This window comes from Schistocerca cancellata, chromosome 4, assembly GCF_023864275.1.
Source record: "Schistocerca cancellata isolate TAMUIC-IGC-003103 chromosome 4, iqSchCanc2.1, whole genome shotgun sequence".
In the NCBI taxonomy this organism is placed as follows: Eukaryota; Metazoa; Arthropoda; class Insecta; order Orthoptera; family Acrididae; genus Schistocerca; species Schistocerca cancellata.
The window spans coordinates 100,808,736-100,880,824 of record NC_064629.1 but is presented as its reverse complement, the minus strand read 5'-3'; positions in this window follow the sequence as shown (position 1 = coordinate 100,880,824).

Genomic DNA, 72,089 nt, shown 5'->3' with positions numbered 1-72,089 from the left:
GAAGGTGTTCTTTAAGTTTTGGAAACAGATGAAAATCGGCTGGGGCCAAGTCGGGACTGTATGGAGGATGACCGGTGACATTAGGCCCAGGTCGTTGGATTGTTGCAGATGTCGCAGCACTCGTCTGTGGTCTGGCGTTGTCATGCTAAAGGAGAGGTGCTCCATGTATGGATAAACTCTTTGAATTCAAGCTTTCCGTTTTCTGTGGGATTACAGACGCTGATTGCCGCCCACCGACATAGTTACGTTACAGACCGCCATTTTACACGCTACGATTCGGAGCCCTCTAGCTCCAGACGGTTGCAACCTGCATCACAGTAGCGGGAAAGTCGACTGCAAATTACGTAGAAGCGACCGTCCTGAACGATGTACAATGCGACGGTCACGTAAAAAAGGTTGTAGGAATATCAGATGTCAGTCTGAGAATCGCTGGAAAAACCGTCAGCAAATGAATCTATGCAAGAAAGATGTTGATTAAAAACAGTCTTTCGACTGATTCCTGAGTAGTGCCAGTCAATGTGGGTTGCTTACCAGCTCGGATTAATAGAAGAGAGAGGAGATCCAACGGAGAGCGACGCGTTTCGTCACGAGTCCCTTTAATATGTGCCAGAGCGTTACATGCGAGAAGACCGACAGAGGATGGACAGTTGATGCAAGGACCGACATTTGGCGCTGAAAAGTAACAACCCTGCACCTCTCCCCATGAGGCTCGGACCTCGAATGAAGAGACCCACTTACAGTTCAAAAAAATGTGTGTAAAATCTTATGGGACTTAACTGCTAAGGTCATCAGTCCCTAAGCTTACACACTGCATAACCTAAATTATCCCAAGGACAAATACACACACCCATGTCCGAGGGAGGACTCGAACCGCCGCCGGGACCAGCCGCACAGTCCATGACTGCAGCGCCTTAGACCGCTCGGCTAATCCCGCGCGGCCCACTTACAGTTGAGCTGGTTATAAAAGATAATTAGGAGATGAGGAGGAGGAGAAGGGGGTGAGGTTCCCGCTATTTCTATACCATGTGACGCAGTTGTCTTGGTGATTCCCCTTGATCAACTTTCGGTGGTTCCCCGGGGAAGAAGGAGTGAAGGAAGCAAGGAGCCCAAGTTTCTGTTGAAATTCTGAGAGTGTACGTTCCAAGTAGAGAAGAGGTACTTCCTCCCACATCCATTTGTTGAAATGACCAAGAAGAGGAAGTCAGAGGAATGAGATCTCATATTGAGGCTTACTGAAATGTTCCCACGCATCAATCTGGAATAGAATGGGAAAGGGGCGAAGTGGTAGTGGTATAACAAGCGTCAAACGAAAAAACTACAAAGAACGAAACTCGTCTAGCTTGAACGGGGAAACCAGATGGCGCTATGGTTGGCCCGCTAGATGGCGCTGCCATAGAGCAAACGGATATCAACTGCGTTTTTTTAAATAGGGATCCCCATTTTTTATTACATATTGGTGTAGTACGTAAAGAAATATGAATGTTTTAATTGGACCACTTTTTACGCATTGTGATAGATGGTGCTGTAATAGTCACACACATGTGGCTCACAGTTTTAGACGAACAGTTGGTAACAGGTAGGTTTTTTAAATTAAAATACGGAACGTAGGTGCGTTTGAACATTTTATTTCGGTTATTCCAATGTGATACATGTACCTTTGTGAACTAATCATTTCTGAGAACGCAAGCTGTTACAACGTGATTACCTGTAAATAACACATTAATGCGATAAATGCTCAAAACGATGTCCGTCAACCTCAATGCATTTGGCAATACGTGTAACGACATACCTCTCAACAGCGAGTAGTTCGCCTTCCGTTATGTTCGCACATGCATTGACAATGCGCTGACGCATGTTGTCAGGCGTTGTCGGTGGATCACGATAGCAAATATCCTTCAACTTCCCCCACAGAAAGAAATCCGGGGACGTCAGATCCGGGGAACGTGCGGGCCATGGTATGGTGCTTCGACGACCAATCCACCTATCATGAAATATACTAGTGAATACCGCTTCAACCACACGCGAGCTACGTGCCGGACATCCATCATGTTGGAAGTACATCGCCATTCTGTCATGCAGTGAAACAGCTTGTAGTAACATCGGTAGAACATTACGTAGGAAATAAGCATACATTGCACCATTTAGATTGCCATCGATAAAATGGGGGCCAATTATCCTTCCTTCCATAATGCCGCACCATACATTAACCCGCCAAGGTCGCTGATGTTCCACTTGTGGCAGCCATCGTGGATATTCCGTTACCCAATAGTGCATATTATGCCGGTTTACGTTACCGCTGTTGGTGAATGACGTCACTAAATAGAACGCGTGCAAAAAATCTGTCATCGTCCCGTAATTTCTCTTGTGCCCCGTAGCAGAACTGTACAAGACGTTCAAAGTCGTCGCCAAGCAATTCCTGGTGCATAGAAATATGGTATGGTTGCAGTCGATGTTGATGTAGCTTTCTCAACACCGACGTTTTTGAGAATCCCGATTCTCGCGCAATTTCTCTGCTACTGATGTGCGGATTAGCCGCGACAGCGGCAAAAACACCTACTTGGGCATCATCATTTGTTGCAGGTCGTGGTTGACGTTTCATATGTGGCTGAACACTTCCTATTTCCTTAAATGACGTAACTATCCGGCGAACGGTCAGGACACTTGGATGATGTCGTCCAGGATACCGAGCTGCGTACATAGCACACGCCCGTTGGGCATTTTGATTACAATAGCCATACATCAACAAGATATCGACCTTTTATGCAATCGGTAAACGGTCCATTTTAACATGGGTAATGTGTCACGAAGCAAGTACCATCCGCACTGGCGGAATGTTACGTGATACCACGTACTTATACGTTTGTGACTATTACGGCGCCATCTATCACAAAGCGAAAAAAGTGGTGCAAATAAAACATTCATATTTCTTTACATACTACACGAAAATATAATAAAAAATGGGGGTCCCTATTTTTAAAAAAACGGAGTTGATATCCGTTTGACTTATGGCAGCGTCATCTAGCGGGCCAACCATAGCGCCATCTGGTTTCCCCCTTCAAGCTAGACGAGTTTCGTTCTTTGTAGTTTTTTCGTTCGATGCTTATTTGGTGAGGTATTTGGCCCAGTCACTATCAATGGACCACCCTGTAAATGTGTGGTGTGCGTACTGTAAGACCTTCGGTACACACACCATCAGATTATTTGACTTGTCGCTCTAACGAACTAGGCGAGTGTCAGCAATATGTCTCGTGGTCTTATCGTGGCGTGTTTATCTTCTGCCGTTAGGTCAGACGATAGAAATGCCACTTGCACGCTTAGAGTAGCAGATTGACGGTGACCAGCTTTAAACAGAACTTTATTAATTTTCACACACATTTATTAAAATAATAAAAAGCATAGACATTACGTAACTTGATTCTGGATGCTGTTTACAATTGACAATCTGAAGTTCCTTTGGTCTTGGTACGTTAATCTTATTCTCACATATCTCTGATACTTGACAAAGTGTCTATACATTTCTCTTCATGGCTATGTACAGGAATATGATAATCTTATTACGCGCAGACTGAAACTTGACTATAGACTGGTACAGACTAATGCAGACTGGTACAGACTAAGGCAGACAAATGCAGACTGACTAATCGGAGGTCTGTACACTCGTTATAATACGTCGCACATTCAGGTATCACTGCGCGAGTGTGATCCGCAAGGAGAAAAGGTTCTACGTTAGCAGCGATCTCATTGGCTGCGTTAGATATTAATACGCGGATCGGCGGAAGCAGAATTTGGTCCGTCTCTATGACAGCGCCATCTCGTAGTGCGGAGACAGACGAGCGCTGCGCCTGCGCTGTTGTGCTTAGCGGGGCGCGTTCTAGTGGGAAAGTTGTGTACGCGCTGACTACGCGGAACTATGTACACAACAAAATGTAAGTATGGAACTTCCTTCCTTTAAAAAACACACCCAGGACGCACGCAGACCAGCGACTGTTAATGTGCGTGGATTTCGTACTTGTGTTGATCGGCTCACTGTCTCATAAGCTTACTTTCCACACATTGCTCCATACAAGAATATCTTTGAAAACAATCTAATTTCAAATCATCCTGAGTTTCATTAATTTTCTGTAGTGACCATCCTCCACTACGTTGGCTCGTTGAGTGCACTAAAAGCTTTAAGACAGAGTTACGTCGCGGAGAGTACGGAGAGCGAGCAGCGGGTAGTCGCAGGGAGTCGAGCGGAGCGGCGTCCGTCTTTGTTCTTCTGCCTGTCGAGCGCATGAACACTCGCAGCGCAAGAAGTGCAGCGTGGTCCACAGCTGTGCGAAATGCCGGCTCCTGAGCGGCGTTTTCGCTTAGCGAATCTGGACTCATTTAATTTGCAATGAAAAGGCTGCGTACGGCGCATTAGAGGCGAGTGGTTCGCCGTGCTGTCCGTGAATCATCGGCAACGCGCACTCGCAGAACTGCACACCCCTTCCCTTCCACCAGCGAAACTGAAAGCACGCGTGGCGTGGTTAATTTGTAGACTTTCCGCAGAAGCGCGAGAATTTTCTCGATACTGATGTGATTAAATTAAAGACGAGTAGCGTCAGTATAGGGATGAACCAACAACATATCGGCTTTAGGGGAAAAGTAAGTGACAATTTATAATCCGTTTAAAGATGAGCAGTATTAGAGTTTAACATACCGACGACACGAAAATCAGCAGAGAACGAGCACTAAGCTGGACTGGAATGTGGAAATAATTCGGGTGCAGACATGCTGAGGGAAGTACCCCTGGATTTCATGAATTGATTTGGGGAAACGACGACCAACTTTTGTCTGGATAGGTGGTCATTGTTTTCAACTCTGCTCCTCCGAAATACTAGAACAGAATTTCTTTTTGCAAATCACAATTGGCCGACATTCGGGACGACTGCGCTCAAACAATCGTTTGGCGATCCTAATTTGGTTTTCCATGGTTTCCCTGAATATCTTAAGACGAATACGGCGATGCTTCCTTCGGAAAAAAACACACCTAGTTCCATTCACAATCCTACATATATCCGAGATAGAATTCCGTCTCGTATGAGCTTTTAGTCAACAGAATATTAAATCCTCTTCGTCCTTTTTTCACAGTAAATTACCAAGTGTATGTGTCAAAAATTTAGTTTCAACTGGATGTTCATATTGCGAATTTCCATCTCTTTTTACACAAACGATTGGAAAGAAAACTTGGTTTTGGAGATTCTTCCACACAATGATTGGTTTGTTAAAGCCATTCGGGAGTAGAAAAACTCAAATCACCGTCCGCTCATCCAGGTTTACGTATTCTGTTGTTCACCTAAATCTATTAAAGTGAGTGTCGGAATGGTTACTTTCAAACAGATATCTGTTTACTTCCCTGTCCGATTTTCAGCCTCATATCATATTGACCTTTTTGTCAGTGGGACGTTGAATGTTAATCTACAACCATTCCTTCCATTACTCAAAACACGCATCTACAACCAACCAAACAGAGTATTTTAAATGTAGCCTTCCTCACTCTGCCCTCCTTCTCTCTCTCTCTCTCTCTCTCTCTCTCTCTCACACACACACACACACACACACACACACACAAGAAACGTGTACACAGACATGAAAGTGTGGCAGTCCATACAGTACAAGACAATCAGAAACTAACTGTAATTGAAGTGTTAACTGTTTAAGAGTCGCAAAAGAAACTGTCTTTTGTGTTAGGAAGAGTTTTAAGACTTAAAGAAGAAAAATTAACAATGGGTAGGAAAACATCAAAACGTGTGTCGAACATATTTGCTAATCCTTATAAGCACAAATAAAATGTTGCCCATTTTAAAAAATAGTGTATTCCGCTTAATTCATGATCATTCTTCTAATTATTGTTGAATTGTCAGACTGTAATGCAAAAACTAAACGATGATAGCACATAGAATGTTGAAAGATTTATAGATAAAGTAAAACTAAATAAATATGTCTTTCATAAAATGGTACAACGTTTGATGCAAGATTCAGAGTCATTAATAGTGACAAAATTCAGCGTCTAAAATTTCGCTCATGCAGTTTCATCTTGAATCAGAGATATGGTGTCCTTGGTAATGTCAATATACCTAGTTATAGTTTCATCTATACTCATAGCTCCGTCATCCTTATTATCTCAAACATTAACGTACTGTGTAAAGACTGCAGAGCTAAATAATAACAGCTTGTTTTGTCACTTTAATTTCTACAACAGAGCTGTTCTTATGATGCGATTTCCAATTAAAGCTACGTTTCTTGTTTTCCTTTTCTGATATTGACCAATCATAGTATGTATTAATACAACATATAAACTACGTACCATTCTGTATACATTATACTGTATAGTACCGTCGGCTTATGGACAACAATTTAACACAGTGTGTGAGTGTGTGTATGTGTGTGTGTGTGTGTGGTTTGTTTGTATCTCTAAATGTTCCTCGTATCCAAACGCTATTGCCTCTACAGATGTTAACATTAGTGAACGAAATGTTGTAGCTGTGAATGATGCCTTTGTCTTGTTACAGTATATTGTTTCAAGCTGCCATTACGTGTGGAGATTTAGTTTACTGCACTTGCAGAAACAAAAATCTTCTATTCAACACAATCATACTGGAGTGTATTCATTTATTCCAGTCACAAATGCTTTTACTGCAGTAAATGAAATCTACTTTCTGAAGTACTCCGGGGAGTTCCTCTTTCGGAAACGGGGAGCTTGACGGGAGCATAACCTGTTACTAATTTCGTATGTCGATGTTATCGTTGTTCGTGATTTATTGTAAAGAACGTAAATATTTAGTAATAAAGTTTACTTTTTCGTTCGAGATACAATGTCTTTGCTAAATGTGGTTACTCCACTTGTAGCTACGAGCTCACACTTCTTCTGAAGAAAACCTATCGGACTTTTTATTTAATGAGCAAAGAATTCCACGAAAGAAATGTATTAATATTTCTGGCTTAATAATCCATTAAGTATTCACTAGAATGTTTGTTTACAAGTAAGTTTTGAGTTCTGTTTTGCTTTTTTATCGTTATCCGCATCTGTTTCCTAAGTAAATAATGCTTTTATCAGGAGAATATCTCGTTCTTTCCAGCTGCTTCACCTAATACTTGATACCAAGGCGTTAAAGATTTGCTGTGAAGAGTACCAGGAAACGATATGAGCCTACAGTTTCATTTGTCAAAAATATTAACTCAGATATCATGTATATTCACATAAATATCAGTTGTTCACTACTGGTTGCTGTGATTTATAAGACCAACCACAGGAACGTAGAATTTACGAAAAATGTAGAAAATGAAATTTTGATTTGATGAATTATGTTCCGTTTAGTTGAAATTAGAACATATACTCCTTTTCTAGACGACTTTATTTGCGCATTAAAAAGAAATAACTCTAAACACTGTTTAATTTTAAACCGCTAAATGTGACAAAAAAATTATGTAGGGCTATGAACTTTGTGTGATTCCTTAAGCACATATTGAGTAAGTTACACCAATGTGAAACTGTGTAGCCTGAGATTTACTGTACAAGTGACACTTACAGAGGCGCTCTCACGCTCAGTTACTTTCAGAGCAGAAAACGAACGATGGCGTTTAGAAAAATGGATCCGGAGTCGTAACTTTCGGTTTGCGTCTTTGCCGAGCCACTAGTATAATTAGAAGCTGCCACGTAACAAATAGTCTGAGCGATAATGGACTACTTAACAACGTTTACAGTCGCACTTTGAAAATGAAATTCACAAGCCCTCCATAAAGTGACTGGCAATGTATGGGCCTCGTTCGTTTTTATTTCTCACCGGGAGGAATCAAGGGCGACCCCTTGCTGCTGTAGCTGGTGCGTAACTGTTGCTCGCAAGTGTGTGTGTGTGTGTGTGTGTGTGTGTGTGTGTGTGTATGCGGGCGACCGCCTGGCGCCGACCGTCGCTCGCTCCCTGGAGCGCTATGGCACGCGTTAAATTTTATGAGCACGTTCCACTGAGCCGGGCTCAGGCTTCATCCTTCATTGATCCCCTCCAGCGGCGCGTGTCCGGCTATGGTTTATCGTACCGCAGCCCTTTCCCTCTTTGTTCAATCACCTGTCCTTTCGCTACTCGGCAGCTAAGTGGAAGTTCTACTGTATTTTCTTTGCCTAGAATGAAAGAAATATTTTGTGAATGACCAATGTATCGCTTAATGCGATATGTAAATCACTTCATGGCGCGATAGTGGATTTGATGCGATCGTAACCAAGACATCAGTTATGAAGTAGGCCGAATTGTCGGAGGGGAGTGTGTGTGTGTGTGTGTGTGTGTGTGAGAGAGAGAGAGAGAGAGAGAGAGAGAGAGAGAGAGGGAGAGAGATTGCCTGAGAATTACTTCACATGATTTAAGAAAACAATAAGTAAAAGTTCTTGGTTACAAATAGATCATTTTAATATAGTCATTCAGTGTTGCTCGGGATATATTCAGAGAATAGGAACGGGATCTTCTGCCATGCATCAATTAACGAGAAAAACAACAATGCTATACTTATAGATACAATTGTATTAAAATAAGAGGGACCATTCACTATGACTGCCAAATAATTCTGCACTGCCGGCCGAAGTGGCCGCGCGGTTCTGGCGCTGCAGTCTGGAACCGCGAGACCGGTACGGTCGCAGGTTCGAATCCTGCCTCGGGCATGGATGTTTGTGATGTCCTTAGGTTAGTTAGGTTTAACTAGTTCTAAGTTCTAGGGGACTAATGACCTCAGTAGTTGAGTCCCATAGTGCTCAGAGCCATTTGAACCATTTAATTCTACACTATATATAACTCTTTGTTCTTATGGAGACTGTGCAGAAAATTATGTGAATGATTTCGACGGAGGCGTCAGACAGGTGAAGGAAACAATATTCTACCGAGCTCTCTTGATCAACAGGCAAGCTCTAGCTCGATGCAGAGACGCACGATAATATGTATGCTCCTTTTCAAAATTACAAAGGACTGGGTTCAATCCACGGAGTCTCAACATATTTACATGTCGTTCTGGAGGTGATGAGAATTAATATACGAATCATGTAAATATATTGTCATATAGCCGGCCGAAGTGGCCGAGCGGTTCTAGGCGCTACAGTCTGGAGCCGCGCGACCGCTACGGTCGCAGGTTCGAATCCTGCCTCGGGCATGGATGTGTGTGATGTCCTTAGGTTATTTAGGTTTAAGTAGTTCTAAGTTCTAGGGGACTGATGACCTCAGATGTTAAGTCCCATAAGTGCTCAGAGCCATTTCAACCATTTATTGTCATATCCAATTAAAGTCCTGAAAATATGACGTTAAATATGTACGTCATCAGGCGAGATAAAAAATTACACTATACATTACACCTACGGTGTGGTGTTTCAGATGGTATTCTAGAAAACTTAAGATCAAAAATGGTTCAAATGGCTCTGAGCACTATGGGACTTAGCATCTATGGTCATCAGTCCCCTAGAACAGAACTACTTAAACCTAACTAACCTAAGGGCATCACACAACACCCAGTCATCACGAGGCAGAGGAAATCGAAAACTTAAGTTTTAGCCACGATAGTTCTCTGTATAATTCTTTTTGGCTGAAAATATTTGCATTTCACCTTTTGTGAGAATAATTTATAGTAGTTTCCATAAGTTGAAACAGAACCACAAACAAGAGCTTGACTTGTAGTGCGCAAAACACTTGAGATGGAATAAGTGAAATAGGAACATGTAGTGTCGGTGAAGGAACTTACATTCAGACGTCAGCAATTTCGAAATGTACAACCGAGCGAGGCGGTGCAGTGGTTTACACAATGGACTCGCATTCGAGATGACGACGGCTCAAACCAGCGTCCGGCCGTCCTGATTTAGGTTCTCCGTGATTTCCCTAAACCCCCTTCTGGCAAATGCCGGGATGGTTCCTTTGAAAGTGTACGACCGACTTCCTTCCCCATCTTCTGCTAATCTTACGGGACCGAAGAGGTCGCTCTTTGATCCACTCCTGTCAAATCAACCAACCAAATATACAAAACAAATATCCCCATTTAACTGAGGGCGCCCAATGTCAGTGCGGAGATTGACCGCGCGTGACATTGACGCAACATTCAGCGATTTGTGGTGCTGTTAACGCTATTTGCCAGAAGATCCGTAGTAAGTGAATAGCAGTCATCTCGTAAAGTGTCTCTCAATGCAACATGGGTCTGGTGAGGAGAAGTATGAGAATCAACACGCCCCCCCAATAGACGTCCGCAACACATCCTACGATATTCGGATCGAAATATCGAGGCGATCAGTCCACAGCCTATTGTTTTGGTGGTTATAAAGTTAAATCACCACACTCTCGCATTGGAATTATCTATCAGAATCAGGGATTTATAGATGGAAGGAGAAAGGATGATTTCAGTCAAGTCAATCTCGAAGCCATCAGATAAGGAACACAATCTGGGATAGAACAAGATTGGGGATGGAAATCTATCTTGGTATTCAAATAAGGTCCTTGGGATTGCATTTGGTTGAGCTCGACAATAATGTGCGACGTTTCGATGAGTGTTACTCCAACTATCTGGCGAAGATCATGGGACTTTGCCAGAAAGTCATGGCAGTGACAGTCATCGAGACGTCACAACCTCTCGCCGAGCTCTCGCAGCTGTTTGTATTTATGTAATGGTCATTTCTGTTCTGGTTTTTAAGGACCACGCTGGCAACCACCAGGATGCTGCTCTTCAGCCTGTGATTGTTATAAACGAAAGTGATGAAAATATAAATTTTATTGGTATGAAACAGCGATGAACTCTTGACATTATGTTAATGATGTTAGTTCCTGAGGGAGATAATGCTGGTGGCTTCTAGTAGTAATATGAGGGAGGATTGGATAAGGTTGTGGGACTGAAGAAGGTGCAGCAGGAAAGTTTTTGATTTATATATACGAAGAAACAAATGAGTGGAATACAGGAGATGAGATTTAGATTCTATTGTCACTAGCCATAGGAAAAAATGGGCCAGAACCTCCAATTAGGGCGGAAGAAGTGGCGTATATTATGGCCGGTAGGAAGGGTAGATCTCGGGGAAATAATTCAAGGCCTGGGAGGTTAATCGGGGAACAGGTATGGCATGTTTGGGTCCGGGATTCTAGAGGATGACCGAGTGGGGTAATACAGGACAGGCTGAAAACACAAGAACTTTATACTAGTTTAACCCACCATGAAGAAATAACTAGATCATTCAGTGTCATTGTTTGACGAACCGTAATAACATTTATCTAAAGCGATTTATGGAAACCGTCTAAAAACTAAATTTGGAGGTCTGGATAGGTATTTGAATCCTGCTCCTCCGGAATAAAGTGCAGTCGCTTAATCTCACCGTATCGCACTTTATCAAGTAACTCGTCTGTACAGATCTACGCAACCAAAATTTCATGCAGGACCACATAGGCATCTGCGTGTTTAGCAAAAGATGTGCTTCGCCCCACACAGACACTGCCTCGTCTGAAGACAGTCTGCCAATAGTATTCGGAAGACGACAAATAGATCCGGTTTTTCATCAAATCAGAACACCTCTGTTGTCTCTATGAAAGTTGAACCAGGACTTGTTCCTCAAGTCAGCGATACTACGCTGACTTTCATCCAGGGTACAGGTTAGTATGCGCTATGGAAACAGTCATTGACATGACGATCGATGAGCAGTACAAATGTGACAGCAATTGGTGCTGGAAGTAGCCTTTGGCCACGTCTGATAGACCTTCTAGACGCCAACTTTGGGATCAGAAATCGTTGTCTCACTTGTCAGTCTGTGAACACACAAGGTGTAATGTGCAGCCGCCTAATCACCTTTTTCTGAATCTGAGCCACCTTCAAACTTTCAGTCTTCTCCATACTGCTTTTCGTCTTGTAAATGATGCAACTCGAACGCGTTTGCTACCTCATTTACGTACTCTCTCTCTCTCTCTCTCTCTCTCTCTCTCTCTCTCTCTCACACACACACACACACACACACACACACAGACAGACACACACGCCACTAACTGAGGTCCTACACACAAATGTGTAGTTATCTGCTATGGCAGGTGTTTCCAAGTTGATAGTATACGTTTTAGGGAATGGTGGAGGAGAGCAGAAGTGTCCATTTGTATTAGGGAACCATCCTCACAAACGGATGTGTTGACACCTATGAGGAAATAAGAAAATTTCAGATATATTATGGTTCGCCGATGACATTCACAAATGAAAGTAGACACACTTTTATAGTAATTTTATTTATTTCAACAACTTGTAAAAGATGCTTCATTCACAACCGTTGATCAAAGTGGCGTCTACTACCTTTCATACAGGCATGACATCCATCTGCAAATTTCTGTTCTACTCGTTTGATCACTTCTGGTATTGTTTGAATCATGTCACAGACAGCGAGATTTTATGACGGATGATCGTCTTCTATCAAGACAGGTTTCTGGTACATAAAGCTTAACATGACTCCACAAAGAAATATCATGTGGGATCCCTCAGGCGAGTGAGCTGGCAGCCTTCCTCTGTCCACGTTACAAGGGATGTCTAACGGCAACCAGAGACAATGGAAATGCGTTTGTGAGTTGCGTTTGTGTGAGTGTGTGTGTATGTTGTGTAATTCGCAGGAAGGCCTTTTGGCTGAAAGATAACCTGTTTAACAGTCTTTTCGTTGGGCCTGTCTACGACTTAACATCTCCGCTATATGGTGAGTAGCAATCTATCCTTTTCATAATACTGTCATTATCCCATCCTGGACTTTCTAATGTTAGACGTTGTACACCGTTTTATTGGCTTTCCGAATGTCTCTAGTGTGCCCAGAATGAGATTTTCACTCTGCAGCGGAGTGTGCGCTGATATGAAACTTCCTGGCAGATTAAAACTGTGTGCCCGACCGAGACTCGAACTCGGGACCTTTGCCTTTCGCGGGCAAGTGCTCTACCATCTGAGCTACCGAAGCACGACTCACGTCCGGTACTCACAGCTTTACTTCTGCCAGTGTGTCTTACGACAGCTTCGCTCTTCCAGCAATAAATCCGAGATGAACAATGTCCTATCCAGAACCAGCAGACGCTGTTGTCGATCGACTTTGGGTGTGTGCACCCAGGAAATCTAAACCAAGTGTGATTTTGTAGATATTATTACCTTCCACCACTTGGAATCCCAGCATTGCCAGGCCGAGTGAATGAATATTACCCCCAAATAAATCACTTAATCGGCCGCTGTGGCCGAGCGGTTGTAGGAGCTTCAGTCCGGAGCCGCGATGCTGCTACAGTCGCAGGTTTGAATCCTGCCTCGGGCGTGGCGGTGTGTGATGTCCTTAGGATAGTTAGGTTTAAGAAGTTCTAAGTCTAGGTGACTGATGACCTCAGATGTTAAGTCCAATAGTCCTTAGAGCCATTTGAACCATTTTTTCCATTAGACTCGCCACAGCCACAGCCAGAAAACGTTCATTAGACGAAGTGTTTCTTAAGCTAGCTAGTAATGGGAATGCACGCACTTCTAAAACGCGGTGGCATTAATTCTGGGATCTGAATTACCACGTGTATAGGCAAATGGATTTTATTTGCATTTCTGTAAACGTGACTTGGATCGAAAGCGTAGATACGTTTTCTCAGAAGCGGTCGAGTGTATGCAAATAAGCTGTTTCACTGAGCGAAGTTTCAGCAAGCTCGGGGTATGACACTTGGCGGGTCCCCTCGTAAGTAGCCTGCCGTATATGCAAAACATAAACATTTCATTTCATGTAATATTTATCAGGATAAGACATGGCAAGAGCGGACCAGTCCCTTCTGAGAAAAATTACAGATTCTAAGTTGCTCCACTATGTAATGACACGGGTACGGGCTTTCGATCTCTCGTTTATGCCATCGATTTCCGTGTTGCACATACTTGGCCACTGCGTTGTGGCTGCGGTCGTGGAGGAGGCAGTCTGTTTCCTACTAGCGCTGTTTTCGCAGCAGATATTAACCGCGACGAATCATTCAGTCAACGCTAAATGGCCCATCTGGTTCAGGCAGACAAGAGCGCTATAATAGCACTCCATGCAGAGGAATTTTCAAATGGTTATATAGCAAGAACTATGAGTCTTCACAGGTCGACAGTAGCCAGGTGGATTAGACGAAAGGAAGAGGGTGGTAACCTGAATGGAAGGTCTCATGGCCGTCGCCGCAAAACAATAGCAGCTCTGGATCGGAAGGTACGCCGTTTCAGTGAGAACCAACGCACGACAAATCCAGCAGAGTTTGGGTCTCAATGATAGCTGTAAGACCGTAACTCGTCGTCTAAGGGAAGGTGGGCTGAGAGCAAGAAGCGCTGCTGTGAAAGAAACATTGACTGTTTCCCACAGAGAAGCCCGCCTTGCTTTTGCTGCTGAAAATGTCGACAAACCTCTCCTGGTTTGGAGGCGAATGATTTTCACGGACGAAAAAGTTTTCTCTATGGCATCAAACAGGAAAGTACTTGTTTACCGGCCAAAAGGTGCTAGATATAATCAAAAATATATTTACAGTTGCCGAAGGAGTGGCAGGGAGTCGGTAATGATATGGGCATGGATATCGGGGGAAGGATGTGGGATCCTGTGGGAAGTGGAAGGAAGACTCGATGAGCGCAATTACATATCAGTTCTGGAGAACGTGATGTTGTCTTCTGTGACAGCAAGATTTGGCGAAGATCAGATCATGTTCCAACAAGATCGCTCGCCTATTCATATGGCACGTGTGTTTAAACGGTGGTTCGACGACCATAGTAATATTACTGCAATGGAATGGCCACCTAAAGGAGCTGACATGAATCCCATTGAGAATATTTGGGCAGAAATGGTCAGAGCAACACGGGAAAAGAGAAAGTCACCGTTGACTCGCCGACAACTTTCTGATGTCATTCATGACACCTGGAATGACAAGAGGAATAATAAAATTATCGGAATCAATATAGAGAATTCAAGTGTCCAGTGGATTCAAAAGTTTGATATGATGGCGAATAATTGCTTTCACCGACTCCTTCATGCCTACGTTTTCTCAGTCAGACAATGTTTGAAACTAAGACTAGTAAGGTAAAACATTTTTCCACAAACTGTCAAATTGGAAGTCGAAGAGCAAGTTACATAAATTACGATGACAACAAAAGTTTTTCAAGTAGACTGATCTCTGTAGACATCCAACGCTATCATTGTATTTCACATGCGCAATATGTAAACTGGCAGCGCCACCAAAACACAATACCACTAAGCTATGAAACAACTGTAGCAAAACAGAGCATTCTCGTTGTCCATGTGATGGATAAGACTACTAATTCGCAACATAAATGCCAATGTAAGTAGCAATTTCTATTGGAACGTGCTTCCTGGACCAAATAACATATATTTCCTACGGCATCAGTGCGAATCATTTAGCAAATGTTACTTAAAGGACATAAAAATATCGAGTGGATTTACTAACATAATTATGAACCACTCAAGAACGTAAATCTATGGTCACATGGTTGCCAAACGTATTCTACGGTATTGCCATTGTCCATTAGACAAGCAGCAGGAAGAAAGCGTTCGCTCAGCTGATCTGCTGAGATAGCTACTAGCACTGACGAAGCTCGCACTTCGAAGACGCCACAGTATCGTCTGCCACCACTTTGTGGGTAACGAAATACCTCAAGTGCTGTATTCGCATATCTGTGCCTATGATTTGGCGTTAAAGTGTGGTTATGAATAGTACGTATGCTCAGATTGCGAATCTAACATCATAAATAAAGACAAGGGTAAATGAATTAGGCGTCCTTCCTCTTCCGTAACATCAAATATATTTTAGTTATTCTATCTTAAATGAACTGCGCAGAAAATCATTCACCATAAGTGTATAACTTTTTAGCAACACCAGATGATATTAACAGCTTGCCAGTGCGGGTTAGCCGTGGGTTCAACGGCGTCATGTCGCGGACCGCGCGGCTGCTTGCACCGTAAGTTCGAATCCTTCCCCGGGTATGGATGTGAGGTAGGTTTAAGTAGTTCTAGGCCTAGGGCACTGATGACCTAAGCAGTTTGGTCGCATAGTTCTTAGAGCCATTTTTTGACCTTTCGCGTAAATTTTCTTTACATAAACGGTCGCATCTTTAGATTGCATTGCCAGAGAAGCTCACTTTCATACACCACCAAGGAACCGTATACCACAGGAAGTGCGATACATCTCCTTTAATTATGTCTATCCGTCCTCCCCATGAACCATGGACCTTGCCGTTGGTGGGGAGGATTGCGTGCCTCAGCGATACAGATAAACGTACCGTAGTTGCAACCACAACGAAGGGGTATCTGTTGAGAGGCCAGACAAACGTGTGGTTCCTGAAAAGGGGCAACAGCTTTTCAGTAGTTGCAGGGGTAACAGTCTGGATGATTGACTGATCTGGCCTTGTAACACTAACCAAAACGGCCTTTCTGTGATGGTACTGCGAACGGCTGAAAGCAAGGGAAACTACAGCCGTAATTTTTCCCGAGGGCATGCAGCTTTGCTGTATGGTTAAATGATGATGGCATCCGCTTGGGTAAAATATTCCGGAGGTAAAACAGTCCCCCATTCGGATCTCCGGGCGGGGACTACTCCGGAGGACATTGTTATCAGGAGAAAGAAAACTGGCGTTCTACGGATCGGAGCGTGGAATGTCAGATCCCTTAATCGGGCAGGTAAGTCAGAACATTTAAAAAGGGAGATGGATAGGTTACAGTTAGACATAGTGGGAATTAGTGAAGTTCGATGGCAGCAGGAACAAGACTTCTGGTCAGGTGAATACAGGTTTATAAATACAAAATCAAATAGGGGTAATGCAGGAGTAGGTTTAATAATGAATAGAAAAATAGAGATGCGGGTAAGCTACTACAAACAGCATAGTGAACGCATTATTGTGGCCAAGATAGATACGAAGCCAACGCCTACCACAGTAGTACAAGTTTATATGCGAACTAACTCCACAGATGACGAAGAGATTGATGAAATGTATGATGAGATAAAAGAAATTATTCAGATTATGAAGGGAGACGAAAATTTAATAGTCATGGGTGACTGGAACTCGATAGTAGGAAAAGGAAGAGAAGGAAACGTAGTAGGTGAATATGGAATGGGAGTAAGGAATGAAAGAGGAAGCCGTTGGTAGAATTCTGTACAGAGCATAAATGAAACATAGCTAACACTTGGTTCAAGAAGACAGAGAGTCAGGAACCAGGTTTTAAATTGTAAGACATTTCCAGTGGCAGATGTGGACTCTGACCACAATCTATTGGTTATGAACTATAGATTAAAACTGGAGAAACTGCAAAAAGGTGGGAATTTGAGGAGATGGGACCTGGATAAACTGAAAGAACAAAAGGTTGTAGAGAGCTTCAGGAGAGCATTAGGGAACGATTGACAAGAATGGGGGAAAGAAATACAGTAGAAGAAGAATGGGTGGCCTTGAGAGATGAAATAGTGAAGGTAGCAGAGGTTCAAGAAGGTAAAAAGGACGAAGGCTAATAGAAATCCTTGGGTAACAGAAGAGATATCGACTTTATTTGATGAAAAGAGAAAATATAAAAATGCAGTAAATAAAGCAGGCAAAAAGGACTACAAACGTCTCAAAAATGACATCGACAGGAAGTGCAAAATGGCTAGGCAGGGATGGCTAGAGGACAAATGTAAGGATGTAGAGGCGCATTTGACAAGGGGTAAGATACACTCCTGGAAATTTAAATAAGAACACCGTGAATTCATTGTCCCAGGAAGGGGAAACTTTATTGACACATTCCTGGGGTCAGATACATCACATGATCACACTGACAGAACCACAGGCACATAGACACAGGCAACAGAGCATGCACAATGTCGGCACTAGTACAGTGTATATCCACCTTTCGCAGCAATGCAGGCTGCTATTCTCCCATGGAGACGATCGTAGAGATGCTGGATGTAGTCCTGTGGAACGGCTTGCCATGCCATTTCCACCTGGCGCCTCAGCTGGACCAACGTTCGTGCTGGACGTGCAGACCGCGTGAGACGACGCTTCGTCCAGTCCCAAACATGCTCAATGGGGGACAGATCCGGAGATCTTGCTGGCCAGGGTAGTTGACTTACACCTTCTAGAGCACGTTGGGTGGCACGGGATACATGCGGACGTGCATTGTCCTGTTGGAACAGCAAGTTCCCTTGCCGGTCTAGGAATGGTAGAACGATGGGTTCGATGACGGTTTGGATGTACCGTGCACTATTCAGTGTCCCCTCGACGATCACCAGTGGTGTACGGCCAGTGTAGGAGATCGCTCCCCACACCATGATGCCGGGTGTTGGCCCTCTGTGCCTCGGTCGTATGCAGTCCTGATTGTGGCGCTCACCTGCACGGTGCCAAACACGCATACGACCATCATTGGCACCAAGGCAGAAGCGACTCTCATCGCTGGAGACGACACGTCTCCATTCGTCCCTCCATTCACGCCTGTCGCGACACCACTGGAGGCGGGCTGCACGATGTTGGGGCGTGAGCGGAAGACGGCCTAACGGTGTGCGGGACCGTAGCCCAGCTTCATGGAGACGATTGCGAATGGTCCTCGCCGATACCCCAGGAGCAACAGTGTCCCTAATTTGCTGGGAAGTGGCGGTGCGGTCCCCTACGGCACTGCGTAGGATCCTACGGTATTGGCGTGCATCCGTGCGTCGCTGCGGTCCGGTCCCAGGTCGACGGGCACGTGCACCTTCCGCCGACCACTGGCGACAACATCGATGTACTGTGGAGACCTCACGCCCCACGTGTTAAGCGATTCGGCGGTATGTCCACCCGGCCTCCCGCATGCCCACTATACGCCCTCGCTCAAAGTCCGTCAACTGCACATACGGTTCACGTCCACGCTGTCGCGGCATGCTACCAGTGTTAAAGACTGCGATGGAGCTGCGTATGCCACGGCAAACTGGCTGACACTGACGGCGGCGGTGCACAAATGCTGCGCAGCCAGCGCCATTCGACGGCCAACACCGCGGTTCCTGGTGTGTCCGCTGTGCCGTGCGTGTGATCATTGCTTGTACAGCCCTCTCGCAGTGTCCGGAGCAAGTATGGTGGGTCTGACACACCGGTGTCAATGTGTTCTTTTTTCCATTTCCAGGAGTGTAGATACTGCCTACAGACCTTTGGAGAAAAGAGAACCACTTGCATGAATATCGAGAGCTCAGATTTAAACCCAGTTCTAAGCAAAGAAGGGAAAGCAGAAAGGTGGAAGGAGTATATAGGGGGTCTATACAAGGGCGATGTTCTTGAGGACAATATTATAGAAATGGAAGAGAATGTAGATGAAGATGAAATAGGAGATATGATACTTCGTGAAGGGTGTGACAGAGCACTGAAAGACCTAAGTCGAAACAAGGCCCCGGGAGTAGACAACATCCCATTAGAACTATTGACAGCTTTGGGGGAGCCAGGCCTGACAAAACTCAACCATCTAGTGAGCAAGATGTATGAGACAGGCGAAATACCCTCAGACTTCAAGAAGAATATAATAATTCGAATCCCAAAGAAAGCAGGTGTTGACAGATGTGAAAATTACCGAACTATCAGTTTAATAAGCCACGGCTTCAAAATACTAACACGAATTCTTTACAGACAAATGGAAAAACTGGTAGAAGCGCCAACCTCGGGGAACATCAGTTTGGATTCCGTAGAGGCAATACTGACCCTACGACTTATCTTAGAAAATAGATTAAGGAAAGGCAATCCTATGTTTCTAGCATTTGTAGACCTAGAGAAAGCTTTTGGCAGTGTTGACTGGAATACTCTCTTTCACATTCTGAAGGTGGCAGGGGTAAAATACAGGGAGCGAAAGGCTATTTACAATTTGTACAGAAACCAGATGGCAATTATAAGAGTCGAGGGACATGAAAGAGAAGCAGTGGTTGGGAAGGGAGTGAGGCAGGGTTGTAGCCTCTCCCCGATGTTATTCAATGTGTACATCGAGCAAAAAATTTGGAGTAGGAATTAAAATCCATGGAGGAGAAATGAAAACTTTGAGGTTCGCCGATGACATTGTAATTCTGTCAGAGACAGCAAAGGACCTGGAAGAGCAGCTGAATGGAATGGACAGTGTCTTGAAAAGAGGATATAAGATGAACATCAACAAAAGCAAAACGACGATAATGGAATGTAGTCTAATTAAATCTGGTGATGCTGAGGGAATTAGATTAGGAAAAGAGAGGCCTAAAGCAGTAAATGAGTTTTGCTATTTGGGTAGCAAAATAATTGATGATGGTCGAAGTAGAGAAGATATAAAATGTAGACTGGCAATGGCAAGAAAGGCGATTCTGAAGAAGAGAAATTTGTATCGAGCATCGATTTAAGTGTCAGGAAGCCGTTTCTGAAAGTATTTGTATGGAGTATAGCCGTGTATGGAAGTGAAACGTGGATGAAAAAAAAATGGTTCAAATGGCTCTGAGAACTATGGGACTTAACATCTGTGGTCATCAGTCCCCTAGAACTTAGAACTACTTAAACCTAACCAACCTAAGGACATCACACACATCCATGCCCGAGGCAGGATTCGAACCTGCGACCGCAGCAGTCGCGCGGTTCCGGACTCAGCGCCTAGAACCGCTAGACCACCGCGGCCGGCGAAACGTGGATGAAAAATAGTTTAGACAAGAAGAGAATAGAAGCTTTCGAAATGTGGTGCTAAAGAAGAATGTTGAATATTAGATGGGTAGATCACATAACTAATGAGGAGGTACTGAACAGAATTGGAGAGAAGAGAAATTTGTGACACAACTTGACTAGAAGAAGGGATCGGCTGGTAGGGCATATTCTGAGGCGTCAAGGGATCACCAATTTAGTATTGGAGGACAGCGTGGAAGGTAAAAATCCTAGAGGGAGACCAAGAGATGAATACACTAAACAGATTCAGAAGGATATAGGTTGCAGTAGGTACTGGGAGATGAAGAAGCTTGCACAGGATAGAGTAGCATGGAGAGGTGCATCAAACCAGTCTCTGTACTGAAGACCTCAACAACAACATGTCTTCCCGTACTCAAGGTAAACGGGTTTTAAGGGTTGGGTAGACAGATAGACGGTCAAGAAAGTGAGACTCGGCCGGCCGGAGTGGCCGAGCGGTTAAAGGCGCTACAGTCTGGAACCGCACGACCGCTACGGTCGCAGGTTCGCATCCTGCCTCGGGCATGGATGTGTGTGATGTCCTTAGGTTAGTTAGGTTTAAGTAGTTCTAAGTTCTAGGGGACTTATGTCCACAGCAGTTGAGTCCCGTAGTGCTCAGAGCCATTTGAACCATTTGAACCAAAGTGAGACTCGTAGGCTTCCATTTTTACCGATTTAGGTGACGAAATCCTTACAACGAAAATAGCTACGACAGTTACTGAAGATGAGTGCCGTATAAATAATAACCCGTACTCTTTATTCGAGATGTTCTAGTTGCAGTCGATACATCAGCATATTAATCGTAACAACGTTTTCGATCCAAATCACGTTTACAGGAATGCAAATAAAGCCCATTTACCTATACACGTGCTCATTCAGAGCCCAGTATTAATGCCACAGTGTTTTAGAAGTGCGAGCATTCGCATTGATAGTTAGCTTAAGAAACACTTAGGCTAATGAACGTTTTCTGGCTGCGGCGAGTTTAATGGAGAATTGGAAACATTGGTGAATACGTTTGGCAGATATGTCGCCGTTTATTTCTTAGGGTGGTGCAGAATTATCCTGCTAAATTTACTCGCTAATAACAGTATTTTGTTATTTCGATAAACATGGTGTGGGTTCCTGTAGTCATGTCCTAGTTCATGAACCACGGGCAACGTATGAGTGGCCAAGTAAGTGGTTCCGACAGTCGGGATACCAGTTACTTTGGAATAAGGCTGGGCATCTCGGACATATTCTGAGTCGTGGTCACCTTTGTACTCATACGGCAAAGACTACCAAATCCACCGGTTAGTCCCTCAGCCGTTAGGGGTAAAACCCAATGGGACTCGGGGCAAGTAAGGCTAGCAACCTGCTTCCCTGGTACTCTAAATATGATGCTGGCAATAATCAGAGCAAAATGCCTCGGACCTTTGGAGGTGACGGAGTCCCATCTCTAACTGACAAACCAGGGACTCCTAAGATACGACTTGGCAAACAAATGGTAATGAGATGGGGAGCTATTAATATCAATGGGGGCTACTCTGAGAAGAAGGTAGAGCTGGCAGAGGCTGCAAGTAAGATGGGGCTGGACGTTTTAGCTGTTAGTGACATTCGGGTAAGGTGTGAGAAAGAAGAGGAAGTGGGAGAATACAAGGTCTACCTGTCAGGCGTCAAAGCAGGAATAGCACAATGGGGTGTAGGGCTTTACATCAGGAAAGAAATGGAACCCAGCGTAGTTGCAATAAGGTATGTAAACGAACGACTGATGTGGATAGATTTGACAGTGTCTAACAAGAAAATTAGGATTGTGTCAGTATATTCGCATTGTGAAGGGACAGATCAAGATAAGATGGATAGTTTTTATGAGGCACTCAGTGATGTAGTTGTTAGAGTAAAGGACAAGGACAGTGTTCTGCTCATGGGTGATTTTAACGCCAGGATTGGAAATCGAACAGAAGGGTATGAAAAGGTTATGGGTAAATTTGGAGAGGATACGGAGGCCAACAGGAACGGGAAACAACTCTTGGATTTCTGTGCCAGTATGGGCTTAGTAATCACAAACTCCTTTTTTAAACATAAGAACATTCACCGGTATACTTGGGAAGGCAGGGGAACCAGATCTGTCATTGACTATGTAATAACAGATCAGGAATTCAGGAAGGCTGTGAGGGACACACGTGTATTCAAGGGATTCTTTGATGACACTGATCATTATTTAATCTGCAGTGAAATTGGGATTGTGAGGCCTAAAGTGCAGGAGGTCAGGTCCATATGTAGGGGGATAAGAGTGGAGAAACTTCAGAATAAGGAAATCAGGCACAAGTACATAACAGCGATCTCAGAAAGGTACCAGTTAGTTGAATGTAGTCAATTACAGTCATTGGAAAAGGAATGGACAAGGTACAGGGACACAGTACTAGAAGTGGCTAAAGAATGTCTTGGAACAGTAGTGTGTAAAAGTAGGATGAAGCAAACAGCTTGGTGGAATGATACAGTCAAGGCAGTCTGTAAAAGGAAAAAGAAGGCGTATCAAAAATGGCTACATACCAGAACCCAGGTAGACAGAGAAAGTTATGTTGAAGAAAGAAACAAAGCCAAACAGATAATTGCAGCATCCAAGAAGAAATCGTGGGAAGACTTTGGAAACAGGTTGGAGACTATGGGTCAAGCTGCTGGAAAACCATTCTGGAGTGTAATTAGCAGTCTTCGAAAGGGATGTAAGAAGGAAATGACAAGTATTTTGGACAGGTCAGGAAAACTGCTGGTGAATCCTGTGCATGCCTTGGGCAGATGGAGGGAATATTTTGAAGAGTTGCTCAATGTAGGTGAAAATGCGATCAGTAATGTTTCAGATTTCGAGGTAGAATGGGATAGGAATGATGATGGAAATAGGATCACATTTGAGGAAGTGGAAAAAATGGTCAATAGATTGCAGTGCAATAAAGCGGCTGGGGTGGATGAAATTAAGTCGGAACTCATCAAATACAGTGGAATGTCAGGTCTTAAATGGCTACACAGGATAATTGAAATGGCCTGGGAGTCGGGACAGGTTCCATCAGACTGGACAAAAGCAGTAATCACACCAATCTTTAAACATGGAAACAGAAAAGATTGTAACAACTACAGAGGTATCTCTTTAATCAGCGTTGTGGGTAAAATCTTCGCAGGTATTGTTGAAAGGAAAGTGCGAGTATTAGTTGAGGACCAATTGGATGAAAATCAGTGTGGGTTTAGGCCTCTTAGAGGTTGTCAGGACCAGATCTTTAGCTTACGGCAAATAATGGAGAAGTGTTATGAGTGGAACAGGGAATTGTATCTATGCTTTATAGATCTAGAAAAGGCATATGACCGGGTTCCTAGGAGGAAGTTATTGTCTGTTCTACAAGATTATGGAATAGGAGGTAAACTTTTGCAAGCAATTAAGGGTCTTTACATGGATAGTCAGGCAGCAGTTAGAGTTGACGGTAAATTGAGTTCATGGTTCAGAGTAGTTTCAGGGGTAAGACAAGGCTGCAACCTGTCTCCACTGTTGTTCATATTATTTATGGATCATATGTTGAAAACAATAGACTGGTTGGGTGAGATTAAGATATGTGAACACAAAATAAGCAGTCTTGCATATGCGGATGACTTAGTTGTGATGGCAGATTCGATTGAAAGTTTGCAAAGTAATATTTCAGAGCTAGATCAGAAATGTAAGGACTATGGTATGAAGATTAGCATCTCCAAAACGAAAGCAATGTCAGTGGGAAAGAAATATAAACGGATTGAGTGCCAAATAGGAGGAACAAAGTTAGAACAGGTGGACGGTTTCAAGTACTTAGGATGCATATTCTCACAGGATGGCAACATAGTGAAAGAACTGGAAGCGAGGTGTAGCAAAGCTAATGCAGTGAGCGCTCAGCTACGATCTACTCTCTTCTGCAAGAAGGAAGTCAGTACCAAGACTAAGTTATCTGTGCACCGTTCAATCTTTCGACCAACTTTGTTGTATGGGAGCGAAAGCTGGGTGGATTCAGGTTACCTTATCAACAAGGTTGAGGTTACGGATATGAAAGTAGCTAGGATGATTGCAGGTACTAGTAGATGGGAACAATGGCAGGAGGGTGTCCACAATGAGGAAATCAAAGAAAAACTGGGAATGAACTCTATAGATGTAGCAGTCAGGGCGAACAGGCTTAGATGGTGGGGTCATGTTACACGCATGGGAGAAGCAATGTTACCCAAGAGACTCATGGATTCAGCAGTAGAGGGTAGGAGGATTCGGGGAAGACCGAGGAGAAGGTACCTGGATTCGGTTAAGAATGATTTTGAAGTAATAGGTTTAACATCAGAAGAGGCACCAATGTTAGCACTGAATAGGGGATCATGGAGGAACTGTATAAGGGGGGCTATGCTCCAGACTGAACGCTGAAAGGCATAATCAGTCTTAAATGATGATGATGATGATGATGATGATGATGATGATGATGATGATGATGATAAACATCCCGAATGATTGTCACATAAGCGGTGACATAAAGGTAGAAAATTCATTTTTTTGAGTCCAGAAAGCTCTATGCAACAGAAACTGCAGATCATTTTGCCATTTTCATTGCGAAATTGCCGGCTTATTCATGTCTGGGATAATATTAGAGGGCTGTTTGCGTGAGTTGTCTGCTAGCGTAGTGACAGGAGTTTACTACTCCAAGGACGGACTGGTTTGTTTTCGGTTCTAATCCTGATGAAGGCAGATAGACTATCAGTAAAGAAATTTTAAGAAATTCTCGCGTCTCCAATATATTTTATTGCTACCTTTATTCTGTACCGGCCCCTTGTGGATGTCAATATGAAACTTTTGTAGAAATTCATACTTGTTACTGCCTACTTTTTCCGCTTCTGTCAATAATTGAATTGACTTAAGTGTGGCACTGTATGATTTATAACTGAATTTCGTTATGAATCTTCATGCATTGCTAAATTTGCACACTTTCATGGTAGGTCAGCAACGGTGATCCGGTATGACTGGTCTGAACGTTGACACAGACCGTTTCACGGCCGAATGCGCATAATATTTTGCTAATTCGTAACGATCTGGGGTACTTTGTCATACTAAAACAGTTATGGTATCTCGATATGCTGAAATTAATTTTTACTAGTACAGTTCATGCTAATTAGCGTTTCTTCTTTCATTTATATCGTATATTTACGTGTTGTGTTTAACATATTAATCAGCATTAATATAGTCTTACACATGATTGAAAGCAGTCTGACAAAGTTCGGATTGTTTTTCAATTTCACGCCTGTGCATAGTATGTTGGTAGCACTTCGTCGTCTTGACTTATGTTGCGTAGTACACTTTAAAGCTGTGCGGATCAGCATAACGAAAAGGTGAGGGGTCTCTCTCGTTTTGTCCACGACTGTACATCAATCAAATGCAGTACTTCACGGTACATTTCCCTACCATTAACGGAATAATTTATGGGTTTTTTCGTGGGTCTCACGAAAATAATATTCCTTACACCAGGTGTTCTCTCAAAGCACCTATCACCAATCTGCATTGTGCCCTCAGTTACTTTTATAGGCTGTGTGTCCAACATGTACAGTCTTCCCCTGCTAACACCGAATGTCCTATGTATTTGGCCAGAGGTGTGACAGATAATGAATTCGTCAGTAGCGACACCATTATTATCGTGTGGTTTCGTTTTCGCTGAGAGGTGCCTGAGAGATTCAGTAACTGGTTTAAAGGTCCTTCTTTGCGTTTGCTGTCGATCCATATGCCCTAACCTTAGCAAGAGTAATTTCTCTCTGTCAGCTTTCCGCACCTGAATGACTTTCTGCTTCGTTGACATCTCGGTGTATACTAATCAGAAGTGTCTGCAGCGTCAGGCTTTGTATATCCACTATTCTTCCTCTTATTATGTGACATCTCCACCTTCTCAACAACAAGGACCTCTACATACCTCTACATCTATTTTCCCCTCAATAGACTCGACCTTTTAGTTAAATCGGTTACTTTCTTACCAATTTCATAAATTAACTCATTTAATGAGGTGATCATTCTCAGAAGAATCTGGTAATACATCTCTAGCTCCCTGCACATACCTCCAACTTTATGTTCGATAGCCTGAATTTTCGCATCCATGTACAAGCGAATGTTCTGTCTATGTACACCCATTCTCTTGGGTTGAGAGCTAGACATGTCCCGAATTTGTCTATGGTGGAGCATATACTGATGTACTCACCTTTCTTGCGGGGCTATATATACAGAAATTCTTGGAAGTTTCGCCTGTACCTACCACAATTAAGTTTTATTGTTTTATCAATAACGAGAAACACATACCGTGAATGATTCCAGTAATCAGCACATATCTTTACAAAATCATTGAACGACATGCAGGTTCCTACATGTGCATGGTAATCGTTTTTAAATTTAGATTTTCTTGTTTGAAGGATATAATGAGGTTTACATTATCCCTAACCAACTGTTTCGGGATTCTGGAATATGTTTCGCTTAGGTAAAATACATAAGAACCCTAATTACAACCGAAACAGAAATATTTTCGAATTTTCCACGGCAAAATCGTCAAATATGAAGAGAATATATACAGAGAATTCAGCCATATATTCTACCCAGAAAGAGTAACTTCAGCATTAATTTCATCAATGACTCCTGAGGAGTTGTTTGAGGCAATTGTCTGCTGCTGCATGATTATAGGTGCTGCATTGAAAATAATGATATTAATAAGTGTAACACTTGGTCTATAATGACAAAGGTATGAAATAAAACACACACACACAGTTTGAAATTATATATACACTCACATTATTTATTTAAATATCATACATCAGATGCAGTATTTCAAAAATATCGTCGGCCTCTTTCTTTATGTTCTTCTTCGCACCTGTACAGTACTTCCCAAACAAAGCTTTTCGATATGCAATTCATTCCGTCCGTATCTCGTTCAGACCAATTGGCACCTCTCAATACTTGTGTTTTTCACAAGCACATTTGACCTGTTTCTGTTTTGGTTCTGCATTCATGTGCAAACAAAGGTGCTGCTCCAAATCATCAATATGTACACTATGTACATGTAGAAAGTTTACAACATCACTGTGTACAGTATCTATGCTCGGCAACCAACAGTCTCTCCAATGCGAGGCATAGCACAGTATCCACATCGTATAAATTCTTAACTGAGGCGTGCTGTAGATAAACACACTTGTCACTCAATTTCACACATTCATCATACGCTGTTGTAATAGATAGTGTCACACCAGTAAGGCGAATGTCGGGAGGGGGGGGGGGCGGTAAGAGTTGGTTAATACTGTGCAGTCATCTGCTGATTGATGTAGCGCTCTGCACGACATATTTCGTCCCAGTCAAACTTGGAAATAGGCAGTTTAAAACCCTTTGAGGTATCTTCAGTTTATATTCTCACATGCAAATCTCAGTCATGAAGTGCTTCTATACCCACGTTTACACGTTTCATTCCACTAGGAGTTAAATTGTATGTAGAACTGAAAAGCATGCGTACAACTGATACCTTTTTATCTACGACATCTGCACTCTGTACCTGCACTAGCACAGGGATGTTCTGCTGGGATGGGTTTATGTTGGTGACCAGTACTGTCCTCCATCTTGCTGTTTTTTAGGACCACCAGCAGCATTCGATGTGTTGGGAGCAGACTGCACATTCTCATCAAACAAATCGATGTGTGGGACAGAAAATAACAGATCTGTGTCCTGCTCCAGCAAGTGGCCTATGTGCACTACAGGATCCCACGTCACTGCTACAGGTTCAGACATACCGTAGGCCATTGTTGCTGCCACAGGTCCAGAGGTCGGTGCAGGTCTCGACAAGATAGTGGCTGAGGGTGCTGCAAATATGGCCATGGTAGAAGTCCACATGTTGGCACTCGACCCTGCAGACTTGGAAGTGTTGAAGGCTCCTGGTAAACAAAGAGGAGGAAGCATTAGATACAGACCAATAATAATAATAAGACTAATGCTAACTACAGTCAGACAAAGATGTGATATCGTACACTTACTTTTCAGTTTCTTCCTGTTGTGCAGAGCTATGCTGGATCGCGACTGCTGTTGATGCTTCATGTTTCTTCTTCTTCTTCTGCTTCTGCTGCTGCTGGTGTTGGCTAACTGTGTGAGACAGAGGTCGCAGAGCTACCGAACCTGCCCTGTATCCTCTCCAATGACATCACCAGATACTGCCATCCTATTGGCTGAAGCCTATCCCGTGACCTGATTCCAGGTTCCAGTTGGTGTCTGCCCTTTTTTTTCTGGACTGTCACCTTAGACTACATCACAGGAGGGAAGCGGTGGAGGGCCGACAGTGCACTCTGGTGGCGGTGTTGTGAACTAGGCCTGTTGGTCTCCAAACCTCAAGGTGAACACCTATGCTTCATTCTGGAATAGGGCAAAGTTGATGTAGGGTGTTAGGCAATTTCAAAAAAGATAGGCAGTTCCAGCACGAGCATCTATCTGCGTGAGTACTGAAATACATGTTCACCCCATCCCGCTGTATTGCCATTATTTGTCGAAAAGTATTCGCAACACATTTTTCAATTATCTTTTCTTTCCATGCAGTGTGTAGGAGGCTATGGATACAGTCCTTAGCTGAGTGCTTGCATGCAGTATACATATTAAATTCATCCTTGCTAATCACCAGCATTTTCTCAATCATATACATGGATGCTTGTACCAGAGTGGGTGAATGTCTTGCCTCTTGCTCTTCAGAAGACTGACTGAGTGGACTTTATCGAATGATTGACAGTTAAGAGTACATATTTATCAGTATGGGTTGCAAAGTGTAACTTAAGCCCATCTTCATTATTTCATGAAGCATATTAATCTTCACCAGATATCATTGCTATCGACACAGTCCTCAGATGCATGATTACAGCTAATATCCTCCTCCTTCTCCAGCACAGACATCTCATTCACTGAACACAGTAAACAATTATGTCCATCCTCCCAGTCCTATCCCCACAATTTGTCCCCAGGCTGGCATCTTGGATTAGATCATAGGAGGGGAGAGGGGAAGGGACGTCAGCGCCCTCTGGTGGTGGTGTTGTGAATTATGTAAGTTGGACTCCAGACTTTGTGGTGAACACACTGGATGGAGCTACTTCCTATGCAACTAAAATTGTTTAAATAAACAATGCACACAAAATAAAGACATATCCATCCTATCCAGTAGTCCAGTACAGACTGGGCCGTTTTCCTGCCAATTTCCTAATTGGGGAGAGAAGGGGAGGGGAGCAATGCATGCAAAATGAAGACTTATGTCCATCCTATCCTGCAGCCCAGCACACACTGTGTACTTTTCCCACCAATTTCCCTATGGAGGGGAAGGGGAGGGAAGGGTGGAGGGGAGTGGGCTAGGTTAGTGGATGTAGTCCAATTGACCTATTTTTCTACCAAAATTTGAACTTCCTGCTATGACATAACTGCGACATTGCCACATCTAGGGCCGCCATTTTGGATACACCATGTTAGATAAATTTGGCTACAGTGCAACGTGGGGTGACATTGTCTTTGTCCTACTACTATTCTAAATCGGTGCATCTCAGGCCATACATGACAGATGTGAATGAAGGCTGTAGAGATGTGCACAGGAGAATAGGCGTGGAACTGTTGAACAACCAATCGCCTAGATGAATCAGGGGGCTACTAACAGTGTCTTTTCAACTACTGTTCAGTAAATGTTGCTGCATATGGGCTTCTGCAGCAGGCGCCTGGTTCGTACACCTTTGCTGATTGCTGTTCATCTGTAATGAAGGCTTGAATCTGCACACTAATACCGAAACTGGACGTCCACCGAGTGGCGACAGGTGGGCTTTTTAGCTGAACCACGTTGTATGTTACGTCAGACACAGCTTGTTGGCGCGTATGGCTCAGCAACAATCGTCGGAAGGCCCAAGTTAGGGGGTGGAAGCTTTACAATCCGGTTAGTATTTTCGTGGCATTTTCTGGGTAATCTCGTCATTCTGGAAGGCACAATCGGTCAACACACGTATGCGTCTATCCTTGAGGACCATGTCCACACCTACATGCAGTTTGTTTTTCCTCAGCACGAAGGCATCTACCAGCAGTACACTGCAACGCGTCACACAGTTCGCAGTCTACGTGAGTGGTTCGAATAGCATCAGGATGAGTATACCGTACTCCCCTGTCCACCAAAGCTCCGGGATTTAAGTTCAATCGCCGGCCGCAGTGGTCTAGCGGTTCTAGGCGCTCAGTCCGGAACCGCGGGACTGCTACGGTCGCAGGTTCGAATCCTGCATCGGGCATGGATGTGTGTGATGTCCTTAGGTTAGTTAGGTTTAAGTAGTTCTAAGTTCTGGGGACTGATGACCACAGATGTTAAGTCCCATAGTGCTCAGAGCCATTTGAACCATTTTTTTAAGTTCAATCGAGAATTTTTGGGACCACATTAACCGTGTTGTTCGCGCCATAGATATTGAACCGTGAAACCTATCGCAGCTGTCAACGGCAATGGAGTCGGCATGGTTCCACATCCCTGTCGGTACCTTCCAGGACTTCACTGACTCTCTTCCTGCACGTCCGCGTTTCAAAAGGTGGGTATCCAGGAGGTCACATTAATGTGATCGGACAGTATATTTCCGAGAACAGGAGAGAGAAAGATCTTTGGAAAAGTTTTGTTAGAAGAACAGATGTCTAGAATGTATAAACTACGCCGGCCGGAGTGGCCGAGCGGTTCTAGGCGCTACAGTCTGGAACCGCGCGACCGCTACGGTCGCAGGTTCGAATCCTGCCTCGGGCATGGATGTGTGTGATGTCCTTAGGTTAGTTAGGTTTAAGCAGTTCTAAGTTCTAGGGGACTCATGATCTCAGATGTTAAGTCTCATAGTACTCAGAGCCATTTGTATAAACTACGTTGTAGTGGTCGAGCTTAAAGCGTGTAGGAGAAGACAGCAACTGGATTACGTATCATTGAAGGTAGAGAGGTCGACACATATGCTCCACAATCCACTATACATGCTGTGGTATCGACAGCTAGGATTCCACGGTGTAGCTGCCAGTTAAGTTGGGACTACGACAGACAACGACAGCGCCCTCTGGCAGGCGCTGTTCAGCTCTACTGGCACCACTGTAGATTCGCCCATTTTGATCAAGAGCCGGAACACTTCTCTTCAGCTTCGCACCTCAGGGCAAAGTTATGTATCACTCTTGTTGCTAAAGTAAAGGTGATTTTAATTCAAACTGCAGTACCGAGAGATTTTCACCTTTTCCTGCTCTTACCCACGCGCCGCCTTCCAGGCGGGATACAAAACATGTACTTCGTAAAAATATTTGCCATCTTTTACTCTATTCGATTTGCGTAATGAGCCAGAGAAAATGCCTGTCTAGATGCCTCTTAGGCACCTTGATCTTTCCTATCTTGTTTTCATGACATACAGGAGGGCAGTGGCATAATGGTTGCACAGTCTTCCTCTAAAACAGGTTCTCTGAATGTACCGAAAGGTTTCGTGCGAACAACATTGCCTTTCTTCGAAAGATTCCCATTTAGTTTCCCCGACCATTTCTGTTACGAGCTCTGCCGATCTGTTACGATCCTAATGACACGCCTCTGAATTTGTTCGATTTGTTCGACGTCTCTTGTCATGTCTACTTGATAACAACTCCGAAGTCTTTAACAGTACTCTAAAATTGGTGCATTAGCATCTGTGTGAGGTTTTCGTTGCATATATAATGCACCTTCCCAAAACTTTTCTAAGAAATCTACCTAAGTGTACACGGTTCTATGTACACACTCACGCAATGTATCTGAACGGCACGCATTAAGTAGAAATTCGTTGTCTGAGATCTTATTAAAAATAATATCCCAATTATGTACGTTCTTTGGACAGAAGACTGTGAAAACTTGAACAGCTGAAGAGTTGGTGGTGGATATTCTACTTCGTTTTCGGGCCAATATATTAGCTTTCGCATTTGTACTGTCTGTTTCCACGAACTTACCCTTTAGTTAAGAGAAGTACGTAACGATTGCCATCAATTATTTGTCGAGTTTAAAATATTATTTTTTCCCTTAGCAAAAACAACGTTTAAGTGGAAAATATGGCTGACTGAAAATCTAGGGGATAAACACTAACGTCGGCGATGATTCACTCAATATCAGTTGTTAACATTGCAAAAAGAGAAAAAAACACTTTCATATTTGAACGGGAACCTATTTCGCCACTGTTTTCACAGAGTAGCATGCTGCGACGGAACACTGACAGACAAGATGAAAATTTCAAAGCAAAAAGGACTCCAACAGGGCTGGTTCTTACCTCTACAGTATTTCTTTTCCGATTGTAAGTTTTATGTGTACCAAATTTGACTGAAATCTGGCCAGGGGTTTACGATGAACTTTTTACCTGTGGCTTTGCTCACGTATGCACATATCACATATATTTCACTCATATTTAGCGTATTTCACGCGAATTTTTATACACATTTGTCCTTTATGTCTAGCGAATTTCGCTTTGCAGTTTCATTTTCACGCAACTTAATGTTTATTACAGTGTATCTCCTAAACTATGTGCTGTACAATGATATAATTTTGCAGATGCATCGTGTGGTATATGTACCTACTGTGTGTGCCATGTATTGTAAATAGAATTAATAGTGAATAAGTAAAAAAATTAAAACATCATGCGTGATGCGGTAATTTCTCCAGCAGCTCAGTCTTTATGACGTCATCTCTCCTGAACAATGTGTCATAAAACGATATATTTTTCTAGGTACATTCAGCGGTATATGTGGATGTTGTGTACGAAACGTGTTGCGAATAGAGTTAGTAGCAAAGAAGTAATAAATTAAAACGTTATGCATAATGCAGAAGTTTTTCCTCTCATTTCAGTATTTTACGCCGTATCTCGTACATTATGTGTCGTGCAATGATACATTTTTGTAAGTCCATTCAGCGGCAAATGTGGATACTGTCTGCGAAAACTGTTGCGAATAGAGTTAGTAGCAACGACGTAATTAATTTTAACGTCTTCCACCATGCGGTAGGTTTCCTCGCATTCAGTGTTTATGACGTCGTACCACCTGAACTAAGCGTCGTACAATGAAGTATTTTTTGTGGTATATTCAGTGGTATATGTTAATAAATGTTTCACGAATGCAGTTAGTAATAAGAAAGTAATACATTAAAATGTCATGCTTCATGTGTCAGTTTTACTACATGAACAGCGAAATGTAATAAGCAACAGACTTTTTCCTTTCATCATTTTGTGGACGTCGTCAGCGAGAAAATGTTTCGTAAGGGTTTGAAATTATGTTAAAGTTTGTTGTAAGTCTCTAATTGCTCTCATTCTCAATTATTGGACAACAGAAATGTGGTTATTCTCCCGTCGTGGGCTACACTGCTTTCACTGCTTTTCATCCCCAACCCCTGGCGCTTGATACGGGTGGGTCCTTACCCACCAAAAAATTGGTTCAAATGGCTCTGAGCACTATGGGACTTAACTTCTGAGGTCATCAGTCCCCTATAACTTGGAACTACTTAAACCTAACTAACCTGAGGACATCACACACATCCATTCCCGAGGCAGGATTCGAACCTTACCCCCACAGTGATTCTTTCCAGACAGTGACTGTTATGTGTACCACGTTTGGTGGAAATTGGTCGAGTGCTTTTGGAGATGTGGAACATACATACGTACAACAATTTTATAATTTGTATGGACACGGATATAGTTAACATTAAATTGCAAAGCATCAACGACTTGATATTAATTACAATATAACTAAGAATTAGGTGATCCCTGCTGGATGTATTTTTAGTGTTTCATTAAATTCTTCGTTATGAGCTTCTCGTACAGCATCACGCGTAAGCTACTGTATTGGGCGGGGGGGGGGGGGGAGGAGGGGGGGTCAGGCGTATTAATGACTGTGAGCAGATGCCTTGCCACCCTAAGTCCGGTTCATAGGCTTCTTTTCAAGCTCGTTTAGGAAAATGCTGGGCTCGTCCCCTAATTCCGCCTCAGAGAATACGATAAAAGAAAGCTAAAATATAGCAACACATAGAGAGCAAACTTCCTGGCAGATTAAAATTGTGTGCCGGACCGAGCATGACTCACGCCCCGTTCTCACAGCTTTAATTCCGGCAGTACCTCGTCTCCTACCTTGCAAACTTCCCAGAAGCTCTCCTGCGAACCTTGCAGAACTAGCACTCCTGGAAGAAAGGACATTGCGGAGACATGGTTTAGCCACAGCCTGGGGGGATGTTTCTAGGATGAAATTTTCACTCTACAGCGGAGTGTGCGCTGATATGAAACTTCCTGGCAGATTAAAACTGTGTGCTCAGTTGGTAGAGCACTTGCCCGCGAAAGGCAAAGGTTGGTTGGTTGGTTGTTTTGAGGAAGGAGACCAGACAGCGAGGTCATCGGTCTCATCGGATTAGAGAAGGACGGGGAAGGAAGTCGGCCGTGCCCTTTGAAAGGAACCATCCCGGCATTTGCCTGGAGCGATTTAGGGAAATCACGGAACTAAATCAGGATGGCCGGACGCGGGATTGAACCGTCGTCCTCCCGAATGCAAGTCCAGTGTCTAACCACTGCGCCACCTCGCTCGGTTGAAAGGCAAAGGTCCCGAGTTCGAGTCTCCGTCCGGCACACAGTTTTAATCTGCCAGGAAGTTTCATATCAGCGCACACTCCGCTGTAGAGGGAAAATTTCATTCTACATAGAGAACAGTTTACACTTCATTCCCATAGGCTACTTTGACGACTGTGACATAAGACTGGGCATCCAGCCACAAAAGGAAAAATGATATAAAATCTGCCAAACCCTGAAAAAGTGGACCTTGTATTATATGGGATAACCGCTAAGGAAAAGAATACAGTTGGAAAGGAGATTAAATTCTTCATTACGACGTGTGTTGCTTCGTTAGCAGAGCTTGGGGATCTGAACCTCATTCATCTGACGACTCGCTTGTTTGGGTATTGCAACACTACTCATTCCACGCATACGACATATAAGAATGCTTAGGTGCTGGACTGGAGAGAGTGCGTGGGGGCGCGCCGGCGTGAAGCGGGGGCCGCGACATCAGCTCACGAGTGGCGCGTTGACACAGCGCGCCGCCGACGATCGAAGGCATTAGGCGGGCAGTAACTCGCCCACCCCTCAGCATCTGCCGGAGAGCCGCGCATCGCGCTCCGTGTGCCAGCAGTGCTCAGGAACGAAACGACCTGTGCTTATCGTAAAGCAAGTTCCCCACCGTGCCTGCCTCCAATATTGCTCACCGCGGTGTAATTTGCTGTGCATTGAGGAATTGCTGCCCGGACGGCGTCGCAGGCAGACGAATACGTACGCTGCACGGGGACCGTGTTCACACTCTCTCTAAGTGAGTGTTTCACTATTCAAAAGATATACTGCTATGGTATCGCTTTTTCTCGACCCAGACTGTGAGTCCTGCATAAAGACTGCTGCTTCGCTCCGTTCTTTGCAAGAATAATTGTCACTGTCGCGCGTTTGAATATTTCCGGTAGAGAAGTCTTCGGCACAAAGGAAGTCCATCAAGGTAATAGAGAGGAACGGCGTTTCTGATTTTTCAGGAACGACTCCGCTGTATAGTGCTTGTGAGAAGAATGATGTCAGGCTGGCAGAACAGTGATGCTAGGTAATTCGTTGTAGGAGATGATGATGATATTGTTGACGACAGTTACTGAAGGTATCTAAAGGAGTAACCTAACACAAAAGCGACATACATACTATCTCAGAAAAATTCTGCGTCACTTGTCAACCTACACTACTGGCCATTAAAATTGCTACACCAAGAAGAAATGCATATGGTAAACGGGTATTCATTGGACAAATATATTGTACTAGAACTGACACGTGATTACATTTTCACGCAATTTGGGTGCATAGATCCTGAGAAATCAGTACTCAGAACAACCACCCCTGGCCGTAATAACGGCCTTGATACGCCTGGGCATTGAGTCAAACAGAGCTTGGATGGCGTGTACAGGTACAGCTGCCCATGCAGCTTCAACACGATACCACAGTTCATCAAGAGTAGTGACTGGCGTATTGTGGCGAGCCAGTTGCTCGGCCACCATTGACCAGACGTTTTCAATTGGTGAGAGATCTGGAGAATGTGCTGGCTAGGGCCGCAGTTGAACATTTTCTGTATCCAGAAAGGCCCGTACAGGAACTGCAACATGCGGTCGTGCATTATCATGCTGAAATGTACGGTTTCGCAGGGATCGAATGAAGGGTAGAGCCACGGGTCGTAACATATCTGTAATGTAACGTCCACTGTTCACAGTTCCGTCAATGCGAACAAGAGGTGACCGAGACGTGTAACCAATGGCACCCCATACCATCAGGCCAGGTGATACGCCAGTATGGCGATGACGAATAAACCCTTCCAATGTGCGTTCACCGCGATGTCGCCAAACATGGATGCGACCATCATAATGCTGTAAACAGAACCTGGATTCATCCGAAAAAATGACGTTTTGCCATTCGTGCACCCAGGTTCGTCGTTGAGTACACCATCGCAGGCGCTCCTGTCTGTGATGCAGCGTCGGTGGTTACCGCAGTCATGGTCTCCGAGCTGATAGTCCATGCTGCTGCAAACGTCGTCGAACTGTTCGTGCAGATGGTTGTTGTCTTGCAAACGTCCCCATCTTTTGACTCAGGAATCGAGACGTGGCTGCACGATCCGTTACAGCCATGCGGATAAGGTGCCTGTCATCTCGACTGCTAGTGATACGAGGCCGTTGGGATCCAGCACGGCGTTCCGTATTACCCTCCTGAACCTACCGATTCCATATTTTGCTAACAGTCATTGGATCTCGACCAACGCGAGCAGCAATGTCGCGATACGATACACCGCAATCGCGATAGGCTACAATCCGACCTTTATCAAAGTCGGAAACGTGATGGTACGCATTTGTCCTCCTTACTCGAGGCATCACAACAACGTTTTACCAGGCAAAGACGGTCAACTGCTGTTCGTGTATGAGAAATTGGTTGGAAACTCTCCTCATGTCAGCACGTTGTAAGTGTCGCCAACGGCGCCAACCTTGTGTGAATGCTCTGAATAGCTAATCATTTGCATATCACAGCATCATCTTCCTGTCGGTTATATTTCGCGTCTGTAGCACGTCATCTTCGTGGTGTAACGATTTTAATGGCCACTAGTGTATTTATGCTCATTTTTGGCATTATGTGTGTGTAATATAGACTACAACAGTCGTTTTTATGAAATGTCACTCACGGTTTTAAGGTACAACTGACTTTCTTTCCTCAGTTGTGGCATGCTTTTGCTTCGAAACCTCTCTTCCTCTTCCATACTCTCATCTTGATCTATGCATAATATTTGTATGTCATAGACTCAACTTTGTTGGTGCAGTCGAGATAAACGAAATGTATGTCTCGTGATGGAAACAGTGCTACACTGAAGAGCCAAAGAAACTGGTACATCTGCCTATATCGTGTATGTCCCCGCTAGCACGCAGAAGTGCCGCAAAATGACGTGGCATGGACTCGACTAATCTCTGAAGTTGTACTGGAGGGAATTGACTCCATGAATCCTGCAGAGCGGTCCGTAAACCAGTAAGAGTATGAGGGGATGGAGATCTCTTCTGAACAGGACGTTTCAAGACATCCCAGATATGCTCAATAATGATCACCTCTGGAGAGTTTGGTGGACAATGGAAGTGATTAAACTCAGAAGAGTGTTCCTAGAGCCACTGTGTAGCAGTTCAGGACGTGCGGGGTGTCGCATTGTCCTGCTGGAATTGCCAAAGTCTGTCGAAATGCACAATGGACATGAATGGATGCAGGTGGTCATATAGGATGCTTACGTACGGGTCACCTTTCAGAGTCGTATCTAGACGTATCAGGGGTCCCATATCACTCTAACTGCACAAGCTCCACACCATTACAGAGCCTCCACCAGCTTGAATAGTCTCCTGCTGACATGCAGGATCCATGGATTCATGAGGCTGTCTCCATACCCGTACACGTCCATTCGCTCGATACAATTTAAAACGAGACTCGTCCGACCAGGCAACATGTTTCAGTGGTCATCAGTCCAATGTCGGTGTTGACGGGCCCAAGCGAAGCGTAAAGTTTTGTGTCGTGCAGTCATAAAGCATACCGGAGTGGGGCTTAGGCTCCGAAAGCCCATATCGATGATGTTTGGTTGAATGGTTGGCACGTTGACTCTTGTCGATAGCCCAGCATTGAAATGTGCAGGGATTTGCCGAAAGGGTACACTACTGTGACATTGAACGATTCTTTTCAGTCATCGTTGGTTCTGTTCGTGTAGGATCTTTTCCCAGCCGCAGCGATGTCGCATATTTGATGTTTTACCGGATTCCTGATATTCATGGTACACTCGTGAAATGGTCGTACGGGAAAATTTCCACTTCGTCGCCGCCTCGGCAATGCTGTGTCCCATCGCTTGTGCGTCGAATACAGCACCACATTGAAGGTCACTGAAATCTTGATAACGTGCCATTGTAGCAACAATAACCGATCTAACAACTGCGCTAGACACGCTGTCTTACATAGGCGTTGCCGATCGCAGTATCGTATTCTGCGTGTATACATACCTCTGTATTTGAATACGCACGCCTGTGCCCGTTTCTTTGGCGCTTCAGTGTGTAATATTGTGTGAATTCCAAAGAAACATTTTTACAAGTTTATTTCACTGTCCAGAGGCTAAACTTTAGCCACGAGAAAGGAAAACTGAAAGAGTCGGAGTAAATAATCATTATAAAAGATCGCACTGGGAATTCTGCGATCGTTCATTAAGTAAAATATGGCGTTTCAGTCTTCGATCGCTATTCTTTATTTCCAATTACCGGTTTCGGGCTAGCTGCCCATCTTCAGATCATATGTTGTAGTTACAGAGTAACTTGTCCGTACAGAACACACAGTTCACTGTCATAAGTAAAGTAAATTACTTTACTTATGACAGTGAACTGTGTGTTCTGTACGGACAAGTTACTCTGTAACTACAACATATGATCTGAAGATGGGCAGCTAGCCCGAAACCGGTAATTGGAAATAAAGAATAGCGATCGAAGACTGAAACGCCATATTTTATATAAAAGATCGCCATGGTCTCCCCACTAACCGAAACCTTAACATCTGTATAGGGACTGAACACTTCCTTCTTCGAATAGGCACGTGACCGCAAGTTTGCTAAAACTAGTGAAGTATACATCTACATCTACATCCATACTCCGCAAGCCACCTGACGGTGTGTGGCGGAGGGTACCTTGACTATCTCTATTGGTTCTCCCTTCTATTCCAGTCTCGTATTGTTCGTGGAAAGAAGGATTGTCGGTATGCTTCTGTGTGGGCTCTAATCTCTCTGATTTTATCCTCATGGTCTCTTCGCGAGATATACGTAGGAGGGAGCAATATACTGCTTGACTCTTCGGTGAAGGTATGTTCTCGAAACTTTAACAAAAGCCCGTACCGAGCTACTGAGCGTCTCTCCTGCAGAGTCTTCCACTGGAATTTATCCATCATCTCCGTAACGCTTTCGCGATTACTAAATGATCCTATAACGAAGCGCGCTGCTCTGCGTTGGATCTTCTCTACCTCTTCTATCAATCCTATCTGGTACGGATCCCACACTGGTGAGCAGTATTCAAGCAGTGGGCGAACAAGCGTATTGCAACCTACTTCCTCTGTTTTCGGATTGCATTTCCTTAGGATTCTTCCAATGAATCTCAGTCTGGCATCTGCTTTACCGACCATCAACTTTAAATGATCATTCCATTTTAAATCACTCCTAATGCGTACTCCCAGATAATTTATGGAATTAACTGCTTCCTGTTGCTGACCTGCTATTTTGTAGCTAAATGATAAGGGATCTATCTTTCTATGTATTCGCAGCACATTACACTTCTCTACATTGAGATTCAATTGGCATTCCCTGCACCATGCGTCATCTCTGACGCGGCCCCAACTTGCAACAAAAAACCAACTTAATATTATGGCTCCCGTTGTCCCATGCAACATTTGTCCCACAAACGTTTCAGCTACTATCATACTTTCTGAGTCATTCTAAGTGGCAGTAGTTAGTGACTCAACCTGTAGATATGAATAACATCTCCAACTTCAGAAGATAGTTAATGACATATCTGCTAAAGCAACAATAATGATTACCACATCCCTGTTCGTACTTGTTACCCTTGTAGGCCTACATCCTTCTTTCCAACCAGATAGTCTTCGTTTCCCAGTATTTTTAGCTGGGGCAGACTCCTTAAATTTCCTTTCCCCGGAACTCGCTTTATTAGAAAACATCTATTTTGTGCACCTATGAATTATTTTCACATCTACCACTATCATTATTATTATTATTATTATTGTCAATATTATTATCTTTATGTTATTACTACTATTATCACCATTAGTGGCAGCAGCATTAGTGGCAGCAGCAGCAGCAGCAGTAGTAGTAGTACAAGTACTGTCAGTATTAACTTTATTAGTTTACAGTTAGTATTATTTGCTGACATTTTCATTATAGATACCGAAAGCATGTTAATACCACACAGTCGTAAAACGTTAGTACACCTGGAAAGACGACTCGATTTTGATCCGATGACAGCATCTGCCACCTCGGGGATAGTAAAATTACTACGAGTAATAATGGTTTCAACGTAGTCCGCCAACAGGTAGCGTAGTGATACAGCTACCAGAGTGCCATCTGTGTCTATCCTTTAATAGGGAATGCTCAGAGACAGACGGCTCAGTGCGGTGCAAAAATGTGAAGCAAGAAGTCAAACATGACACGGAGATACACTCGTGCTTCCCACAACCAACTGAGCGACTTTTAAAGGGGTCAAACTACGGCCTTCCGAGTGACGGGGTGGTCCTTTCGGAGAACATGTAGAGCACTTGCCCGCGAAAGGCAAGGGTCCCGAGTTCGAGCCTCGGTCGGGCACACAGTTTTAATCTGCCAGGAAGTTTCATATCAGCGCACACTCCGCTGCAGAGTGAAAATCTCATTCTGGAAACAGTATCTGTGTCTGCGAAGGTAGCACTGTGGAATCATAGAAACTTTGACTGCCAGTGGTGGGTAGCTATCGTGTGCAGCAGGCGGAGTTTTGCATTGAGTTTACAGTGTAATGTAACGACGCTTTTTTGGAACTATGTGAGTTGCAAGTTTATTACGAGGAGAAATGGTGACTCACAACAAAGGTTTGATAGCATAAGGACACAAAAAGGTTTTGAAATGAAGAACAAGGTATTATTAGATGAGGTAAAAAGTTTATTTTTATTTTTGTAGACTTGTATTGTTGGCTCGCTTCACCCTCGCCACAGTCGAGTTTTTGATAATTATTCTATTCTTTGATCTCCTAAGTTAATTTAAGTTAATTCACTGTACCATGGAGGAAGTTAACAGATTAAATGAATTTTCATATTAGAGTCAATAACTTTTTTTTATTTTTTAGAAGTTCCTTCCTAACTACACTATTCGCCATTAAAATTGCTACACCAAGAAGAAATGCAGATGATAAACGGTTATGCATTGGACAAATATATTATACTAGAACTGACATGTGATTGTATTTTCATGCAATTTGGGTGCATTGATTCTGAGAAATCAGTACCCAGAACAACCAGCTCTGGCCGTAATAACGGCCTCGATACTCCTGGGCATTGAGTCAAACAGAGCTTGGATGGCGTGTACAGGTACAACTGCCCATGCAGCTTCAACATGGTACCACAGTTCATCAAGAGTAGTGACGGCGTATTGTGACGAGCCACTTGCTCGGACACCATTGACCAGACGTTTTCAATTGGTGAGGGATCTGGAGAATGTGCTGGCAATGGCAGCAGTCGAACACTTTCTGTATCCAGAAAGGCCCGTACAGGACCTGCCACGTGAGGTCGTGCATTATCCTGCTCAAATGTAGGGTTTCGCAGGGATCGAATGAAGGGTAGAGCCACGGGTCGTATCGCATCTGAAATATAACGTCCACTGTTCAAAGTTCCGTCAATGCGAACAAGAGGTGACCGAGACTTGTAACCAATGGCACCCCATACCATCACGCCGGGTGATACGCCAGCATGGCGATGACGAATACACGCTTCCAATGTGCGTTCACCGCGATGTCGCCAAACACGTATGCGACCATCATGATGCTGTAAACAGAACCTGGATTCATACGAAAAAATGACGTTTTGCCATTCGTGCACCCAGGTTCGTCGTTGAGTACACCATCGCAGGCGGTCCTGTCTGTGATGCAGCGTCAATGGTAACCGCAGCCATGGTCTCCGAGCTGATAGTCCATGCTGCTGCAAACGTCGTCGAACTGTTCGTGCAGGTGGTTGTTGTCTTGCAAACGTCCCCATCTGCTGACTCAGGGATCGAGACGTGGCTGCACGATCCGTTACAGCCATGCGGATAAGATGCCTGTTGTGGTGTCACCGCCAGACACCACACTTGCTAGGTGGTAGCCTTTAAATCGGCCGCGGACCGTTAGTATACGTCGGACCCGCGTGTCGCCACTATCAGTGATTGCAGACCGAGCGCCGCCACACGGCTGGTCTAGTCTAGAGAGACTCCCTACCACTCGCCCCAGTTGTACAGTCGACTTTGCTAGCGATGGTTCACTGTCTACATACGCTCTCATTTGCAGAGACGACAGTTTAGCATAGCCTTCGGCTACGTCATTTGCTACGACCTAGCAAGGCGCCATATTCAGTTACTATAAGTATTCTGAACCGATAATATTGAGAATCATGTACCGTCAAGAGCGACGTTCATCACTAATGGATTAAAGTTAAGTATCAAACTAATTACGTCCGCTTTCTAAATTCTAATTCCTTGTCATGTTCCAGACCTCACGTCAGTATATTCCTTCCCTCCTCACGCCAGCCTGCTTGAGCTAAAACGCGTGCATTTCGGCCTCCACTAGTAACACGGTGTTGGCTCTTCTGCCAACACCACACCTGTCATCTCTACTGCTAGTGATACGAGGCTGTTGGGATCCAGCACGGTGTTCCGTATTACCCTCCTGAACCCACCGATTGCATATTCTGCTAACAGTCTTTGGATTTCGACCAACGCGTCCAGCAATGTCGCGATACGATAAACCGCAATCGCGATGGGCTACAATCCGATCTTCATCAAAGTCGGAAACGTGATGGTACGCATTTCTCCTCCTTACACGAGGCATCACAACAAAGTTTCGCCAGGCAACGCCGGTCAACTGCTGTTTGTGTATAAGAAATCGGTTGGAAACGTTCCTTATGTCAGCACGTTGTAGGTGTCGCCACCAATATTTATTTTCGTTTGACATCGCCACTGCAAATGTGAGCTAATTTAGATGTGTAAATGTCCAACTGTTGCCAGTCATTAGATTACAGTCGTTTTCAACGAAAGGAATTCTAAACAGGAAACAAGAGAGCTTCATACATCGAAAATACTGCTGAGCTTAAACTTTTTTAAACGTGCACATTTGAAAAGATAAATATTCCCCTCTTTCAAATGAAAGGAGAAACTTTATAAGATAAAAAAATTTTATTTGATAAAACAAGTATCTCTCTTTTGCCTCTTCTTCTGTCCCCCACCCCCTCCCCCATCGTGTACAATCGCAAGATATTTCAGTAACATTCAGTGCTCCTCACCCCATAGTCAACGAAGATACCTAAACAAGAGCACTAATATGTTCACAGTTTCTTGTAAAAGCAACCCAGTACAAACGTAACTTCCTCAGATTTACAAATAAGGTGAAGAAACACGAATTCTGTTGCTGCTGGACAATGAAGTTGTTTTTGTATGTCAGTCCCTAAAACAGGTGGAAATTTAAGTTCAGGAGTACACTATTTGTTAAGAAGTGTAATGAACTGCACAATTAATTGATTACAGAAATCTCTCAGAACAATGTGTGTTGGTCAACCACCGCCAATAGTTTCACATTTTCCTGTGTCAGGGAGGAAGACACTACCATTATGAGTATACCTGCAACAGATCTGGCGTTCGCCGTGCCTAGCTGACGTGACGTCACGAACAAGCGCCGAGGCCTTCCTTTGAGTCGGTGTTGCCTAGACACACTGACCCCACCCCAGTCCGGTCTGTGGTGCGATAAGCCACAACCCTCATTCACCCACTTTGGTGTTTCTGTAGGGGACGCTAACTAGGATTCAGTGTGTGCAGAATGTTGTTAGCCTCGTTCTATTGCAGTTCATGCAACAGGAAGGTGATGTGTTGTTCCAACAGGGTAATGCTCGCCCACACTCTGTCCATGAAACTCAACGTGTTCTGAAAGACGTGCAACAACTTCCCTAGCCAGCACTATCTCCGTACTCGTCTCCAATCGAGCACATGTGGGATGTGATGAGACGAGAAGTGACTCATGTTACTTGTCAACCAACAATTCTTACAGAAATACGTGAACAGATCGAGCAGACGTGGCACAAAGTATCCCAGGACAGTATTTGTCATCTGTGCGATCGACTGGATGCCAGAGCCAGCGACTGCATTCCCACCCGTAAAGGTTGCTCCATGTACTGATATGAATATTTCAGCATGGGTTGGTATCCGATATCTCAGAACCGCTTGTAATCATTTGTTGTACTCCAATTGCACTGTTGCGACAATAACTCTTGAGTGAATTGGAAACCTCTAAAACGGTGTACAACTTTTTTTCCGTCATTGTATCTGTCATATTAAAATTGTTATTTCTTATCGACTGTGATGTAAAAGAGGCACTGTATGTGTGTAATACTGATACGATGTAAGGAAGGGAATCATGTCCCTAAACAGATCACGGTTAATAAATAAATAAAATAAAAATATCTCTTATAACAGTTCTGTTGTTATCCAAGAGATTCATTGGAGTAGGTCATTTTTAGTCTGTATTTTAATATATTTATTTACTATATCATATTTTGACCACTATCGTAAGCTATATGCTGGAATGTGCCCATCAGTTCTTTTCATATATCTTGACTTAATGTGTCACTTGCGCTTCATGTTTGTTGCGCCGTTATTGAGTCTACCACTCTGAATTCTACCTAGAAAGACTGCAGTAAGTTTCTGGAGACAAAATGGACCAAGTTAAGTGTTTTATCTAATTTATTGCTATGAATGCTTTTTAAATTTCCTTTACTCCCTATTCAATCAGTGACTGTCATTTGATAATTGTGTAGGTGTTTGATAATTAACGTAGCACAGAGACAGACAAGGGAATGGGCGATAATCTGCACGGATGCGCGGGAAAAGAGAGTTTTTTCGCAATTTCAAACTAAACTAATCTCCCCCACCCCACCCCCTCCCCTCCACTTTTTAAAACAGAATAACCGTTCGCTAGTCACGTCGTTTTGGACACGACAGAGAAAGAAGCAGGCAGTGAGAAGGATAAAAACGTGACGACTGGAATGAGAGAGTGGTTGGACATTTCGGACCCAAAGAAACCCTCCCCTACACTTTCTGGACAGTGGAACCATCCTCATGCAGTGCGTGAGTAGACACAACAGAGAAGGAGACAGGCTCGGACAAGGATACAACAGTCAGATCGGGAGCGAGAGATTTTGGTCGGTGGTTTGGCATGTTTGTCCTGTGTATCTGCAGTGAATACGAGAGAGTAATATTTTTCCTTTATCACAAACAGTACCTCCTCACTGAGTGCATCTTTCACATTTTACGTGAACCCTAAAGTATGGAATGTTGGGCGACCACTCTATGTTGTTTAAAATGTGCCGATCTTGGCTATAAATGGGTGTTGAACCATTTGACCTTGTTTTAAGAAATAAAATATTATCGTTGTAAATTATGGAAGCATTTCACCGTTTATACAGAAAGCTTCAGAGCATTTCCGAGAGTTTTCCACCTGCAGTTTGTATAATGAGATAGGAGAGGCTGTATAGTAAAGCGTTTCAGTATTTCATCATTTGGGAATAGTATCACGTGCAACTTGTCCTAGTGCTATCCGAATGCTACATGCGCTCCACCAAGTCACTTTCCAGTACCTGTTTGCTTAGAAGTTACTCTGTTGTGCGATATTAGATTACCGTTTTCGTGTGGCCGCCATTTACAGTAGTTTTTTCGTTCTAATCACCAAAGCAACAGGCAAGGAAGCTGACGTGAAGGAGGAAAGAAAAAGCGAAGAGATAGTTGCAGGTTACCAAAAGTGTTTCGTTCAGCGACTTCCTTCCAGGATAGCAGCAATAACTTAACATTTAAATTTCATTTGGCAATCTCATGCCAAGATAATAAACGTAACAGGCAACTTTCAGTGTCTTGTGATTAGCGTTGTTCTTGTTCCATTACAATTTTGGCATCCTAAGTAGAAAATATCCTGTCGTTTCTTGAATATTCTTTAGTACAACAAATATTTAGCTGCATTTCAGTCGCAGGATCGATGTCTCTCTCCAATCGCTGAAAATTATGAAATCTACCTTGCCATTCTCGCACAGAAGCTGAACTATTACCCAAGGCTAAATGACAAAAACATCAAAAGGCAAGTTTTAAAAATTCTATACTTATGATCTTTGTTGTAATAACGGTGACAAACATACACAACTCCAAATAACATTGGATCATTGAAAAACGAAGAATATATGGGCATGTAAATGTGATCTCAACAATTTCATACGTTCTGAGCTCCTGCCTGATCACAGCAATACACAACAAACGTAAGAACAGACATGATGTTACGCATCAAGAGCTGGAGAGAAACATGTAATGACAAGCTTTCAAAAGAATCATACACAAGCATATAAACAGAATACACCAATATACGACGAATACGTAGTACACGCACCTCGTTGCACACAAATGAACACATAAATACAATAAATAAACGAAAACAGATAAGATATAAATAAAGGCACTGAAACAGGAAATATTCGAGTATTCATAACATAGGAACACTGCTGTATATATACTGGTCGGTGTCGTACATTATTTACCTCAAAGAAACAACAGTAACCGACAGTAAGGTAGCAGTGCACATTCTGGCTCAGATCGCTGACTTAGCATCTGTCAGCACTTTTTGCATCCAGTGTCTATGAGAGCTGATGCAGTTGTGCATGTCATATTCAAGGTCACCACCTACCCTCCTCTCACCTACTCTATCACCTCCCCCTCCCCCTTCCTGCCTCTCCACTCCTGCTTTCCTCTCGACCAGTAGGGATCATTTGTGATCTGTGCTCTGTAGTGAAAGGATCATCATAAAGTACTGCCAGCAGAGATCGGCCACTACCTCTATAAATCAGAAGAATATGGAAAGTAAGTAGATATCCATCAGTTATTAATAGTTAGTTGTATACTCTGTTATCCTTACGTTGTCTCTTCCCAGCAGCACAACAGGCTCCTGATCTGGTAGTAGTTGGTATGCAGCAGCCCACAGAAAGTTTTCTGGATTTATGGCATATGCTGTTGTTCAACTATTCTTTACCACTGTCACAGCCCCCTAAGCTTCCTCAACTAGCTGAGCCTGAGATAAGTCCCGGTAAAATACCGTAATTTGCCAATACATATAATTTGGCTACTAGTTGATCTAAATGGATTAATGTTGACCTACCATCCAAAAGTGATTTTAATCTAGCAATGTGTTGGGGCTAGAATGCAGCTCTCGTAGTACAAATTGGACTCTTTGTGCAGCATGAAGGAGTACACAGACAAGAAGATAACAAGTATGACCATCTCAGACACCAGTTGACATCCGTATGGTTGTGAGGAAGATTTAAATAGTCGATATGTATAGAGACACTGTGCTTGAATTAAATTCAGGGGATATGTGCATTTACATAACACATTCGAGTATTGTGAATATGGATGATCTACAATGTGTGTTAGCAATCGCTAAAGATCGACTAAGTCACTGGCGTCCTTATGTTAGAGATGCATACTATGATTTTGTGAACTGTTCATATGAGAAAAGCATAAATATGAATCAATTACAGCAGTGTATAAATGAATGTATTTCGCTTGCTCCAAAGTGTATAGATATGTACAGTATAAGTATCAAGTTTATTGAAATTCACAGATGGTATACAGGATGAAAGGTATGTAGAAAGCAGATGTTCACTAAATATTGCAGAACTGAATGGTTGTAACGATGGATATATATAAGTAAAGAAATAATCCGAAAAGTGTTCTTATTTTCCCAATGCCCATCCTATGCTCCAAATGGACATAACAATTACTATTTACTGATGGTCAAAATTCACGGGCAAGTCATCACTGCTGATAAGCAGTGAGGTTGTGCATTCCTGCATGTAGTGCATTAAATGGGTAGTACTAACTGACTCCCTCCCCTCCCCCACCATTCCCCCCCCCCCCAGTCACTGTAAAATATTCGACTTTGTTGACGCAGCAACAGCTTGAACTGTTTCATCATTTTTAAAGTGAGGTCATCAAATGTGTTATTTATGTTTTGGAAGCAGATGCAAATCAGATGGGACCAAATCGGAACTCTATGGAGGATATTCGATGACAGTGAACCCCAGGTGTCGGATTGTTGCAGCATTCGTGTGTGGTCTGGCATTGTCATGCTGAGAGAGGAGGTGCTCTATGAATGGATGAACTCTTTGAATTCTAAACTCGATTACAGTATGCTGTTTCTCATACACCGACATAGTTACCTGACACACCGCCACATTACGCACTAGAATCTGTGGCGCTCTAGTGGCAGAGGGCTGCAAATAGATAGGCATGAAGAATAAAGATCTAGAATGTCAATAATGTTTGTTCTATTTAAAAAGCTTGAAGAGTTTCCATATAAAAAATTCGGAGGCACTACTTTTCAGTAGGCCCTCTTCATTCAGAGTGTTACAGGTAAAAACTAGTACATTCAAGGAGTGGCAGAAGCAGAGGATGTAACTGTGAACTGTGTTGGATAAATTGGTGTGGAAATTGCCCCATATATCTGCATGAGATGCAGAGCATCTGAAACTTTAACGTGTGTTGAATGTAGGTGTTCAGTTACCACTAACTTTCCGTTCATGGGAATTTTACGAGTATCCATTGCTTACAGAGGCATCGAGACAGAGTTAGACGACGAAAACCTCAGTTCAACTGGAAATGCCTCTATTTATTATTCAGGTGCTGTAAACAGAGAGGAAAGGTAATCTGAGAACGGATTTGTGTGTATTTGACAATGTAAGCTAACCAGTGCTAGAGTGTACATAAATAGCGAGTTTTTTTCCATATAAAAATTACAGCTTGACTGGGACAATAGCATGGTTGGTGTACTGTATGCTATGTATGCAAGGTTTCGTACTTCTAACTAAGGGGTCGATGAACTGGAATGCGCGATCAGTCTTAAGAGGTTTTAAGAAGTAGCTCTCACAGTGGTGATAGATTGTTCAAATCAAATGAGGCCATAAAATCCGAAGTACACAGTGAATTTGAATCATCATACAGGTACTGCTGCATATACATTATTCTTACATAACTATCTGGTAAACTGTTCACCTCTCACTGGATTCGTACAATTTGTAATATAAATGTCGAGACATTGCATAACATGCAAAACATTTCATTATGATGTCTTAGAGTGCAAACATCACTGCGGAAATCCGTGTTATATCATAAGTGTGGACAACTTGTGTTTAAGATTGTTGCATTCAATGGATTCTACAAAGCTGGACAAGTATTAAGCCTTTCACGGCTACAGGTAAACATGGATGCCCAGCAGGTACTACGCCCAGACGATTAATGATTTACATGTACGCCCAACTAGTAGAATGTCCAGACGGCTATGGTCGTTCATTTACACCAGGCACGTACGGATACCTGATGGCTGAGGACATTCCGGTACGCCGGGGTACAGGAGGAGGTAAACAAACGCAACAGAACGGCGACTCGCTGTTGTCCACATTTAAACTTTCCTGCCACTGCTGTCGTTATCTACTCTTCTTGGTAACGTTGGAAAGCACTACAGCTTTTACCGGCTCCTGGGACCTTTCCGCTTATGAGTCATGTACTGGACCAGTCGTTTTTTTGCAACTGGTTAGACAATGTTTGCCTATATTGCCTTTGCGATGTAGGGACGTAATTTATCGGACAAGGAAATCATGTAAATCCTCATGAATGGTAGAAAAGAGGATGGTAGTCCTACTTGGGATCTTCCTTCGGACGAAGATCCTGATGTGTCTGGATGTACTACTGATTCTTAAACACCACGAGGAACTTTTTCCGAAGATTTTTCTTCTCAAGAAGAGAAATACGATGAATTAGTAAGCGCAACTTTCTCACGAAAAAGAACGTATGTTAGTCGGATAATCATCCTGTGACGAAACGACACCACTTCGTGACTACAATTAGGGATATAAGAATAGACTCCGATGATTCATCAGATCACTTATACTTTTTTTGTAATTTTGTCGTTTGAATTTGTTTCTGTCATTTGTAAGGGGATAAATAATTATTACACATTTCCTACGAAAGAAACGACTACAGTACCCAGCTGGTTAGCGCGATGGAAGCATATAGAGCAAGGAGAATTTTATTGCTTTTTGGTGTATTTCCTGCTTATGCCAAGAATTGAAAAGTTAGAAGTGAATGAATATTGGTCAGCTTCAAACATCAATATTTTCACACTTAATGTCCAGTGACCAGTGTAAATTGATTCTACGTTTATTACACTTTAGTGACAATTCGGTAGTATCTCAAGACGTTCTTGTGAAAATACGGCTAACTGTAGAGCACACAATGACGAACTTCCATGACGCCACAGCCCCTTTCAAAAATTTAGTAATAGATGAAAGTTTGTTACTCTTCAAAGGAAGGGTGAGATTTAAGCAGACGTTTAGGTATTAAAATTTTCGTTCTTTGCGATGTACAAAGTAATTCTATTCTAGATTATATTGTCTACACTGGTGCTGCCACGAAAATAGAATCCGGAAATGCTGAATGGGGAAAATCAGGCGATATTGTTGTGAGTTTGTTATTGTCATACCTCAACAAAGGTCATTCCATTTTTGTAGACAAGTTGTATTCAAGCCCCCAATTATTCCTATGGCCTCATGAGAAATGTACAAATGCCATTGGAACAGTACAAATGCCATTGGAACACTGCGCAAAAACAGTAAATATTTGCCACCGCTCCCTGACAGCCTCAAAGAAGGGGAATACCATTTGTGTCTTGTGTAATACTGTTGGTTCTAAAAATAATGGACAACAAAAAAGTCTGGATGCTTTAAACCGTAAATGTAGCAGATTTTGTTGAAATCGAGAAGAAAGAACATCAAACGAAGCAAAATAAACTAAAAGCGGCTTGTGTAGTGAGCTACAGTAAGTCAGTGGGTGCTGTTGATAAGACAGACGTGATGTTAAGTTCTGTACAGTGTATTGGAAAGACAGTGAAGCGATACGAGAAGATATTTTTCCATTTGATTTACATTTGTGTGCTGAATGCAAAAACAGTTTTTGAAATAAAAAAGAAATAGGAAACGCCACTGGCGAAATTCGTTTTCGAACTAATCCGCCCGTTGCTGGATAAATTTCAAGGAACAGCATGTAAGACTCAGATTCCAAGGAAAGCAAAGCAAGGAACTCCATTTCGACTTTCCGTCTGCTTAGCTATGTGCCTACCATGCAGCGGGCCCTGGTTCGATTCCTGGCCCGGTTGGAGATTTTGCGTTCTCGTAGACTGGGTGTTGTGTCGTCCTCATCATTATTTCATAATCACCGAGATGCAAGTTGCCCAGTGTGGCGTGACATTGCAACTCGGTGGCCGAACTTCCCCGACCAACAATGCCACACGATAATTTCATTATTGTCCATTTAGACCGACAAAATAGAGGACGTTAGCCAGGATTTCTTGCAGCAACGGAGAAAAAAGAAATTCCCCAGAGACACTGTGTAGTGTGTACGCCTAATTCAGAGCGAAAAATGACACGCATAAGCTGCAAAAAATGTAATATTGCCCTTCGAATGGTACCATGTTTTGAAAAATATCACACACTAAGGGAATATTAAGCGCTTTCAATAAGCATGTGTGTTTGAAAGAAAGGAAAGTGAAAAGAGTAAAAATAAAAAAAGGAAAAAGGGAAAAAAATGTTTTAACTCAGCCTGTGGCAGTCCAAAGCCTGCGTCAAAAATGAGGATGGAAAACCATGAAACTAAATCAGACTGAACGTGACAAATGGAAAGAGAAAACAGCGAGCAGTAAGCAGCTAGAAACTTATTGTCGAATTTTTATTGGAGAACCGAGCTTAGGCTTTAATTACAAAAGAGCCAATAGGCTTATGGAAAATTGATTTATTTGAAAATTTTCATTGTTTAACTCTGCGTCAGACTATAAGAGACAATTTCCTTTTAAAGTTCAATAGCCATTATTTATGATTAGAGTAAGAAATATTTGTCCGAGCTTTGGGCGTCTTCGCCAGAAACTGCTCACTTATAAAACTATACATCTTGAAACGTGTTTGGTCGATGTCAATGAAATTGTATTGGGTTATAGACAGATATATTTGTAGCGCGAATATAAAGTTACAGAATTTTTCAGTAACAAATACAGAAGTGTTTATCATTTTTCTAAGGTACTATTTTCTCAGCTCAGGATAAACGTATAACAAAGAGTGATTAGTTTTTATGTTCTCTTTCGTGGTATCAGAAACTGCTACCACAGTGACCTTACAGTGTGATACTAATTTTATAAACCGTATTGTTGAAGAGTGGCTCTAAACGCTCTGGAATGTTCGATTAGCCGACAGTGGCGTGTTCCCTGCCGTAGCCCGCAGCGGTCGCCGGCTGAGTTGCCGCTCGCCGGCGAGGCGCGCAACACGTTCGCTCGGTTAGCCGGTCGGCCTTGCAGGACGCTCGGCCCTTGTAGCCGCGAAAGAGTTAATGAGGTGTTCCACAATCGTCAGTTTACCCAAATTGTTGAACACAGTACACTGTGCTAAGTCTCGGCGAATTGTGGCACGGTTGACTCACTTCCATCATGGAAAATGCTGGGATGATGAAAGAGCCTCGTAGGACAAATGGTGTTATCACTTCAAACCTGTGATCGTAGAGACAGCTCAGTTTACATCAAGAGCCATGAAAAACAGTTGTGGCCACCTGAAGTCTTCAAAGAGTGAAAATTTTCGGAAAACCGTGTTTACTAAAATGGTTCAAATGGCTCTGAGCACTATGGGACTTAACATCTGAGGTCATCAGTCCCCTAGACTTGGAACTACTTAAACCTAACTAACCTAAGGACATCACACATATCCATGCCCGAGGCAGGATTCGAACCTGCGACCGTAGCGGTTGCGCGGTTCTGGATTGAAGCGCCTAGAACCGCTCTGCCACAACGGCCAGCGTACCGTGTTTAGTAACTCTGCATTAGTGGCAATGTCATGAGTAACATCACTATTGTTATACCGCAGTGTGGCTATTGATTGAATCTTGCTCCTAGTGTACATTATATATGTGTCCGGAATCTCTTTAGGTTTCTGCCAGATTTCGGGACACTATTAAAAGCATCTCACATTGAAATTGCGCTAAATTTCGAGCTTCAGTAATACTTTGCCAGTCTTGGAGATTTGCGTTCTTTTAAATTTGACAATCTGAGGTGTGGGGTTGATCTGTTATTCTGTTATTCTGCGCAATGGATTAATCTGAGATGTACCCTTTACCCTGTGGCTCATGCAAGATGCGATTTCCACCCCCATACTACTACAGAAGTCAGGTAGACGCTCCTAACGTTCTACAGAGAAATGCCTGAAAAACTTTCAGCAATGAATATCTTCTGGAGTCGTCCACTATAAGGAAATGACACAAAAATTCACAAAATTTCTTACATAACTAGTGGGATACTTGGGTACTGGGGGAGTGCTAGTTAGTGTATGAAAAACGTGAAACTAACGAAAGTTATTATTTATTTTGCAAAAACTCTGAGAAATCACAATGACACTTTTAGTTATGAATTGAACAAGTTATATCCTGGTTCTTTTCGGAATGTGAAGTTACCTTTCAAGGATAGGATTCGCTAATGAAATTTCTACACAAAGTTTAAGATGGTAGTTAACTTGGCAGAATGGCTGAGAGGCACGCCTACTCAACTTGAATAGTCATCCTTTAGAATGTTGCTAGACACGGTCGAGGCTGTCGCGTGTGAAATGCAGTGAAGTGTACTGTTGTGGAGGAAATATGGGGCTCGCAGTAGCTGTAGCGCACAATACCGTAAGCTGCGATGACTGCTGTCTGTGCCGCTCGCTGCTGACAAATAAGATAACTCTCCTTCTATCTGGATTGACCTTCGCCAATCAAACTCTCCCTATGCCTTGATGAAGTCAAGGATTCTTATTCGCCCTTAGACTAAATATTGGCGTGATACACCGGTCAGATAACCAGTCCACCGCGATGCCACTCAAAATTCGCTCGCAGGCGTTTAACTATAACTCTGTCCGTTCACACCGCACAATAAGTGTGCCGGCCAACACAGTGAACAACGCTTAATCGCAAGGACTCAATATAGAGTCGCTCTTTGATTCGCTCTCGACAGAGGTGCTCTCCCAGTGAAGTACTGAGGGGAGACTTGTTCTTCGCTCTTTCGAGTACACGTACGAGCGCGCGCGCTCTCGTTACGTGTTCTCGCTCCAAGAGCGACAACGGAATGGCGCCTCTCCACGCCAAACGTGAACGTGTATATCTTTCGGTCTCTTCCATTATTCCTTCAGCTCAAGGCGTGAAAATCAGCATTGCCCTTCTAAAACGGGAGAATGTCGTTTTGTTTAAGGCGACCAATCCAGAAGCTTGTAGCTTTGGCGTTTGTCGTTTGCTATCTCCCTGTGAAAAATCTCTGAAACTGCGTGCTATGTGTAAAGAACGCGTAGGCTGGCCACTCCCACACAATGTAGCGGAATTTGCTTTTAAGCCGAACATGGGGTTCTTCCCCCCCCCCCCCCCCTACCACTAGGACCCACGCTGTCCACTACGGCCGGTCACCGGCCGACATGGGCTGGGTCGTCGTCTGAAGGGCCTGGCGTCCCGTTGTGCGGCCTCTCTCCCGAACTAAAAGCCTCTGTGACCGTCGTGTCTGGAATGTATGTGTGCACGCCAGCCTCGAGTATTTCAACCACTGTGCGCTCACTTGTCAATTACATATCGTTTACATGAATTCATACGACATTGACTTTATCTTATCGAGTTTGGGTTCGAATGAAGAGTCTTGATGTGCGGAATATGATTGTGACGGCGGAACATGTAAGGAATGAAGGTCAGGAGACTGCGACGTCTTACAACAAGCTTTTTTCGTTTCTTCAGCGCCAGTGTTGTGACCCGTTTTGTGTACCATGGAGAATCAGTACCATCTCTTATTAATTTATTTGGTATATATCTCTCAATTTCCGTCAATAATATTTCTTTGAATTTAAACCACATCTGGTCTGCGCTTGCATTGTCAGACTGGAAGGCATAGAGAGTGTCTCTTAGGAAGGCGTCAAGAGAATTTTTATCTGCTTTTTTTTTAAATAGATGTATTTTGCGTTTGTATTCCTGTGCATACACCTCTTGTTTGCTGGGTAATCTGAATAAAGTACCATATGCTCTTGCGTCGTCATGTCTTCTCATTCTTAATGTGGATGACTCTGAATACATTACTCTAATGCATTTATACAGTAAATACAATTGTTAAAGTTACAGAATGAGTGCCTTGTCAGTTGGATGTATAAGACCCAGAGACCTGGCACTCAGAAAGAGAATCCTGAAGACATTTCACTTTAATGTACATACCTCAAATGAGGGCAGGTGCACATTTATAATTAAAAAATATGGAGAGTTTCCAATTGCCCAGGAGCAACAGCGTATCATTGATATTCATCATAGGCGGCACTGTGACTAGCTCTTGCCCAGCAGCATCATAACTGAACTGGCTGACCTTGGCTTTCCTCCCTTCTCCTCCTTCCCCTCTTCTCCCTCCTCCTAGGGTCAACACTGAATATGACAAGCAAAGTTACATCAGCTGTAATATGACACCAGATGCAAAAAGTGCTGGCGGATACTGAATCAGCGATATGAGATAGAACGTATATACACTATGTGATCAGAAGTATCCGGACATCTGGCTGAAAATGACTTACAAGTTCGTGGCGACCTCCATCGGTAATGCCGGAGTTCATTACGGCGTTGGTCCACCCTCAGCCTTGATGACAACTTCCACTCTCTCAGGGATACGTTGAATCAGGTGCTGGAAAGATTCTTGGGGAGTGGCAGCCCATTCTTCACGGAGTGCTGTACTGAGGAGAGGTATCGAAGTCGGTCGGTGAGACCTGGCACGAAATCGGCGTACCGAAACATCCCAAAGGTATTCTATAGGATTTAGGTCAGGGATATTATTGTCGTGTAATCACTCCGCCACAGTCCGTGCATTATGAACAGGTGCTCCATCGTGTTGAAAGACGCAATCGCCATCGCCTAATTGCTCTTCAACAATGGGAAGCAAGAAGGTGCTTAAAACATCAATGTAGGCCTGTGCTGTGATAGTGCAACGCAAAACAACAAGGGGTGCAAGCCCCTTCCATGAAAAGCACGACCATACCATAACAGTACCGCCTTCGAATTTTACTGTTGGCACTACACACGCTGGCAGATGACGTTCACTGGGAATTCGCTATACCCACAACCTGCCATCGGATCACCACATTGTGTACCGTGATTCGTCACTCTACACAACGTTCTTCCACTGTTCAATCGTCCAATGTTTACGCTCCTTACACCAAGCGAGGCATCGTTTGGCATTTACCCGTGTGATGTGTTGCTTATGAGCAGCTGCTCGACCATGAAATCCAAGTTTTCTCACCTCCCACCTAACTGTCATAGTACTTGCAGTGGATCCTGATGCAGTTTGGAATTGCTGTATGATGGTCTGGATAGATGTCTGCCTATTAGACATTACGACCCTCTTCAATTATCGGTGGTCTCTGTCATTCACCACACGAGGTCGGCCTGTACGCTTTTGTGTTGTACGTGTCCCTTCACGTTTCCACTTCGCTATCTCACCGGAAACAGTGGACCTAGGCATGTTTAGGAGTGCTGAAATCTCGCGTAGAGACGTATGACACAAATGACACCCAATTATCTGACCACGTTCGAAGTCCGTGAGTTCCATGGAGCTCCCCATTGTGCTCTCTCATGATGTCTAATGACTACTGAGGTCGCTGATACGGAGTACCTGGCAGTAGGTGGCAGCACAATGCACTTAATATGAAAAAAGTATGTTTTGGGGGATGTCCGGATACTTTTGATTACATAGTGTAGCTACCCTACTAGCGATAATTCGACCATGGTTCTGACACTGTCCATGTGAATACAGCAACGGCAAAGATAGAGTAAAAAATCGACTGACAGGATGTGATACGGCTGCATAAGAATTAAACTGACGATGCGCATTCTTGTGAACTGTTTTCTGTTTAGGTAAAATTATGTAATTGAGCCTTCACAAACTTTACAGTAGACTACAGCTGACGACAACTTGAAACAAAAAGCAAAATGCGTGCACTTATTAATGAAATGCAACATAAGCAAGTACTTGCAAACGTTATTATTAACCTCATATAGTGGACATTGACTGTCGAAGATGGATGCAAAGACAGAGACTTTTTGTGTATTCTTAATTATTGTTTTAGATTAGACCTCTTCCCCGAAAGCGTTTCATTTATTTAACAAGAACTTTTTAAGTAAAACTAACCTCATTTTTAAACTTTTAAGGCCTTAATTAATTGAGAATTAGCTGCAACTGAGATTTAGTTTAAAATCACAAAAGTGAGAGGAAAAATGAAAATGAATAGGGTGAGGAGGGCGAGAAGAAGCATAGGGCTACAGGATATTTAGAAGCACGCTGATAATAATAATATTGACAGAAACTAGTCTCCTCTGTGACTTAGAGTAGGAAGTAAGAAGTGGAATCTGAAATTCCGTAATAGTCGCAACAGAGGAAGTACATCAGTGAAAATGTAAGTGTGAAAATGACTCAGGTTGACAGGTATGAGGTTTGTCGAATATGCTCCATACCACTGATCTTATAATGTCAGGCTGGTCAATACTGCTGAAAAATTATATTCTGAAGAGGCGAGTAAGAAGTGTCATAACTCCGATGGCAGTCCTTTGAGTTCCGTCAAGTAGTACAAATCCATGCTTTTCGTAGTATGACATCAACTTTGTACGGCTGATAGGTACATACTGATCAAATTTTTCACGGTTAACAAGTTCGACATTGTTATGTGGCAGCTGGATAAAATGTCTAACCTTATTACTGATGAGTCAGTCCCATGAATTGCGAATGTCGGTGAGAAGGTGGGTCAGAAGAAAGAGAAATGTAGGAAACAGAGTGTAGAGAAAGTTCGTATATTTCAGTGAAATCTGAGGTCGTACCTACCTTAATTGGTGCCCTAGAATCAGAATCGGGCAGCCTAAAAATAACTTTTCTTAAAATTCCAGGATCTGTAAAGACAATGACATATTGGAAATATTACTTTTTAAAACCTCAAGTATCCTGTGAAAGGTGTTGGGAAATTCCTTAGAAATCTGCAGTTGACCTAGCCTGGTTCTCAGTACCTAAAAATGAAATAATACTTTCGGAAAATATAGCTATTATTATTAATACACAATTACTGATCACGTTCTTTTTTTAAAAAATAGTCTCATCGTTGGAGAGCTTCCTAAAGGAAAAATATGATATCAAGCGCCACTTAGCAAGAGAAGTGGAAGTTTCTTTAAGCAACAGCATTCCTACCAGGCGAAGAAACGAACAATATTGTCTCTTAATCAACAACTACCCCAGCCTTTCGCCCCTTCTACCACTTTTCTGCAAGTCAGATTGTCAGATTAAAGCCGTCACTTTGCTCGCTACGTTGATAATCACATTGTCGCTGGTTAAACCGAACAAATTTATACTTGAAAGAAAAAAATTCAGAAACTATATTTTGTAACCAATAATGAAGAGTTAATAACTGATAATAAGGTCAAATCTAAGCTATGTCATACCTGTCAGGTATAATTGGTTATGTCGCATATTTGCGACAATAGAAATTTGAGAAATTGAGTTCTTATAACGCTTGATTTAGTAAAAGGTTTTTTTTAACATTTTGACAATACATTGTTAGGATTTACACGATTAAAAATTGAAATTATATGGTGGCATACATCTTAAGTAATTACATAATATACAATATAGCATTATTAGTGAAATTCTCGGAAACACATTTTCTCTTATTTAGACGCAGATGAACGCTACACTTGCTAGGCATGAACACTTTCTTCCTACTCCATGGCGTATATGGTACAACAACCGTAGGTAGTATTTTGAAAGAAAGACAGTTTTGATTGCAATGGAAACAATGCTTTTACTGACGTGTTTTGCCCTTCGGGGGCATATTAGAAAATTTTAAAGTAATGCAAAATTTGCATTCGTCACATCTGTGTGGACCGTTGTGTGCACTAGAAACACACCGGAGATGGTCGAAAAAGCAGTGCCGCCATAGAGAACATTTACAGGATTTGAAGCCGCGTAGCATGGTCTGTACACTGAGCAATAACTCGTCGAACTATCTTCCTGTGCTGATTCCAGGGAATCGGCTGGCACATGTCACTTCATTGCCATGACATACGTCAGTGCTGGACGGTCACATGTGCAACTGGTTCCAGTTTCACAACATCTACACCACTCCAAAGCAACCAACGTGTTCTTTTAAGTGTACTACCAACATTTTGTTGAGTGAGCTTATATGATGCAGAATTGCCGTACTTGCATGTGTCACCGATACGATGCGGAAAAGACAGTTATTCAAAGTGATGTTTTGCGTATTCCGTAGGAACGATGTATTGCGTTTTAAACGTCCATAACAGCGGTATTTGACTTTCAGAAATGGTTGTGGGTAATTTGGATCATTGTTTAGGATTAGTTTACATCGTAGACAAGCGAGGGCAGCTCATACCAGCCCAACTCTAGAGGTTGCCTGTAATTCAGGAAGATGTTGTTGTGAACCTGTGATAGGCTGCTTAGCCTTTCCGCAAAAATACGCAATCTTTCAAATGTAAGGCACCAGCTGTGTATCTGTGTCGTTACCGGTAGTCCAAAAAAGGGAAACATGTTAGTCTACAGGCTTTCGTGGCCGTTGTCACTGAAGTTAAAATCTTCTGGGTTATTAGGTCGCATCATGTTTCTTCTAAAATTATCGACGTTTCGAACCCTCTGCTGGGATCTTCCTCAGGATCTTCTGTTGTCCACTACAGCTAGAACACACATCAGTGTTCTAGTAGTAGTGGACACTTATTATCAGTTATGAACACTTCATTATTGGTTACAAAATATGGTTTCTGAATTTTTTTTCTTTCAAGTATAAATTTGTTCGGTTTAACCAGCGACAATGTGATTATCAACGTACCGGACCGCAGCAGCATACAGATTTACGTCTGGGCACCCGCACCACAGGGAACACTATCACGCGGCATCAGAATCACAAACGATCAATGTTTTGCGAAACCTCAGAAACTGTTTGCTGGAAGATGAGCTTCAAGCAAGGATTACCAGCAGTCCTCATCAAAATGCAGATGATGTAAGGAACGACCTACCTATTAAGAGGGATGAAGTCGAAAAGTTGTTTAATGATAACCTTGTTGCCATTGATGGTGTTTTACTACTGCAGTATGGACCAGATGAGCGGTAACTGTCGGTGAATGTAAGACATCGTTATACAGCAGTTTTGGGAATAATTATATGAGGTGCCGTAGTCTGCAGTGACCAATCCCCTTCTTTTCCCCGTTCATACGCCAAGTTGATATAAACTTCCAAGAGAACAAGAAACTTGTACTCATATCTTGCATTACCCAACATATTCCCCAAAATATTCGACACTTGCCTGGCCAGTACGATTATCAAACCAACCCTACATTGAGCATTTATCGAACATAAAGGATCGGCGTCTGGTTTGATATGCATTAGTGGTTGAATTTCCTGACCAACCGTACCAGAGGATGGAAGCAGCGTGAAACAATACCTCTCAAGATTAAATCTGATACCACTATAATCTATCGATTTGCAACAGCGGAGTACACAGGGTGATTCCGTGATGGCGTCATCAACTTTCAGGAATGTTGGAGAATGGTAAATGCATCAATCCGAGGTAAGAGACCTAGAGCCGAAAACGACTGAGAGAATGTTATCAGCGAAAATCTTTCTGATACCTCTGACAGTGGAATACAGGATGCGGCAAATAAAACTGGGCAGGTGGGGTCCCCGTGATCGACATGATTTCCTGGTCTCTTGCGACAGGCGTCGGGTTGATTTGACAGGACTCTGAAGAGTTTTCTGGTGAACTGCAGACACATATTCTGCTGTTCGGGCACGTTTCGGAATGTTTTTTGACTTGTTCGAGACAGACCTGTCTGTGTTTAAGACAGACCCTGTCTGACGCCATTTTCCAACTAAGCCCTGCATGGCAATCTTTGCTGGCACGTTGACATCATTATACTTCTCAGCAAACAACTGAGCACACCGTTTCCGCGACATTGTTGTCACGTCACTTTCTGTAACCAACACCTGCTGCACCACTGTGAGTACCGAAGTCCCCTTTGCACTGCTCCATTCACACTGGCACAGCCCATACTACGCTCTGAACCGGCGTGGATCACCTGGCGGTCGCACACGTGGTGTGCACGCTACGGGGTCTTGTTATACGCATACATTCATGTCCAGTCGTATCCACTCGTCCGGACCACTTTTATTTGCCCCACTCTGTACATGTACCGGTACTATTGTTGCTATGGTTGTTCAGTAGGGAAACTGAACGAGTGCTCATAGCTCTTAAGATAAGCATTTAGAGTCTATATTTACTAGATATTTTTTCTTGTTTTGGTCCATACTACCCTACAATCTTAGCAACAACAGTAACGGTACATATATTCCACTGCCAGAGGCATCAGAACGATTTTGGCTTATAACATTCGACTCGATCGTTTCAGGACCAGGGTCCCTTACCTCAAATTAATACATTTGCCCTTCTCCATCATTCCTGAAAGACTGTTACACTATCACAGAATCACCCAGTATGAAAATCTTGCCCTACGTAGACATATTGCTATACATTTATGATCGTATACAGTATTATGTCTGTAGGTGAACGAGGTGTCACAGATACATCGCCGGTCTAAGTGGCCGTGCGGTTCTAGGCGCTGCAGTCTGGAACCGTGAGACCGCTACGGTCGCAGGTTCGAATCCTGCCTCGGGCATGGATGTGTGTGATGTCCTTAGGTTAGTTAGGTTTAACTAGTTCTAAGTTCTAGGGGACTAATGACCTCAGAAGTTGAGTCCCATAGTGCTCAGAGCCATTTGAACCATTTTGAACAGATACATCAACATTTGTCAAATGGTTAAAACATTATTTATTTACACCATTTAAAGTACATATAGACTAATAAAATAAATACATAACTTTGTCATCCTTGGGTGTAACTGTTCCAAACTCTCACAGTTCTCTTATAATGTGGATGAATGGTTGGAGTCCTTGTTCAATCATTTTCCGAGTTTTTTCAGATTAGTGGCTCTGAGCACTATGGGACTTAACTGTTGAGGTCATCAGTCCCCTAGAACTTAGACCTACTTAAACCTAACTGACCTAAGGACATCACACACATCCATGCCCGCGGCAGGATTCGAACCTGCGACCGTAGCGGTCGCTCGGTTCCAGACTGTAGCGTCTAGAACCGCTCGGCCACCCCGGCCGGCTCAGATTAGTGGTGTCATGCTAGGTCCATTTATTCTCATTGCCAGACTTCTGAGATCTGCCCAGAGGACGGTGTGCGGCGACTTAAAAAGACATGCGGAGGGTTAAATTTGGTTGCAGTGCGTTTAAGTGGCATTGGTTCTGCTATTATAGAATCTTCACTCACCGGACGGAATCTAAGTGGAATGCACTGGTGACAAGGACTACCATAACAAACTCAGTGTCGTGTCCTTCTGTGAATATAGATATATCAACAAGCGAAAAATTTCATGCTTCCTCCAACTGAAATTCATGCATCATATTGTCATTAAATATGAATAAACCTCTAGTAAGTTCACTGGCTGAGGGATCGCAAAGCTTAAGACAGTGAATTTGTAACCAGGATTGTGCTCAAATTCACATTTGGCCATGTTACGGCGTAAAGTCAACGCCGGCACGCTAGTCGGGAACGACAGAGAAGAGACGGTTGTGAGAAGAGGTCAGCCAATCGCACGCTGACCGACCTCCCTTCAGGACAACAACGCGACAGCAGCGGTCCCTATGCGAAGAGGACATAAGCTCCGCGCCCGACTCGTGGCAGCTCACTTCGACAGCAGCTTCAACGTTAGCCAGTTCGTTAGCCGACGCATCGTAGCATCCATCATAAGTACTATCTACGTAACACAGACTTGTGTTTGTCTATTCTGAAGAAGACTGTTCATTTTGTATGTAGCCTTTTGCTTGCGACACATCTATCAAAGTTAAGTATTGTATTGTCTTGTTGTAATAAAACTCAATAATACGCGTCGTTTGATTGCTTGTCTAGCAGACCGAGTATGCAGGATTCATAGACACAGCAGGCCATCGAGATGGACGTGCTCCAATGCTCCACTACTTCTCTAAATCACTTCAGGCAAATTCTGGAATCGTAAATTGATAGAGCTCTCTACCTATTTTCTGCCCCTTTCTTATTCTGTCCGGGTTTATGCTTCATCTGCAACAACGTAGACGTCGAAGGACGATGGAGCACAAATTTCCCACATTTATTTTCACAAGAGTCTTTCATTTTTGGAAAATTTCCCTTCTTTTGTTCATTTACAAGTACTCTGATCTAGTTTTCAGTTGAAATTATATTAAATTCAGAAACTCATGACTTCAATGTCGAATCAGCTGTTAAATATTTAACTGATCACAAATCATCAACATGAATGTAATGTCTACCAATTTTTGTTCACCACATATGAAAGACTAGCCTTGAGTCAGGTCTACCAAGTAATATGTTATAACGAACCTGTGAAGCGGAATAATGTCGATCTTCTAGTAAGACAGACTTGTGACAGTGATAGCAATAATTAAATGTGAGTTTTAAACGTGAACAATCCTTCGTGGCAGTAGTATCTCAAATATCGGGATAAACGATTTGAAAGACAGGTTTTGAACACCAAGTCTTCTTTTTTTATATTTGCTTTGGTTTACAAGTGCCTGTAATGTAGGTGTACCCAACAATTTTCTTTTTCTTACGCATTTTTCCCGCATTGGCGCAGGATAAGCTTGGTTATGAACGGATTTTATATGATAATTTTAAGGGGTGGCTGGATGCCCTTCCTGTCGCTATGTCGTTACTCTCTGGGACGGAATATGTGAACCCTAAGTGCTGCTTGTGTTCTTCATGTGAAAGTAACCGACAGTTTTCTAAACGTTTGCGAATCGTGTAATTGAGGTGGCACTTGGGTACCAGCCCACTATTCGCCATGTGGGACGTGGAAAACCACCTAAAATCCACATCCATACTGGCCGGTGCACCGACCCACGTCGTTAATCCGCTGGGTAGTTCGATCCGGGGCCGACATAACTCGATGTCCAGGAAGAGGTGTTGTAACACACAAGGCTGTCTGGGCAGGTAAGTACACTGGCCAGCTAGAGCATTATGGCCATCTACCAAGTATCCGGTACGTCCACCTTTGGCACAGATCACAGCGGCGACGCGTCGTGGCATTGAAGCAACGAGGTCTTGGTAGGTCGCTGGAGAGCGCTGGCACCACACCTACACACAAAAGTCACCTAATTCTCGAAAATTCTAGGGAGGGTGGCGATGAGCTTTGGCGCCACGTTCAATCACATTCCAGATGAATTCGACAGGGAACCGATCTGGTGAGATGGGGAGGCAGCACATCAATTGAAAGTCGCCTCTGTCGTCCTCGAACCACTCTATCACACTCCAGGCATTGTGACATGGCGCATTATCTTGTTGAAAAATGCCAGTGCCACTGGGAAACATGATCGTCACTAAGGGCTATACGTGGTGTGCAACCAGTGGAAGGTACTCCTTGGCCGTCATTGTGCCTTGCACGAGCTCCACTGGACCCATGGATGCCCACGTGATCGTTTTCAGAGCATAATGGAGCCGTGACAAGCTTGTTTGCGTCCTGTTACACAGCTGTCAAAGAGCTGTTCCACTGGAAGACGACGGATTCACGCCCTCCCATTGGCATGATGGAGAAGGTATCGGATTCATCAGACCATGCAACTCTCTGCCACCGCGCCAACGTCCAGTGCCGAAGGTCACGTGCCCATTTCAGTCGTAGTTGCCCAAGTCGTGGTGTTAACATTGGCAAATCCATGAGTCGTAGGCTGCGGAGGCCCATCCTTAGGTGTGTTCGATGCACTATGTGTTCAGACGCACTTGTATTCTGTCCAGCATTAAAGTCTGATATTAGTTTCGACACAGTCCACCGCCTGTCCTATTTTACCGGTCTGCCCACCCGACATTTGTAATTAGGGGTGGCCGCTCATCAAAAAAATTCAAATGTGTGTGAAATCTTATGGGACTTAACTGCTAAGCTCATCAGTCCCCAACCTTACACACTACTTAATCTAAATTATCCTAGGGACAAACACACACACCCAGGGAGGACTCGAAGTTCCGCTGGAACCAGTCCATGACTGCAGCGCCTCAGGCCGCTCTGCTAATCCCGCGTGGCTGGCCGCTCATCCCCACCACTTCTAGACGTGGTTTCACCTTCATTTCGACACGTGTTGAAGACACTCTTCGAACATCCGACAAGTCGTGTGGTTTTCGATAGGGTCGTGCTGAGCCTCTGGGCCATCACAATCTGCCCTCGATCAAACTCAGATGGATCGCGTGCCTTCCCCATTCTACACACGGAAAGCACGCCGACTGATACTGTATGCACCGTGCGTTTGTCTTACTAACAGTTATTCCTCGCCAGGTGAAGCTACTATCGCCTGGATGGGTTTATATTGATAGTAGGTCGGTGGCCATAATGTTCTGGCTGACCAGTCTATATGAAACATTGTACTGATATAAAGCTCATACAATAATAACAACGGTGATAATAGCAAGAACTGTTTCTAGTGTGCTTCCAACACAAAGAGAACAAAGAGGAGAAACGTTATTATATAGGGAAGTGGGCTATAGAGTCCAGACGTATGACGAGCTCGTGGGTTAAACGTTTACTTGTCTTCACTCATCTCAACAGGAATGCATCTTTCGGGCATTCAAAAACTTCTGTGTCATGTAGCAGTAGGTCAAAATTTGTACAAATATTGCAGATTTTGTCAAAAAACTGTAAAGTTTATTTACATCTTTGGAGCATAATTACTTTCTTACGTTTTAATTGTCCTAGAAAACATTACAATATTTTAGTGTACTTTCAATACGGCACCAATAAACATGAACTACTACAATCGATGAACAACACAGTTACAAGAATCACTAGCAGCTGATATCGAAGAAAAAGCAGAATCACACGAAAACTATTGAAAATAATAATGCTAGAAAATGGTGAAGATAAGAAAGAAACTCGCGAGTATCCTTAATCAATAGCAGATATATTAAGAACATTTAAAGGTTAAAGGTTTGCCCTTTTATAACATATTCAAACAACTATATTTTTTGCAATGTGAGTCCAATTCTTATGCCAATGAATTGTTACCAAAAACATTTAAAATGCTATACACGACACAGTGAACTTTCTGTTGCATGGTTACCTATAGATTTGAAAGTAACCTGTGATGAAAGGCTACGAACTTCTGAGATTTGAAAATATTACATGCTTCCTCTAAAGCCCAGGAAGCATACCAGTAACAGGATATCGCCAATATCTCCCTTTCTTATACAACAGGCAGAAGCTGTGTTTTCGTTTCAGATTTCTGGCTGATTGATCAAAATGACAGAGGCATTTCCTGGCAACAGAATTATGGCTGCTCTCGAGACGTCGCGTGTCCTGGGCTGACAAGTAATTGCGTTGTTTCGCGGATCGCTCCCTTGATATTGCGCTTTTCCTGCCCTTACGCGGAAAGAAAGCGGGTAAAGAAACTGCGGGAACCGGAGACACAAGGGGGGGTGCGCCGAGAAGGCGGGAGGGCCAACAGGAAGGGGGATGGGGAGTAATCCCCAAGTCCTTTTGTTAACAAATAGGCTTACTAACTTACAGATGCGCCCTTTATTTGTTCAGCTTCCTTGATTTTTATTTATCTCGGATTCTGTCTAAAGGAAGTCACTGGTTCATAAGTCTTTCTGAGAGAGAGGCACGGAAGAAACGGTTTTTAGCTGCAGGAAGTAATAATGCTGCAGTCCTGTGCTAGGTTATACATGATACCAAGTACTATTTATACCTTGTTATGTTATTTAATCATTTTCTGTAACATAGAGAATAACAGACCAGAGAAATAAAGTGTCGGATTTTGCAGCATGAAGTGCGATGCGAAGAAGAGTCACTTCATGATATAACTAACGTTCTGATGATTAAGTGTCGTTTGAACTTAGACAGGAATAAAAACTAAAAACTTACAATTCATAACAGATGTGAAACAGGAGGTCTAGATGCGCTTAAGGAACGATCTGAAAGATGCCTTAGGTCGAACACGTGGCCTCTTGCAAAACATTATACAACAGTACTGCATTCTCTATATATAAAAGGAAATGTTCTGACTGATTCACTGACTTACCATCACCCAGTCCAGACCACTAAGGATAGAAACCTGAAATTTGGAGAGGATGTTGATATTATACTGCAGGCATCGTTTAAGAAGGAATTTTTCGAAATTACACCCGTAAGAGAGTGAAATAGGGGATGAAAAGGTTTTTTTGAAATGTGTCGTTATTAAGGTAACTTTGAAGCTAGAACTACGAAAAATTGAATTTGATTTATAGGTCAGAAATAAAAATAATACGTGTTTCAGCATCTTTTGAAATTGAAACCCTGAGGGGATTAAATAATGGGAAAAAGTTTTTTTCAAAATAAACCATTATTAAAGAACTGTTAAAGTATTTTTAAAGCTACATCTACGAAAATTGGTTTTTGGCTTCTCGGTCAGAAATAAGAAATATGTGTGTTAATATTTTTAAAGTCAAAAGTATGGGAACTGATATATGACGTCTCGATTAGAAATGAAGAAATGTTTGTTGGGGATGAAAGTTTCTATGGAAATATTGTCACAAGAACTCAAATGGTGGAATTAACAAAATCCTACGACTGCAGCTACCAGAATCACTTTTTGATCAGAAGTACATTCGGAAAAGTCTGCACTTCTATTTTTCCAAGTAGCGTGAAAAGTTTAGAAGGTATTGCAATTTGTGAACCAAATCAAACAAAGATATTCAGTAGTCACCACGACAAACAGGCTTTGTCAGAATTGCGTAGAAAAAGAATCAGCTCCATACATTAATTTTTCAGTAGGCTCAATATATGTTTATAAAATCGCTTTTGTTGTAATTACTACGAAAAATTTTGATTAATGATGACAAAAGAGATACCACGTTTAAATAAGATTTCATGAACAGGAACATCCGTTCGAGAGGAGTGAATTCGTACCAGGTGTTAGACTGGCACCAATAACCATGGAACCACTTACCTAATTTGTCTCTTTCTTTTTTTCTCGCTGTATGAAATTATATTAAACCCATTGGAACACTTTAATCATGCAAAGACTCGCAGCCATGAAAAGGGTCAGTAACTCCTTTGTAGCGAGTAGTTTCTTTGGTTTGCACAAGGTAATAGACCATGCAGTCTATGCGAGGGACGCAGCGGAGTCATGTGAAGCTGGTACCCGACTTTCGAGAAATATATTTTTTTTCGCAGTTCTTGATAGGTATGCCACAGTTCTAGAGATATCTGCGCAAAATTTGAGTAGTTTTACAGAATTACGCGAAAAACAATAATACTTGGGAAAATTTTAATCTTGTACAAAATAATTAATTACCAGATTTGCGAAAAAAATTAATAATCACAATTTTGAATAGCTCCCGAAGAGTTCTACAGAACATCCTAATGATATTTTTTTGTACAGAATTCATTTTTAACAATGAAACTGTTTATAAATGGATCAGCTCTATCTCTGTGTCACTGGGAATATGCATTACAGTTTTCTCACTAACTGAGAATGGATTTAAAACTCGTGGAAACGACTTTAGAATAACTCTTCCTATATTTACTAAAAATTTCGTTTTATAACTTACAGATGATTAGTTTTAATATAATTCTAAATGGATTGTTGCTTTTGCTTTTAAATTTAGGCTTTGAGATGGCAACCAACATCAACTGATGATGAAGTCCCATACTCCTTGACAGAGCGTAGGGGACGATGCGGGAGACACGCACCGCCGTACTGGGCAAGGTCCTAGTGTTTTCCCATTGCCTTTCTCCGACCGTAATGGGGATGAATGATGATAATGAAGACGACACAACAACACCCAGTCATCTCGAGGCAGGTGATATTCCCTGACCCCGCCGGGAATCGAACCCGAGACCCAGTGTTCGGGAAGTGAGAACGCTACCGCGAGACCGCGAGCTGCGGATAAAAATAACAAAACAAACTGCTAATTGTCATGTCATAGGGTTTTCTTTGGGTGGTGTATTTCCTTGTTCTACAGTTATAAACCGAATTTTTCAAGCTCCAAAATGTATTCAGAAACTTTCTTTTAGAAATACAGCGCCTCATAATGTAGCTAAGTTCGTCGTACGCGAAATACAACGATTCACAGTAGCCTCAGAATTCTCGTGTAGTTAACGCCGTCGCTCTATGTTTACCCAGACATTTCAGAACCGGTGTCATAACATGCTGCTTGTATAAGATATTAAGGATTTTCCACAAAGAGAATCTTGGTGTATGATGCAGTAATACTTTAGTACAGGATAATTTAAAACGTTTTCGAACTGCATTGCTGTGTCATTGATTCTGCTTCCCATTGGCGGCTCTTCGTCAGCACACACATTGTTGACTTTACTATAATCTCCTTTTAAGGTTTGTAAGTATAAGTTTTCTTTTTCAAATATTTCTGGTCCTCTTGTTTTAACATGCAATATCTCAAGACTGACAAGATCTTCGAGGACATTGAAATTAACACCAATTCCAGTTATAAAAATGGCAAACTGGCCAACATCGCATACGTCCATTGATCCATCCAAAGTCAGAAAAAAGAAAGTACAAGAAAGTACAGTTGCTGAGATACGTCCTGAGAGAGTTCCTTTTTTTTCATAACTGACTGCCTTCATATAGCCGTTTTTTTTCGCTTTCATTTCAATATCAAGATAGTGTAACAAATATCTGGGGACAAAGTATTAACAGTACTTTCCCCATCAGAAAGAAGTTTATGTCGAGGATTTGCAGAAAATAAATGCGTGGTGTAATGACTGGCAGTTATCTCTCAGTATTAGTAACTGTAACCTAGTGCGTATAACAAAGCGAAAATCCCCATTAATGTATGAGTACAAAATAAATGCCCAGTCTTTGGAAGCGGTAACATCCGTCAAGTATATGGGTGTGACTATTCGAAATGATCTCAAATGGAACGATCAGATTACGCAAGTAAAGGGTAAGGCGAACTCTAGACTGCGGTTTATTGATAGAATCCTGAAGCGATGCAGTCCTTCAACAAAGGAAACTGCTTATAATACTTTAGTTCGCCCAGTCTTAGAGTATTGTTCTTCTGTATGGGACCCTTACTAGTTTGGTCTGATTCAAGAGATTGAGAAGCTCCAAAGAAGAGCGGCGAGATTCGTGACTAGTACATTTGGCCATCGTGAGAGCGTTATAAATCTCATAGAACGTATGAAGTGGGACACACTTGCAGATAGACGACGCGCTAAACGGAAGGGTTTGCTCACTGAATTCCAAAACCCGGTCTTCGCCGAGGATGTAGAGCATATACAGGGTGAGTCACCTAACGTTACCGCTGGATATATTTCGTAAACCACATCAAATACTGACGAACCGATTCCACAGACTGAAACGTGAGGAGAGGGGCTAGTGTAATTGTTTAATACAAACCATACAAAAATGCACGGAAGTATGTTTTTTAACACAAACCTACGTTTTTTTAAATGGAACCACGTTAGTTTTGTTAGCACATCTGAACGTATAAACAAATACGTAATCAGTGCCGTTTGTTGCACTGTAAAATGTTAATTACATCCGGAGATATTGTAACCTAAAGTTGACGCTTGAAACCTCCGACGTTCAGTTTCGTGTTGTAACAAACACGGGCCACGGTCTGCGAGCAGCATCTGCAGGGACATGTTTACGATGACGACCGTGTTTACGAGTGTGGCTGTAGTGCACTGTTGTGGTTTGGTCTAGCTGTCGCAGTGTCCGCATGTAGCGCTTGCTGCTATTGTTATTCTGCATTCGTCTCCGCACGCAGACCAACTGTAGTACACCGTGTTACCAGACGTCTGTGATAGTGTAGTGTTGTAGGAACTGTGACCATGGTGTATTCGAACTCTGAAAAGGCGGAGATGATACTCATCTGTGGCGAGTGTCGACGAAATGCAGCTGAAGCCTGCAGGGTGTATGCAGAACGGTACCCGGACAGAGAACATCCAACGTGCCGC